Raw genomic sequence first — 60,948 nt, 5'->3', positions numbered from 1 at the left:
TGTTGTTCATTTTGAATAGGGGAACAAAGCACACAACACTTCGCATTAGAGCAAAATACAGTGCTTAGCCCTTCGAGCGTGTGGTGGTTCTCCTATCCAGTCTAAATGATGTCACTTTATAAAAAGGCTGTCACAGCAAGAATATAGGTGGCACCCAAAAACAGCAGCAGGGAGATTCCGGGCGGTAAACCTCACACATATTACTACGGCGCTTCAGTGAAATAGTCCGGAACTTTACTTGGATAGTCTCCGCTTCTCATTTCACCAGTTCTCAACAAGGGAAAAGCATTCCACGGACACTGTAGGAGTTTATTATTGTGCCTCATGGCTGCGGTTCTTGGAAATAGCACCCGAACTATGGGAACTTCAGAGTGTGAGCTGAGAAGCCAGTTCAAAAGGAGAAGGAGGAGGAGGTCCACAAGAAAAGGTCAGTAGACTATTGATGAGTTGTTGCAAGGAGTTGAATGTGGACAGAAAATCAAACAATCTACCCTTTGTTAAAATTATAAGGTTTGCCTTGAGGGTACCTTTGTAGGCTATAAATCATAGCCTATAGCCCGAAATGAACGCAGGAATAATTTGTCACTGCATGGTTATTGTAAATATATTTATGTTATTTATGCTAAGGTTTGCCAGTGGCCATAAAATGTAATCTACATACATGATTACAAATAGGATCACCGTAAAACTAAGCACCCGTGCAGCACAACTCATTTCCACAAGGAGTAAAGTAATATAATTGTTTAACTAAGAACTGTATAAATGTATTTCATGTTGGAGGCAACAAAAAAATGCAATGTGTTGATTTTGATTCTCATATTGTTATACTGTAAGCAATGTTCACGCTAAACTGCGCGCGTGCGCGACCGCGCACTCACTCCAGGTCTGCGGCGCAGAAGAAATGCCATGCAGCGCAGAGACGCAAGAGATGGAACTTCACTGAGTTCGCCCCATTAATTTGCACTATATAAATACATCAAAATCTGTGATCGAATCAACATGATATCAGCCCCTTTTCAATGCAACAAACCAAAACAAATATAACTTTGCAAGACTGATTTTGTTGTAGGCAGAGCCAGAGCGCAGCGGAGGAGAATTCTATTGGTGGGGGTAGCCCACGAGCGGTCTTTCAATCACACGCAAGTGAATGCGCTTTTCAGATCGGTTCAGATCTGAGCGCAAAGCCGCGCGTGTGCACATTTGTTGATATTCTTTGATAGTTAACGAGTTATTAGCCCAGTTATGGATAAATATAGGTCAACAATGGGGAGTTACTGCTTTCTACAAGAGTGCAAAACGTGTAGGATACATTTCAAGTAGTTTTAGAAAAACTAGTTGGGTAAAACGCGTATGGCTTCATTAAAGGGGCAGTGTAGTATTTTCAGATAGGCTTGAATATGCAAATAACCAATAGGGAGAGGGCCCACACTTGTCTAATTCTCTGTTTGGCAATAATAATTAATTGTGTTTTGTAAACACAAAACAATGCAATTTACAATCACCTATTTGGCCCATGGTGTTACAGACCAAGAAAAAAATCATTAATTAATGTCAAGCCCTTCATAATGTAAACACATATAGGCTACTATAGGCTATATCATATAAATCAAAAGCTATTTCCATGTGAAAATGTTATGGGATTTGCTCAAATGGTTTTGTTGGTAGGCCTACATTATGCTCAAATAGCCACAATAGCCTATTGGCTACTGTCTAAAACTGTAAGGGTACAGCCTCAGTGTTCAAGTTTCCGCTCACAAGACCTAAAATTTGCTCAGTGCCCCAAAACATTAGAGGGAACATTGACTAAATGCCTTTGGCCCTGAACTGATCAGTATAAAAATACGCTAACTCCAATCAACAGAATGCTTTTGAGCAATAATTCGAATGGCTTTTGACAATTCTCTGCCTCCATCTCCTGTTATTTAAATTCACTCTCATTATCATGAAAGCCCTGACAATCATTTCTATTGTCCTCTTGGCAACAGGTCACATTTTAGGATTACACAGCCGTTTGTTCTGGACACACAAATACTCGGAAAATGCTACAGATTATTTCATAAGGGGTTTTATATTAAAACCCATGCTCATCCTAAGCCTATTCCATTCCATTTACAATCTATTGACCTTTTGCTGCTCAAGGTGAATTAATGGGAGAGTGTATAATGATACACAGGGTGAATACATTGTATGCATCCCAAATGGCACCCTATTCCCATATAGTGCACTACTTTTGACCAGAGCCTATATGGGCCCTGGTCAAAAGTAGTGCACTATATAGGGAGCAGGGTTCTATTTGGGATGTAGACTTGGTTTCACATGGCTCTATTTTAACAAACCTACTGAATGCAAAGGTAAATCTTAATGCTGCATTATTTTAGGGACCCCCATTAGCTGCTGCCAAGGCAACAGCTACTCTTCCTGGGGTCCAAACACACATCACACATAAAACAAAATATACGTTTCAGATTCAGATTGTTTAATAGTCACATGTACAGGGTTGCAGGTGTGATTGCAGGGTACAGTGAAAATCTTAGGCTTCAAGCTCCAACATGCAGGACTAGTGAAATAAAAATGGAAAATTATAAAACAGTACATCATATAACATTATTACACCACTACCCATCTACAATACAAAATGTATAATGCCACCATACAACAATATTACAATGTACGTGTGTGTACAGTCGTGGTCAAAAGTTTTGAGAATGTCACAAATATTAATTTTCACAAAGTCTGCTGCCTCAGTTTTTATGATGGCAATTTGCATATACTCCAGAATGTTATGAAGAGTGATCAGATGAATTGCAATTAATTGCAAAGTCCCTCTTTGCCATGAAAATGAATTTAATCCCAAAAAATCATTTCCACTGCATTTCAGCCCTGCCACAAAAGGACCAGCTGACATCATGTCAGTGATTCTCTCACTCTGTCATGCTGATTGAGTTAGAATAACAGACTGGAAGCTTTAAAAGGAGGGTGGTGCTTGAAATCATTGTTCTTCCTCTGTTAACCATGGTTACCTGCAAAGTAACACGTGCCGTCATCATTGCTTTGCACAAAAAGGGCTTCACAGGCAAGGATATTGCTGCTAGTAAGATTGCACCTAAATCAACCATTTATCGGATCATCAAGAACTTCAAGGAGAGAGGTTCAATTGTTGTGAAGAAGGCTTCAGGGCGCCCAAGAAAGTCCAGCAAGCGCCAGAACCGTCTCCTAAAGTTGATTCAGCTGCGGGATCAGGGCACCACCAGTGCAGAGCTTGCTCAGGAATGGCAGCAGGCAGGTGTGAGTGCATCTGCACGAACAGTGAGGCAAAGACATTTGGAGGATGGCCTGGTGTCAAGAAGGGCAGGGAGGAAGCCACTTCTCTCCAGAAAAAACATCAGGGACAGACTGATATTCTGCAAAAGGTACAGGGATTGGACTGCTGAGGACTGTAAGTCGCTCTGGATAAGAGCGTCTGCTAAATTATGTAAATGTAAATGACTGGGGTAAAGTCATTTTCTCTGATGATTCCCCTTTCCGATTGTTTGGGGCATCTGGAAAAAAGCTTGTCCGGAGAAGACAAGGTGAGCGCTACCATCAGTCCTGTGTCATGCCAACAGTAAAGCATCCTAAGACCATTCATGTGTGGGGTTGCTTCTCAGCCAAGGGAGTGGGCTCACTCACAAATTTGCCTAAGAACACAGCCATGAATAAAGAATGCTACCAACACATCCTCCGAGAGCAACTTCTCCCAACCATCCAAGAACAGTTTGGTGACGAACAATGCCTTTTCCAGCATGATGGAGCACCTTGCCATAAGGCAAAACTGATAACTAAGTGGCTCGGGGAACAAAACATTGACATTTTGGGTCCATGGCCAGGAAACTCCCCAGACCTTAATCCCATTGAGAACTTGTGGTTAATCCTCAAGAGGCGGGTGGACAAACAAAACCCCACAAATTCTGACAAACTCCAAGCATTGATTATGCAAGAATGGGCTGCCATCAGTCAGGATGTGGCCCAGAAGTTAATTGACAGCATGCCAGGGCGGATTGCAGAGGTCTTGAAAAAGAAGGGTCAACACTGCAAATATTGACTCTTTGCATAAACTTAATGTAATTGTCAATAAAAGCCTTTCACACGTATGGAATGCTTGTAATTATACTTCAGTATACCATAGTAACATCTGACAAAAATATCTAAAAACACTGAAGCAGCAAACTTTGTGAAGACCAATACTTGTGTCATTCTCAAAACATTTGACCATGACCATGAGTGCATGTGCTAGCGTGTGTGTGCTAGCGTATGTCTGTACCTGCGTGTGTGTCTCTTCACAGTCCCTGCTGTTCCATAAGGTGTATTTGTATCTGTTTTTTAATCTGATTCTACTGCTTGCATCAGTTACCTGATGTTGAATAGAGTTCCATGTAGTCATGGCTCTATGTAGTACTGTGCACCTCCCATTGTCTGTTCTGGACTTGGGGATTGTGAAGAGACCTCTGGTGGCATGTCTTGTGGGGTATGCATTTGTGTCCGAGCTGTGTGCTATTAGTTTAAACAGACAGCTCGGTGCATTCAGCATGTCAACACTTCTTACAAAAACACGTAGTGATGAAGTAAATCTCTCCTCCACTTTGAGCCATGAGAGATTGACATGCATATTATTATCTTTGTGGATCATGGCGCCAGAGAAGATGGCTGCCGTTTTACAGCCCTCTAACCAATTGTACTATTATGTGTGTTTTTCTGCGTTATTTGTAATTTATTTTGTACATAATGTTTCTGCCATCGTCTCTTATAACCAAAAAGAGCTTCTGGATATCAGGACAGTGATTACTCACCTCGTATTGGACAAAGATTTTTTCTTCAATGAGGCGGCCGCGAAGGATATCCTACAGACACCCGACAAGGCCCAAATCCCTGTCATTCGCATGAGGAAGAGACGTAGATATCGTGGACGTAGGTCGGGGTGCCTTGTAAGGATCCGACGGCGAGCGAGTAAACTGCCGCTCCCATCAAGCCTATTAGCCAATCTTCAATCATTGGAGAATAAATTGGATGACCTAAGATTACGGTTATCCTACCAACAGGACATTAAAAACTGTAATATCTTATGTTTCACCGAGTCGTGGCTGAACGACGACATGGATAACATACAGCTAGCGGGCTATACGCTACATCGGCAGGATAGAACGTCTGACTCCGGTAAGACAAGGGGAGGCGGTCTGTGTATATTTGTAAACAACAGCTGGTGCACAAAATCAAATACTAAGGAAGTCTCGAGGTTTTGCTCGCCTGAGGTAGAGTATCTTATGATAAGCTGTAGACCACACTATTTACCAAGAGAGTTTTCATCTATATTTTTCATAGCTGTCTATTTACCACCACAAACCAATGCTGGCATTAAGATTGCACTGAATGAGCTGTATAAGGCCATAAGTCAACAGAAAAACGCTCATCCAGAGGCAGCGCTCCTAGTGGCCGAGGACTTTAATGCAGGGAAACTTAAATCCGTTCTACCTAATTTCTACCAGCATGTTAAATGTGCAACCAGAGGGAAAAAAAACTCTAGACCACCTTTACTCTACACACAGAGACGCATACAAAGCTCTCCCTCGCCCTCCATTTGGCAAATCTGACCATAACTCTATCCTCCTGATTCCTGCTTATAAGCAAAAACTAAAGCAGGAAGCACCAGTGACTCGGTTAATAAAAAAGTGGTCAGATGACGCAGATGCTAAGTTACAGGACTGTTTTGCTAGCACAGACTGGAACATGTTCCAGGATTCTTCAGATAGCATTGAGGAGTACACCACATCAGTCACTGGCTTCATCAATAAGTGCATCGATGATGTCGTCCCCACAGTGACCGTACGTACATACCCCAACCAGAAGCCATGGATTACAGGAAACATCCGCACTGAGCTAAAGGGTAGAGCTGCCGCTTTCAAGGAGCGGGACTCTAACCCGGACGCTTATAAGAAAACCCGCTATGCCCTCCGATGAACCATCAAACAGGCAAAGAGTCAATACAGGACTAAGATTGAATCGTACTACACCGGCTCTGATGCTCGTCGGATGTGGCAGGGCTTGAAAACTATTACAGACTACAAAGGGAAGCACAGCCGCGAGCTGCCCAGTGACACAAGACTTCCAGACGAGCTAAACCACTTCTATGCTCGCTTCGAGGCAAGCAACACTGAAGCATGCATGAGAGCACCAGCTGTTCCGGATGACTATGTGATCACGCTCTCCGTAGCCGATGTGAGTAAGACTTTTAAGCAGGTCAACATTCACAAGGCCGCAGGGCCAGACGGATAACCAGGACGTGTACTCCGAGCATGTGCTGACCAACTGGCAAGTGTCTTCACTGACATTTTCAACATGTCCCGGACTGAGTCTGTAATACCAACATGTTATAAGCAGACCACCATAGTCCCTGTGCCCAAGGACTCTAAGATAACCTGCCTAAATGACTACCGACCCGTAGCACTGACATCTGTAGCCATGAAGTGCTTTGAAAGGCTGGTCATGGCTCACATCAACACCACTATCCCAGAAACCCTAGACCCACTCCAATTTGCATACCGCCCCAACAGATCCACAGATGATGCAATCTCTATTGCACTCCACACTGCCCTTTCCCACCTGGACAAGAGGAACACGTACGTGAGAATGCTATTCATTGACTACAGCTCAGCATTCAACACCATAGTGCCCTCAAAGCTCATCACTAAGTTAAGGATCCTGGGACTAAACACCACCCTCTGCAACTGGATCCTGGACTTCCTGACGGGCCGCCCCCAGGTGATAAGAGTAGGTAACAACACATCTGCCACACTGATCCTCAACACGGGGGCCCCTCAGGGGTGCGTGCTCAGTCCCCTCCTGTACTTCCTGTTCACCCATGACTGCATGGCCAGGCACGACTCCAACACCATCATTAAGTTTGCCGATGACACAACAGTTGTAGGCCTGATCACCGACAACGATGAGACAGCCTATAGGGAGGAGATCAGAGACCTGGCCGTGTGGTGTCAGGATAACAACCTCTTCCACAACGTGACCAAGACAAAGGAGATGATTGTGGACTACAGGGAAAAAAAGAGGACTGAGCACGCCCCCATTCTCATCGACGGGGCTGTAGTGGAACAGGAACAAACAAACTATCATGGTCCAAACACACCAAGACAGTCGTGAAGAGGGCACGACAAAGCATATTCCCCCTCAGGAGACTGAAAAGATTTGGCATGGGTCCTCAGATGCACCATCGAGAGCATCCTGACTGGTTGCATCACCACCTGGTATGGCAACTGCTTGGCCTCCGACCGCAAGGCACTACAGAGGGTAGTGCGTACGACCCAGTACATCACTGGGGCCAAGCTTCCTGCCATCCAGGACCTCTATACCAGGCGGTGTCAGAGGAAGGCCCACAAAATTGTCAAAGACTCCAGCCACCCTAGTCATAGACTGTTCTCTCTGCTACCACACGGCAAGCGGTACCGGAGTGCCAAGTCTAGGTCCAAAATACTTCTCAACAGCTTCTACCCCCAAGCCATAAGACTCTAAAATAGCTAATCATGGCTACCCTGACTATTTGCACTGCCCCCCCACCCCATCTTTTTACGCTGCTGCTACTCTGTTAATAATTTATGCATAGTCACTTTAACTCTACCCACATGTACATATTACTTCAACTACCTCAACTAGCCGGTGCCCCCGCACATTGACTCTGCACCGGTACCCCCCTGTATATATAGCCTCCCTACTGTTATTTTATTTTACTTCTGCTCTTTTTTTCTCAACACTTTTTTGTTGTTTTATTCTACTTTTTTTATTAAAAATAAATGCACTGTTGGTTAAGGGCTGTAAGTAAGCATTTCACTGTAATGTCTGCACCTGTTGTATTCGGCGCATGTGGCCAATAAAATTTGATTTGATTTGATTTGATTTACTGTTAGCTCTCTGTGCACATTTAAGGGCCAGCTGTGCTACCCTGTTCTGAGCCAATTGTAATTTTCCTAAGTCCCTCTTTGTGGCACCTGACCACACGACTGAACAGTAGTCCAGATGCGACAAAACTAGGGCCTGTAGGACCTGCCTTGTTGATAGTGTTGTTAAGAAGGCAGAGCAACACTTTATTATAGACAAACTTCTCCCCATCTTAGCTACTGTTGTATCAACATGTTTTGACAGTTTACAATCCAGGGATACTCCAAGCAGTTTAGTCACCTCAAAGTGCTCAATTTCCACATTATTCATTACAGGATTTAGTTGAGGTTTATGGTTTAGTGAATGATTTGTCCCAAATACAATGCTTTTAGTTTTTGAAATATTTAGGACTAACTTATTTATTGCCACTCATTCTGAAACTAACTGCAGCTCTTTGTTAAGTGTTGCAGTCATTTCAGTTACTGTAGTAGCTGATGTGTTCAGTGTTGTGTAATTTTCATACATAGAGACACAAAGCCAGTGGCATGTCATAAGTAAAGATTGAAAAAAGTAATGGGTCTAGACAGCTGCCCTGGGGAATTCCTGATTCTACCTGGATATGTTGGAGAGGCTTCCATTAAAGAACACCCTCTGTGTTCTGTTAGACAGGTAGTTATTTATCCACAATATAGCAGGGGCTGTAAAGCCATAACACATACAGTACCAGTCAAAAGTTTGGACACACCTACTCATTCAAGGGTTTTTCTACATTGTAGAATAATCTCAACATCAACTCTTCAGAGGAGACCGTGTGAATCAGGCCTTCATGGTCTAATTGCTGCAAAGGAACCACTACTAAAGGACACCAATAAGAAGAAGAGATTTTCTTCGGCCAAGAAACACGAGTAATGGACATTAGACCGGTGGAAATGTGTCCTTTGGTCTGGAGTCCAAATTGGAGATTTTTGGTTCCAACCGCCGTGTCTTTGTGAGACGCGGTGTGGGTGAACGGATTATCTCTGCATGTGTATTTCCCACCGTAAAGCATGGAGGAGGAGGTGTTATGGTGTGGGGGTGCTTTGCTGGTGACACTGTCTGTGATTTATTTAGAATTCAAGGCACACTTAACCACAATGGCTACCACAGCATTCTGCAGCGATACGCCATCCCATCTGGTTTGGGCTTAGTGGGACTATCATTTGTTTTTCAACAGGACAATGACCCAACACACCTCCAGGATGTGTAAGGGCTATTTGACCAAGAAGGAGAGTGATGGAGTGCTGCATCAGATGACCTGGCCTCCACAATCCCCCAACCTCAACCCAATTGAGATGGTTTGGGATGAGTCGGACACAGAGTGAAGGAAAAGCAGCCAACAAGTTCTCATCATATGTGTGAACTCCTTCAAGATGGTTGGAAAAGCATTCCAGGTGAAGCTGCTTGAGAGAATGCCAAGAGTGTGCAAAGCTGTCATCAAGGCAAAGGGTGGCTATTTGAAGAATCTCAAATATAAAATATATTTGATTTGTTTAACACTTTTGTGGTTACTATATGATTCCATGTGTGTTTTTTCATAGTTTTGATGTCTTCACTATTATTCTACAATGTAAAAAATAGTAAAAATAAAGAAAACCCCTTGAATGAGTAAGTGTGTCCAAACTTTTGACTGGCAGTGTACGTTTTTCGAGCAGCAGACTATGATTGATAATGTCAAAAGCCACACTGAAGTCTAACAAATATTTTTATCATCAATTTCTTTCAGCCAATCATCAGTCATTTGTGTAATTGCTATGCTTGTTGAATGTCCTTCCCTATAAGCATGCTGAAAGTCTGTTGTCAATTTGTTTACTTAAAATAGCATTGTATCTGGTTGGTAACAGGCGGATTGGTTGGCTATTTGAGCCAGTAAAGGGGGCTTTACTATTCTTGGGTAGTGGAATGACTTTTGCTTCCCTCCAGGCCTGAAGGCACACACCTTCTAGTGGGCTTAGATTGAAGATATGGCAAATTGGAGTGGAAATATCGTCAGCTATTATCCTCAGTAATTCTCCATCCAAGTTGTCAGACCCCGGTGGCAGGTCATTGTTGCCTGACAACAATATTTTTATTTTATTATTATTTTGTATATAATTATAGGTTCAGGGGTATGTCCGAAATATTCTTTGCTATTTTCACAACCGAAATTATGGTCGTAGTAGCTGGCGGTGGATCAAAGGGGCTGAGTTTTGATAAATAAACAAGTTGTGGGTGTGTCAAGGCTTGGCCCCTCACTGGCCAATCAGAACGTGCTCCATGGCTAAATATGTGGTTGCTTCAAGTTGTGTATTTCTAGACTTTTGTGTATAGCGTTGTCATCAACTCCAATTTGAATGTTATTCTGTTATAGCCTAGTTCATTAAATAGCCTGCCCAATATTAGCTAAATATTTTAAACATGTTTGCTGTCCACATTGTTCTAATTGCATTGTTTCAATATGGATTTTCTTTTAAATATAGGCTATAGCATTCCCACTGATATAGGGGCTAGGTCTACTGTAAATTGCAGTCTGGACATGGACATGCCAAATGTAGTCAATAAGCAAGATTAAATTCACTAGGCTATTGATAAGGCCTAAAATACATTGTATTCTAATAAAATTCAAATAAAAACTAAACAACTTGTTTTAAATAGGCTATGTTTACAGTTACAGGCACCATACTTGCTCCCTGTGGGCATATAATACAGACAAGGCAACTTACACTATGGAGGGTTTTTTACCCACATCCAAACTTTTCACAGGAGCTGGACAAAGATCCAATATAAAGAGAAAGGGTGAATGTCCACTCACTGTTATACTCATAGAATTAGGAATTAGAATAGAAATGTAATCAACCTGGTCTCAGAGCATTTCGTATTATTCTGTACATAAATCCGAGACACTCCATTTAGTATTAGTTACGTTTCGTATGGAATGTAGTACAGTGGAGGCTGCTGAAGGGAGGATGGCTCATAATAATGGCTGGAACAGCACAAATGGAATGGCATCAAACACATAGAAACCATGTGTTTGATACCATTCCACCAATTCCGCTCCAGCCATTACCACGAGCCCGTCCTCCCCAATTAAGGTGCCACCAACCTCCTGTGATGTAGTCATTTGTGAATGTCCATCACCCATTTCGTGTGATATGTTTAGAATTACAACAAGTACAATATGTTACGAATTTGCGAAACGTATGATATGTTACGAATTTAGCTAGGTGGCTAAAGTTAGCTGGGCTATGGGTTAGGGGTTAGGGTTAAGGCAAGGGTTAAGTTTAGGAGTTATGTTAAAGGGTTAAGGTTAGGGTAAGGGGAAGGGTTAGCTAAAAGGGTTAAGGTTAGGGTTAGGGGAAGGGTTAGCTAAAATGCTAGTTGCAAAGTAGCTAAAAAGCAGTAAGTAGCCTAGTTGAAATGTTGCTAATTAGCAAAAATGCTAAAGTTGTCCAATATGAGATTTGAACTTGCAACCTTTAGGTTGCTAGACATTCCCGTTATATGCCAACCCATCCACCCCGACCAACAACCCTACTTTCGTTTTTGCATTAAGTAACCCTCTGTCTTATGTAACCTTAACAAACTTAACATATCATACTCATTTGAGTGTCCCAGATTTTAGTTTACTATATTACGTCTAATGTATGAGACCAGGCTGATTTAATAGGATCTCTATAGTTATACTGCTCCCAAATGTAACGTTTTATAAACATCATGGAACCATCTTATGGATAATATTGCACTTCTCCAGAAAAGCAGACGAAATTACATTGCATTCGAGACATGTACGTTCTCAACATAAACCCATGGCCGGTGAATCTTTCTAATAAACGAAAAACAATCAAACTGTTTTTTAAAACAACAACAACAATATTTCTAAATAGGATCGGGTTAGAAGCATGATATCATAAATCGCATCTCTCGTTCCATGAGTGTAAGGCAATGTATGCACACGTAGGCCTAAGGGCTCTTCGGCAGGAGGCATGGATATTTGTCCTATCCATTGACGTTTATTAAATAGTATACAGTAACCCTACAATAGGCCTAATTATAACAAACATGTAGCTAATCTAGTTTTTTTTATTGTCTTCAAGATGGAAATATTCGTAATTGCGTTCGCATTTCGAAAATGCACTGCATGTTTGAGCCATGGACATTTGGACATTGCCCAAACGTTATAATAAGATTAGTCTTCCATCCATATGGCCTGTTAGTGACATTGCCACGTAAAACGTAAACAAAGGAACAGGAACACAGCCTAGGCGACAAGCGGATTCAGCACCAAGGACAGCGGAATACCCGCGATTTTACAGTTCGGTCCAACAGATGAAAGTGGAAGTTGTCATTTTCTAACTAAATGATAAAGGAAAAACAATAAGCAGACTATTGTAATAACTTGATGTTCCTAAACATGCTTCCTACAGTCACTGACACCTTCCATTCAATGGGCATCACACATGTGTGATGCCCATTGAATGGAAGGTGTCAGTGACTGTAGGAAGCCTGTTATGCCTAATGAGTCCACAGAAGCTGCATATGGACAAAAATAATGTCAAATATAATGACTGTTATGTTGCTCGGGATAATTTAATAAAGCATTGGTTATAGGCTACTGAATAGGCTACTGTGCGCCTCCACTGGCAAAATCGATACCATACTGCTAAGACTAGCTTTTGGTGAGTCTTATCACTAGTAGCGCTGCTTGAAATTGGCACAAGTTTTAATTTAAGGACAGACCTCAAATCTTGACATTAGCGCCGCCTTAACGCCAGCTGAAAATAGAGCCCATAATGTCTAATCAGTGGCATTCTATTGGGGTAGTTTGCTGTAACGATTTGACTAAAAGGTTTGGCTATTTTGAATGTATATATTTATAGGAGGGTTGTGGGTGTGGGTGTATATTGCTCTTTTGATGAATGACATCTTTACAGTGTATTTCAAGAAAGAGCCAAAAGGATGTTTGGTCAGAGGAGGATCCATACAATAACCATTACTCCCAGTATGAGCAATTATGTTGCTATGGATTCCTAAATAGTGTTTTCCTACCTTCAAAATACTTCAAAGCAGTCCCAGTGGGATGCGGTAAACATTTGAGTATACAAACATGCAAATTATGAAACAAATGTATGGCCTTGGAACTTTCCTTGGATATCATCTACATTTTATTCAAAGACAATAATGGTTTGATGATTGACAGAAGGTACTGTTAATTTGGTAAATTACTGACAATTTTCATGGGAAATTGATCAGACTTTCACCTTATAGTATATACACCATGCAGGGACTAGAGACTATTCAGTACTATATACTGTACTTGGTTTATTTGGGAAAGTTGTGCAATATTGTCCTAAATTCAGTACAGATTATCATGATGAAACAACATGGAACAAGAGCTGTTTTGTATCATCTGTTGCTTTCAGCAAAATGTATTATGATTTGTATCCATATTTGTTGATTGGACTGCTATTTTGATATAAAGGTACAGTATCACAAACACATAACCATTACTAGGGCAAGTCAACATGCAATTTTACTTCTGCATTGTTTACAGATCTGTATAGTGAGTGCATCAGGTGTAGACAGACAGGGAGGGAGGGAGACAAAGCCTTTTTATATGATCGCAGTGTTAAAATGTCAGGTCTGCATTTAGCTGTGTTGGTTGTGTTAAGTTGCAGTGAAACCAGACATAAGTGCAGTCAACTAGGCTGCATGCTTTCAAAAATACTGATGGCCAGACAGACAGACTGTATGATCTGTCTATGAATCAGCATGAAGGAAATGTTTTAATCTCATTTCATGCATCAGGGAAATCAGTCAACTTTAAATCTATATTGACACCAATATAATACAGCTGTAATTATTACAGTCCAGTGTAATAGACCATAACTGAAACAGACTTTTACTCTTATAGTATTTGCTATTTCTCAACAACTTGTTGTAGTATTCATTAACCATTGCTGTAGAAAAGAAACCCATAACAATATCCTCAATATGTTATCCCAGACAGCGAGTAGTTTGTTTGAGTGCTATTATTTTGCAAAGAGAAAAAAGGTTAAATTAAGCCTTTCTTATTGACTGATTCCACTGACATTAAAAGCTACATTTTAGCAGATGCTCTTATCCAGAGTGACTTACATGAGCAATTAGGGTTAGGTGCCTTGCTCAAGGGCACATTGACAGATTTGTCAACTATTTGGCTCAGGGATTTGAACCAGCCACCTTTCGGTTACAGGCCCAATGTTCTTAACTACTAGGCTACCTGCCACCCCATTTGTTAGAATGCTCACTCTACTACAAGGCAACATAGATTAGAGGAAATCTAGTATTTGGTTTGATGAAGAGACAGACAAACAGTCAATGGTGTTTCTAGTTGAAATGGGGCCATTTTCACAGCTGTTGTATCAACAGGGAGCCACGATTTGTGCCACAGTATGACATTGTTATTATCCCCAATTAGAATTCAATTCCCATCACCATATGTTTTAGTTCCAAGTGTTTGTGAGCTCTTTGATACAAGGTTTGGGTTTTGAACGGCTTTTGTCTGTATTTGTTTTTGATTTGATGTACTATATGATTGATTTGAGGAACAGGATGTGTGTGATCTGCCTGTCACGGTGAGGGTTTGCTCAGATATCAGACATCTCACTGCTTGACTGGTTTTCACAACAATCCCCCAGCCTGAGCCTCGGGTTGAGTGGACCGTATGAGATATTCTCCTCTACAGTCCAAAGTTATGACCGCAGATAAGATGGGTGAGCTGTTTAAAAAAAGATCCAGGGCTGTATGTGTCAAGCGTCTCAGAGTAGGACTGCTGATTTAGGATCAGTTTTGCCTTTTATATCACAATCAACAACATTACATGGACGGGCGGGACCTGATCCTAGATCAATACTCCTACTCTGTAGCTCAGTTGGCAGAGCTTGGCGCTTGCACTGCCAGGGTTGTGGGTTTGATTCCTGCGGCAACCCATACGTAAAATGTATGCACGTGTAAGTTGCTTTAGATAAAAGTATCTGCTAAATGGCATATACTATACTTAATAAATACGGCCCTTGATTTTTCTCTCAAATACCAAGCAAACTGAGGTTTTTAAGGTTAATTAGCTATGTTCATAGTGTAATATCTGGTACATAACAACCTTTTCAAACTGAACTAATAGTGTCCTCTGTTGATGTGTCTGTGGTGACATATGGCTCCTCCTCTCTCTGAGAATATTATCGTGAAGTTCTCTTTCTGTTTGTCTGATCCCTGCTGATGGGAACAACCTGCTTGTGAACTACAAACATCACAACTACATGAATAGTTTGCGGTATATTCTGTATTACTTGAGTCTGGGAAAAGTGGCATCAAAGTAAGCCCACAGAACTCACTTTGGCTCCTAACCATGACAGGCTGGCTGTGTTCCCCCCCTCTCTCAGTGGAGATACAGACTTTTGGTAGACAGTAGCCTAGCCAATTATGTCAGTTTCATAGTTTCATCCACGTTACGTGACTGTGCTGGTTTCCTCAGAGAGGCTGTTCACAGGTAAATAAGAGGTTGTCAGACGATTGTTCCATCGCCTCTCATCAACATATGCAACAAAGTGATCAAAGCGGTAAATACACCTTTATCAGAGTACATCCTCAGGAAAGATCTGAATCTGGATGGGAAGTCTTTGTTTAGTGTTGGGGGACTAACAGATAGGAGACGAGCTTCATGCTCTGAAAAAATGTGTTGCTTCACCTCTTCACCATATTCAAGTTGAATAACACTTTGTTCTTTCCTTATGAATATTCAAGTTGAATAACACTTTGTTCTTTCCTTATGAGCCTTCGTGGTTCCATGGAGACAGAAATCTCACTAAAATGGGAAAAGACCTGTCACGCCCTGGCTCTGGGGACTCTTATATGTTGAGCCAGGGTGTGTAGGGTCTATGTTTTGTGTTCTATGTTCTGTTTCTAGTTCATTGTGTTTCTATGTTGGCCGGGGTGGTTCTCAATCAGAGGCAACGAGAATCAGCTGTTGCTTGTTGTCTCTGATTGGGAACCATACTTAGGCAGCCTTTTGTGCACTTGTCTTTTGTGGGATCTTGTTCCGTGTTGGTTTGTGTGTATGACCGAGGACTTCACGTTTCGTTTTGTTGTTTTGTGTATTTGAAAGTACTGAAATAAAAGATGTACGCATTTCACGCTGCGCCTTGGTCTGCTTCGTATGACGATCGTGACAGAAGATCCCACCAATAAAGGACCAAGCAGCGTGTCCAGGAGCAAACGCCGGAGGTAACGTTAGTGGATGTCCTCCTCGGTTGGGGGCAGATCACGGAGGAGGAGGCCGTCCGTTACCGGAGGGCGATGAAGGGGGAGACCCAGGCAGGAGAGGAGAAGCGGCGCCAACCGGGCCGTCGTCGGACAGGCGAGAGGCACCCCCAATAATTTTTTTGGGGGGGGCACACGGCATGGACGACGGGGCTGCTGGAGGCAGATAAAGGGCGAGTTTGTGGACGAGGAGAGAAGGCCACCAGGTTACGGGGGCCATTGGTCAGTAGAGGGAAGGAGAGTGTAGAGGCACGGCGAGAGGTACTGAGGTGTGTTACCAGTCCGGTCCGGCCCGTTCCTGATCCCCACACAAGGCCAGTGGTGTGTGTTCCCAGTACGGTCCGGCCTGTTCCTGTCCCTCGCACCAAGCCTGTGATGCGCGTCGCCAGCCCGGCCCGGCCTGTTCCTGCCCCTCACACCAAGCCTGTGGTGCGTGTCGCTAGCCCGGCCCGGCCTGTTCCTGCCCCTCGCACCAAGCCTGTGGTGCGCGTCGCCAGCCCGGCACGGCCTGTTCCTGCCCTTCGCACCAAGCCAATGGTGCGCGTCGCCAGCCCGGCCCAGCCTGTTCCTACCCCTCGCACCAAGCCAATGGTGCGCGTCGCCAGCCCGGCCCGGCCTGTTCCTGCCCCTCACACCAAGCCTGTGGTGCGTGTCGCTAGCCCGGCCCGGCCTGTTCCTGCCCCTCGCACCAAGCCAATGGTGCGTGTCGCCAGCCCGGCCCGGCCTGTTCCTGCCCCTCGCACCAAGCCAATGGTGCGCTTCGCCAGCCCGGCCCGGCCTGTTCCTGCCCCTCGCACCAAGCCAATGGTGCGCGTCATCAGCCCGGTCCGGCCTGTTCCTGCTCCCCGCACCAAGCCAATGGTGCGTGTCGCCAGCCCGGCCCGGCCTGTTCCTGCCCCTCGCACCAAGCCAATGGTGCGCTTCGCCAGCCCGGCCCGGCCTGTTCCTGCCCCTCGCACCAAGCCAATGGTGCGCGTCATCAGCCCGGTCCGGCCTGTTCCTGCTCCTCGCACCAAGCCTGTGGTGCGCGTCGCCAGCCCGGCACGGCCTGTTCCTGCCCTTCGCACCAAGCCAATGGTGCGCGTCGCCAGCCCGGCCCAGCCTGTTCCTACCCCTCGCACCAAGCCAATGGTGCGCGTCGCCAGCCCGGCCCGGCCTGTTCCTGCCCCTCACACCAAGCCTGTGGTGCGTGTCGCTAGCCCGGCCCGGCCTGTTCCTGCCCCTCGCACCAAGCCAATGGTGCGTGTCGCCAGCCCGGCCCGGCCTGTTCCTGCCCCTCGCACCAAGCCAATGGTGCGCTTCGCCAGCCCGGCCCGGCCTGTTCCTGCCCCTCGCACCAAGCCAATGGTGCGCGTCATCAGCCCGGTCCGGCCTGTTCCTGCTCCCCGCACCAAGCCAATGGTGCGTGTCGCCAGCCCGGCCCGGCCTGTTCCTGCCCCTCGCACCAAGCCAATGGTGCGCTTCGCCAGCCCGGCCCGGCCTGTTCCTGCCCCTCGCACCAAGCCAATGGTGCGCGTCATCAGCCCGGTCCGGCCTGTTCCTGCTCCCCGCACCAAGCCAGTGGTGCGCTTCGTCAGCCCGGTCCGGCCCATCCCTGCTCCCCGCACCAAGCCAATGGTGCGCGTCGCCAGCCCGGCCCGGCCTGGTCCTGCTCCCCGCACCAAGCCTATGGTGCGCGTCGTCAGCCCGGCCTGTTCCTGCTCCCCGCACCAAGCCAGTGGTGCGCTTCGTCAGCCCGGTCTGGCCCGTTCCTGCTCCCCGCACCAAGCCAATGGTGTGCGTCGTCAGCCCGGCCTGTTCCTGCTCCCCGCACCAAGCCAGTGGTGCACTTCGTCAGCCCGGTCCGGCCCATTCCTGCTCCCCGCACCAAGCCAATGGTGCGCGTCGTCAGCCCAGCCCGGCCTGTTCCTGCTCCCCGCACCAAGCCAGTGGTGCACTTCGTCAGCCCGGTCCATTCCTGCTCCCCGCACCAAGCCTGTGGTGCGCGTCGCCAGCCCGGTCCGGCCCGTCCCTGCTCCCCGCCTGTGGTGCGCGTCGTCAGTCCGGCACAGCCCGTGCCTGTTTCACCGGTGCCTGGTCAGGTACCGGTCAGCTGCTCCACACCGGAGCCTAAGCAATCCGCTCCACCGATGTCCAGTCCAGCTCCAGCCAGCGGGACCAGACCAGGGGCGCTACGGGGGGGTTGTTAGAGGGTAGTTGTCTCGCCCGGAGCCGGATCCGCCTCCGAGGCGGAATGCCCACCCGGCCCCTCCCCTGTTGGGTTTATGTTGGCGCGGTCACAGTCCGCGCCTTTTGGGGGGGGGGGGGTACTGTCACGCCCTGGCTCTGGGGACTCTTATATGTTGAGCCAGGGTGTGTAGGGTCTATGTTTTGTGTTCTATGTTCTGTTTCTAGTTCATTGTGTTTCTATGTTGGCCGGGGTGGTTCTCAATCAGAGGCAACGAGAATCAGCTGTTGCTTGTTGTCTCTGATTGGGAACCATACTTAGGCAGCCTTTTGTGCACTTGTCTTTTGTGGGATCTTGTTCCGTGTTGGTTTGTGTGTATGACCGAGGACTTCACGTTTCGTTTTGTTGTTTTGTGTATTTGAAAGTACTGAAATAAAAGATGTACGCATTTCACGCTGCGCCTTGGTCTGCTTCGTATGACGATCGTGACAGAAGATCCCACCAATAAAGGACCAAGCAGCGTGTCCAGGAGCAAACGCCGGAGGTAACGTTAGTGGATGTCCTCCTCGGTTGGGGGCAGATCACGGAGGAGGAGGCCGTCCGTTACCGGAGGGCGATGAAGGGGGAGACCCAGGCAGGAGAGGAGAAGCGGCGCCAACCGGGCCGTCGTCGGACAGGCGAGAGGCACCCCCAATAATTTTTTTTGGGGGGGCACACGGCATGGACGACGGGGCTGCTGGAGGCAGATAAAGGGCGAGTTTGTGGACGAGGAGAGAAGGCCACCAGGTTACGGGGGCCATTGGTCAGTAGAGGGAAGGAGAGTGTAGAGGCACGGCGAGAGGTACTGAGGTGTGTTACCAGTCCGGTCCGGCCCGTTCCTGATCCCCACACAAGGCCAGTGGTGTGTGTTCCCAGTACGGTCCGGCCTGTTCCTGTCCCTCGCACCAAGCCTGTGATGCGCGTCGCCAGCCCGGCCCGGCCTGTTCCTGCCCCTCACACCAAGCCTGTGGTGCGTGTCGCTAGCCCGGCCCGGCCTGTTCCTGCCCCTCGCACCAAGCCTGTGGTGCGCGTCGCCAGCCCGGCACGGCCTGTTCCTGCCCTTCGCACCAAGCCAATGGTGCGCGTCGCCAGCCCGGCCCAGCCTGTTCCTACCCCTCGCACCAAGCCAATGGTGCGCGTCGCCAGCCCGGCCCGGCCTGTTCCTGCCCCTCACACCAAGCCTGTGGTGCGTGTCGCTAGCCCGGCCCGGCCTGTTCCTGCCCCTCGCACCAAGCCAATGGTGCGTGTCGCCAGCCCGGCACGGCCTGTTCCTGCCCTTCGCACCAAGCCAATGGTGCGCGTCGCCAGCCCGGCCCAGCCTGTTCCTGCCCCTCGCACCAAGCCAATGGTGCGCGTCGCTAGGCCCGGCCCGGCCTGTTCCTGCCCCTCGCACCAAGCCAATGGTGCGCGTCGCCAGCCCGGCCCGGCCTGTTCCTGCCCCTCGCACCAAGCCAATGGTGCGTGTCGCCAGCCCGGCCCGGCCTGTTCCTGCCCCTCGCACCAAGCCAATGGTGCGCTTCGCCAGCCCGGCCCGGCCTGTTCCTGCCCCTCGCACCAAGCCAATGGTGCGCGTCATCAGCCCGGTCCGGCCTGTTCCTGCTCCCCGCACCAAGCCAGTGGTGCGCTTCGTCAGCCCGGTCCGGCCCATCCCTGCTCCCCGCACCAAGCCAATGGTGCGCGTCGCCAGCCCGGCCCGGCCTGGTCCTGCTCCCCGCACCAAGCCTATGGTGCGCGTCGTCAGCCCGGCCTGTTCCTGCTCCCCGCACCAAGCCAGTGGTGCGCTTCGTCAGCCCGGTCTGGCCCGTTCCTGCTCCCCGCACCAAGCCAATGGTGTGCGTCGTCAGCCCGGCCTGTTCCTGCTCCCCGCACCAAGCCAGTGGTGCACTTCGTCAGCCCGGTCCGGCCCATTCCTGCTCCCCGCACCAAGCCAATGGTGCGCGTCGTCAGCCCAGCCCGGCCTGTTCCTGCTCCCCGCACCAAGCCAGTGGTGCACTTCGTCAGCCCGGTCCATTCCTGCTCCCCGCACCAAGCCTGTGGTGCGCGTCGCCAGCCCGGTCCGGCCCGTCCCTGCTCCCCGCCTGTGGTGCGCGTCGTCAGTCCGGCACAGCCCGTGCCTGTTTCACCGGTGCCTGGTCAGGTACCGGTCAGCTGCTCCACACCGGAGCCTAAGCAATCCGCTCCACCGATGTCCAGTCCAGCTCCAGCCAGCGGGACCAGACCAGGGGCGCTACGGGGGGGTTGTTAGAGGGTAGTTGTCTCGCCCGGAGCCGGATCCGCCTCCGAGGCGGAATGCCCACCCGGCCCCTCCCCTGTTGGGTTTATGTTGGCGCGGTCACAGTCCGCGCCTTTTGGGGGGGGGGGGGTACTGTCACGCCCTGGCTCTGGGGACTCTTATATGTTGAGCCAGGGTGTGTAGGGTCTATGTTTTGTGTTCTATGTTCTGTTTCTAGTTCATTGTGTTTCTATGTTGGCCGGGGTGGTTCTCAATCAGAGGCAACGAGAATCAGCTGTTGCTTGTTGTCTCTGATTGGGAACCATACTTAGGCAGCCTTTTGTGCACTTGTCTTTTGTGGGATCTTGTTCCGTGTTGGTTTGTGTGTATGACCGAGGACTTCACGTTTCGTTTTGTTGTTTTGTGTATTTGAAAGTACTGAAATAAAAGATGTACCCATTTCACGCTGCGCCTTGGTCTGCTTCGTATGACGATCGTGACAAGACCAACTGGATTGAGAAAAATGTTCAGAATTGGTGCAAGTTGTTTTGATGTACTCTCATGCCCCGTGTACACTAGCACGCGGTACTGCACGGTGAAACACCGCTTCCCATTAATTTTCAATGGAATGAGAAGTGGAGAGGGCGGAGGACCGTTGGGCGGCACGAACGTGGCGTGGGAAGCGGTGAAAGAGTTAAACATTTCCCAACTTTATGCAAATCACTAGCTGCGCCCGCTGGGCGATGACCAATCATATGGAGTGGTTCCCATGACGAATTTGACACTATGCGACCCAAGGCTGGAGACTTTCTTCAGCAAAGATGGCTGACAAAAATACTAGGATGGAAGCAAATGTAAGTAATTATAACCTCATACCAAATCATGCAAAAAAAAAGTACAGTTGAGAGGAATATGTTAGTTAATGCAGAGACAAACAATATTATATGATATATTATAAATACAAGTTCAATCTGTATGTCAATGCACATCTGGTGTGCATTGTAAAAACAGAGGAGGAAAGAGGAGGTGGGGAGAGAGGTGTAAAAGACAGAAAGGGAAAGTGGTAAGAACAGAGGAGCAGGGAAGGCAGCATATGATTAATTCATCACAGTGCTACCCTAATATTCTCTCAGTTCATCACAATTACATAATATTGTCTCTAGCGGTGTCTCCTGACCAGCTTTGGGCTCCCAGTTGGCCCAAAGGTTATCTTAAGAGCGGGTGAGGTGGAGAATAATATTATTATTATTATTAGGTTGCGATGACGGGACTAGGGGTTGGCATAATCTCTCACATCAAAACATACCTGCAGACGAGAGACAGATGGAGAGAGAGAGATAGCATGTTTAAGCCTTGTGTTTTTTTTATTCTAAAACTGTCAGTCATCATAATCATCAGGAGGTGAAATGCAAAACTGACATTGGATCATTAACTCTTGGACTACTACATCTCTATCTGTATTTCAATGTAAAACATCTCTTTAATAATACTTCGTGTTGACCCGACCAAGTGACCTTTCACCTCTGATCATGCTGTGACCTCTATGTAGCCAGTTCAGTGGCTGCAGAGTACTTTATACTGAAAAACATGCACAGACACACGAGGACAAACAATATAGCGTAGTTATATAAATAATGAAGTGTCTTACTCTTCTCCATGGTTGTCCCTCTTGCCTATTCTTTGAAGGTGGAAGGAGCCACAGTTATACACCTGAGCCTGCTTACTGCACAACACAATCCATCAAACAGATTGATACATGAGTGTGTAGGTGTGGGTTATAGGGTGTCTAATTGTTCTACATATTTTCAATATGGGTGACTTAAAATAGCCTGTTTTGTTTTTGTACAGACATCACCATTACCTAAACAGCACCCTCACCTGAGAAGTAGAAATCAAAGGGAGAGAAACTGGGAATTGAATAACTGCAGTTGACATAGCTAAGTAAATGGAAGAATACTCTTATTGCAATGTGGATGGCTCTTAAAAGAGCCTTTGGTTGTGCATATTGTATTCTATGGTGTTGCCAGGGAACAGCACCCTCTTTCGAAGAAGTAGGAGGTGAAGATCTCCCGCACACGGATTGCCTCTTGCTGCATTGTTAGACCCCATCCTTGAAACATCCTGCATAAGCAGCAGACCTCTCCTCTGGCACACGGCGGCGAGCTGCAGATCCCCTCCTGGTCCTCGTGTCCATTCTCATGAAGTTATGCAGGACACAGGTAGCCTTCACATGCCTGAATTCCCCCAGGAGGCAGTCCCAGATGGCCCTTGTCACCCAACCTTGTAACTATAGGCAATCATTTTGAAGGAATATGGAAGATAATGTCATTATTAGACTTTTACATCACCAGGTCATTGTGGATTACTAAAGTATAATATATCTTATAACAAATCATGATAACATTGGATAGATGCATGTGCACACACATGCATGTGTAGCATGTGACAACAGCAGGATCATATCAAGGATAGCATCACAAATGAATACATAAATACCGCTTGAAGCTTGATGATGAGTTGATCATTTGAACCAGCTGTGTAGTGCTAAAGGCAAAAACAAAAATGTGCACCCCTTTGATTCCCCAGGACAAGGACTGAGAACCACTGCTCTTCATTGGAACCTCTTCATCTGCAGACAGGCTTTCACAGCTCTCTGTATCATCAGAAGAAACAGACTGCATTATACTCAAATTATACAGCTGAATATTATGTTACTATTGTTTTTATTTTTTTATTATTATTATTATTTCAAAAAAATAGGGGGTAGATCAGCTTAATATTGCAGATAGATTGTAACTTCCATCAATGTAATTGTCTGCATCACTTCCAATCCCCCATGTTTTATATATATATATATATATATATATATATATATATATATATATACACACACACACACACACATACATACACATCCTTTAAAAAAAAAAGATTCCCCTTTATTACTTTCCAACCCCCACCACCCTTTCCCTAATTGGAGTAAACTAGTGAACAACAATGCTTAGGCCTCTACTTCCAGCTTATACTTACTATATACATTTTATGGACACAGGCCATACATGTTACTATTATCTCTGTCCTCACTTCTAGGGGCTGGAACTACACAAAAGTACCTGCCCTATCCAGAATAGTTTACTCTCTCACTTTGACAGTTGGGCTGCTATCCTTTCACCCTCCTCCATGGCTGTTAGCTAACGTTAGCTACCTACAAAAGCAGTTGGAGTTTGTTTTTGTGGTCAGTGGATGCGCTCGCCCCACCCTCCCCGAGACGCCGGCAAGGCAAGGCCCCGCCCCTGACCCAAATGGTTTTTCCAAGTGTGGGAAAAACCAAGTCCCGCCCGACGCCGGGGCGGGCATGGAATTGAGCGCACCCATAACTACCATGACCAGCACACGCACCACAGCATGAAACCAAAACATAAATAGTGAAACGCAAAACATACAATAATCCCATCTCCACCCTCACCCCTGATTGGAGGACCTCCAACATTTACACTGTACATTTGTGCATATAATTATTCCAACACTCATCAATTCCACCCTTCAGACAGCCACAGATCAACCCATCTTTGCCAATAAATCATCATCCAATGATAAATGCATCAAGATATCTAGCTAATATGAAGTTAGGTAGCTGGGGATATTTAATTAACTTATCTAGCTAGCTTTACCATATGTAAAGTTGGCATGCACTGCAGCTAGTTAGCTAATAATACATCGTATTTTTTTTACATTTTAGAAATGTATTTACTTACTTGAATAGGTTATTCCAGCCATGTGGACGATTGGAAACAGGGCAGCAAAGGTTGTCACCAGAGCGGTTTAGGGCATATTACTATTTACCTGTGAATAAATTCATGAAATTTAACTATGGATTAAACTATTTACCCATTTAATTACCAGACCTTCATACAAACTTGCTATGCTGAATTATTGACGCACAATCGAACGTGCTGCTATATGCTGCCAGCACACCCACAAGCAAACCACTCTCGGCGGCCAGAGCGGCACGCGCAATTTACCGCATACTAATGTATGCGAGCCATCAGAGTATTGCACCACTGTCCATGGTCCTGGATGAAATATTGACTGCCATCTGTGGTTCTGAATCTCTAAAACCTTGTTTACACTGCAGGCCTTAATGTTAAAATTGATTTTGTTTTTCAAATCCGTTTTGGAATGCTGACTGTTCAAACAGCATGTTACAAGTGACCAAATCGGATTTGTGTGTGTTCAGACAGCAGCCATAGTAGTCATAGTAACTACGGGTGTGTCCACAGTGGTGTAGGCTGATTGGTGGTGGTGCTGGTAATTCCTAACACTCAAAAGCTATGTAGCAAGCTAAGGAGACAACAATGCCTGCCATGGATGTTTCCCAGTTGATTTGAATGTTCAAAATCATAGTGTAAGAATACTTTTAAAGCCTCAAAGGATGAGATGATCCAACTTTCCAAACAAGTCATTTTTGGCTAGCCACAGCAGTCAAGCCTAGCTAGGTAACTATTTAGCTTTCTAGCACATTCACTAATTTGTTTGTAAACAATTAACAAGCTAGTTAGCTACCACATGTTCTTGTCAAACTGTCAACAAGATATGCCAAATAGCAGTCAAAAAATCACTTGAGTGCAAATTAATCAGATTTGCCCATTCAGACACAAGTCGCATGGCCAGGAATCAGATTTGCTTGAAATATCAGATTCCATATGCTTTTTGGCTGTTCAGACTGCAGGAAAAATAACAGATTTGAATCGGATATGGCAGAAAATAGGATTTGAGCCACTTCAAACTGCCAATGTGAACAAGGCTTAACTGATATCACCTCTTGCAGCACAATATATATTTTGTTCACTTAGCAAGGGAGCCCCATATCCATCACATTGACTAGGCCTATACAGAGAACAAAATGGAAAGTATAACAGCATCTGTGCAGCACTCTGTGGATATTTCCACCTTGGTGAACAGAATACACTGGTGGTGGTGGTGGTGGTAGTGATAACTGACTTGTTCAATTTCTTTATATTTTCGCCCACCAGGCCATTTTGTCCACCATCCCCTCTTCATCCCCTATGAGCCCTGGTCAAAGGTAGTGCACTATATAGGGAATAGGGTGCCATTTGGGATGCAGCAGTGGTTTATTTCTTGCCTCATTTCCCCTTCCCCCAGCAAGACCCAAACCTGGCCCTGCTGAGCTGGTCAATTCTACAGAGGAGAAATTATAACCAATTTGTCGTCGTTAAATGTGAGGCTTATTTGATCAACTAAGTGGATTGAAATGTGGAAACGTAATGTACAGTGCCTTCGGAAAGTATTCAGACCCCTTCACTTTTTCCACCATTTATTACGTTACAGCCTTATTCTAAAATGGATTTTTTTTAAATCCTCAGCAATCTACACACAATACCCCATAATGACAAAGCAATTTTTTTTTTTAGCTAATTTATAAAACAAAAACAGAAATACCTTATTTACATAAGTATTCAGACCCTTTGCTATGAGACTTGAAATTGAGCTCAGATGCATCCTGTTTCCATTGATCATCCTTGAGATGTTTCTACAATTTGATTGGAGTCCACCTGTGGTAAATTCAATTGATTGGACATGATTTGGAAAGGCACACACCTGTCTATATAAGGTCCCACAGTTGACAGTGCATGTCAGAGCAAAAACCAAGCCATGAGGTTGAAGGAATTGTCTGTAGAGCTCCGAGACAGGATTGTGTCGAGGCACAGATCTAGGGAAGGGTACCAAAACATTTCTGCAGCATTGAAGGTCCCCAAGAACACAGTGGCCTCCATCATTCTTAAATGGAAGAAGTTTGGAACCACCAAGACTCTTCCTAGAGCTGGCCGCCCGGTCAAACTGAGCAGTTGGGGGAGAAGGGCCTTGGTCAGGGAGGTGACCAAGAACCCGATGGTCACTCTGACAGAGCTCTAGAGTTAGTTCATCTGTGGAGATGGGAGAACCTTCCAGAAGGACAACCATCTCTACAGCACTCCACCAATCAGGCCTTTATGGTAGAGTGGCCAGACGGAAGCCACTCCTCAGTAAAAGGCACATGACAGCCCGCTTGGAGTTTGCCAAAAGGCACCTAAAGACTCTCAGACCATGAGAAACAAGATTCTCTGGTCTGATGAAACCAAGATTGAACTCTTTGGCCTGAATGCCAAGCGCCATGTCTGGAGAAAACCTGGCACCATTACTACGGTGAAACATGGTGGTAGCAGCATCATGCTGTGGGGATGTTGACTGTAAGTCGCTTTGGATAAAAGCGTCTGCTAAATGGCATATTATATTATATTATTATATGTTTTTCAGCGGCAGGGACTGGGAGACTAGTCAGGATCGAGGCAAAGATGAACGGAGCAAAGTACAGAGAGATCCTTGATGAAAACCTGCTCCAGAGCGCTCAGGACCTCAGACTTGGGCGAAGGACAAGTCTCTGAATGTCCTTGAGTGGCCCAGCCAGAGCCCGGACTTGAACCCGATCGAACATCTTTGGAGAGACCTGAAAATAGCTATGCAGCAATGCTCCCCATCCAACCTGACAGAGCTTGAGAGGATCTGCAGAGAAGAATGGGAGAAACTCCCCAAATACAGGTGCGCCAAGCTTGTAGCGCCATACCCAAGAAGACCCGAGGCTGTAATCGCTGCCAAAGGTGCTTCAACAAAGTACTGAGTAAACTGGTCTGAATACTTATGTAAATGTGATATTTCATTATTTTTTATATTTTTATAAATTAGCAAACATTTCTAAAAACCTGTTTTTGCTTTGTCATTATGGGGTATTGTGTGTAGATTGATGAGGGGAAAAAACAATTTAAATCAATTTTAGAATAAGGCTGTAACCTAACAAAATGTGGAAAAAGTCAAGGGGTCTGAATATTTTCCGAAGGCACTGTATGCACTGTATACATACACTACCTCAATTACCTCGACTAACCTGTGCCCCCGCACATTGACTCTGTACCGGTACCCCCTGTATATAGCCTCCCTACTGTTATTTGCAACTCCTGAGTGGCGCAGTGGTCTAAGGCACTGCATCGCAGTGCTAACTGTGCCACTAGAGATCCTGGTTCGAATCCAGGCTCTGTCGCAGCCGGCCGCGACCGGGAGACTCATGGGCGGCGCACAATTGGCCCAGCGTCGTCCAGGGTAGGGGTGGGAATGGCCGGCAGGGATGTAGCTCAGTTGATAGAGCATGGTGTTTGCAACGCCAGGGTTGTGGGTTCGATTCCCACAGGGGGCCAGTATAAAAAAAATGATGTATTCACTAACTGTAAGTCGCTCTGGATAAGAGCGTCTGCTAAATGACTAAAATGTAAATGTATTTTACTGCTGCTCTTTCATTATTTTTATTTTTTACTTATCTATTTGTTACTTAACACTTATTTTTCTTAAAACTGCATTGTTGGTTAAGGGCTTGTAAGTAAGCATTTCACTGTAAGGTCTACACCTGTTGTATTTGGCGCATGTGAGAAATACAATTTGATTGTATTTTATTTTATTGAAACCATGTTGGCCTCAGCAGACTTAATTTGAAAAGATGATGACAGTGCAAATATGCCAATTTTAAAATAGACATATAAACCCCGGTATCGATGTTTGTGCAAAGTAAAGTCATGTGTCTGTATGTTTCTCTTTGATGTTATAACTGGCACCAGTGAGATATCAAAACATGTAAATTAACTTTTATATTGATTACTTTATGACAGTATACATTTTTCATATAATGAGAAGTTAGTCCAATGTTTTCCTGAAAATCTTTTTGGAAAAGCTCAGTGGATTTTTTCTGGTCAGCCAATCAGCTCAAACGATGCATTTAGCCAAGAGGTGGAGTGTCCACTATGAGATGAAATGAGTTATTTGCTCAACCTCTTAAAAAGAGGTCCAGGAGGTATCCTTATCTCCCCAACAGAACTGGCAATCAGGGTCTGGCAAAGATTAGTCAACTGAGCCACAAAATGTATGTGTCCCAAATGGCACCCTATTCCATTTTAGTGTATTACTTTTGACCAGGACCCATAAAGTAGTGCACTAAATAGGGAATAGTGTGCCATTTTGGATATAACCATGGCCTTTCTACTCTCCATGTGTCTGAACTGAATGAGAATGGCATCCAAGTCGATGTCTACAGGTTCAACAAAAAAACAACTGCTGCGATTATTTGTATTGGTTTGTAAGAAGTGAGGCAGCAAAATGATAAGTCAAACTGGCATTGAACTGTACACTGAAATACAGGTGTAAGATCTTCATTTGATCACTTTCGTTGCTGAGAATTTTCCTGTGCAGATGAGCTTCGTGATTTACATAGATTCACTGAAAACCCACACTAAGACATGGTTATATTAACAGTATTGCACTTTCATGTTGCCTACTTTTGGCCAGCTAATAGCCTAACTCCGATCAAGCAACATTGTGGACTAAACCAGGGTGCCCAACTGGCAGCCAAATTCGGCCCGTTTTCTGAGCAAGGAAGGAAATCAGCAAGTGATTTTAATTTATGAAATCTGTTCTCAAGTATTCCCACGCATAATAGGGAGACACGTGATGGTATACCAATGTAAGCAAGGTTGAAAATGACTGTTTTAGTCAAATATTATATATATTTTGGCTTCTTGCAGTCAATTTGCAGTCTACAAATTATTTGTAATTATGTTCCAGCCCCCCGAGCATCCGCTCAAGAAAAGAATTGTCCTGCGGCTGAATATATTTGATGATCCCTGGACTAAACCTTAAAATCCTGTTGCTGCAGGATTCTTTTGCTGTGACAATATAGGTAAAATTAAGATCCTACATCTGTAGGTAGTGATAGGTAAGTGTTTTCATAGTGTGAATAAGACAAAGACGTGATGCTATCATCATGAACCAGTACAGTCACCAGTACTACAGAGGGTTCTCCCACTCTAAGCAGATTTTTTTATTTTATTTGTATAAAATACCTTCTTCTTGGACTATGGTATTGTCCATTATTCATCCAGGGTCCTATCCTCAGAATATTCCCCTGTAGTCCCACAGTGACGTTTAACACATTACTGGTGCAGCAGTGCTGTGGGATGGTCTGGGTTGTTACATTACTGGTGCAGCAGTGCTGTGGGATGGTCTGGGTTGTTACATTACTGGTGCAGCAGTGCTGTGGGATGGTCTGGGTTGTTACATTACTGGTGCAGCAGTGCTGTGGGATGGTCTGGGTTGTTACATTACTGGTGCAGCAGTGCTGTGGGATGGTCTGGGTTGTTACATTACTGGTGCAGCAGTGCTGTGGGATGGTCTGGGTTGTTACATTACTGGTGCAGCAGTGCTGTGGGATGGTCTGGGTTGTTACATTACTGGTGCAGCAGTGCTGTGGGATGGTCTGGGTTGTTACATTACTGGTGCAGCAGTGCTGTGGGATGGTCTGGGTTGTTACATTACTGGTGCAGCAGTGCTGTGGGATGGTCTGGGTTGTTACATTACTGGTGCAGCAGTGCTGTGGGATGGTCTGGGTTGTTACATTACTGGTGCAGCAGTGCTGTGGGATGGTCTGGGTTGTTACATTACTGGTGCAGCAGTGCTGTGGGATGGTCTGGGTTGTTACATTACTGGTGCAGCAGTGCTGTGGGATGGTCTGGGTTGTTACATTACTGGTGCAGCAGTGCTGTGGGATGGTCTGGGTTGTTACATTACTGGTGCAGCAGTGCTGTGGGATGGTCTGGGTTGTTACATTACTGGTGCAGCAGTGCTGTGGGATGGTCTGGGTTGTTACATTACTGGTGCAGCAGTGCTGTGGGATGGTCTGGGTTGTTACATTACTGGTGCAGCAGTGCTGTGGGATGGTCTGGGCTGTGGACGCTGAACCCAGAGACACCAATTTCACTGGGATTTACCTGCTGCCTCACCACCACCTAGCAGCATTATTAACTGACTTGATAGAAGAGAATGCTTACTTAAAAGAAGCACCAGTTTGTCAGTTTGAAAGCCAAAGATGCTAGATAGAACACTAGCCTGAATTATAAAGAATGTGAGGGTTAGCATGAAGACTAGATACAACCAGTAATATTACAAGCTGACAGTAGCCTAGGCATTTAGCTCATCCCCATTCTAGGTGGATTACATGTGCATTAGCAAGATGTGCATTAGACTGTGCCTTTAGATTGAATTTAGGTTAATCTGACTATACCCTCACAGGAAACAAGGCCGAAGCTGTATAAGCTATCTGTAAGAGTTTAAGCTTAATGCTGTTAAATACAGTATACAATATTGAATACACTAAATACAGTACGGTGAACGCAAGACAAACAGTCATATTTCTAATGAAACATTTCCCTGCTGCGTAATACAATACCTCAAAGACACTGTACTCTGGAAGGTAAGTAAGGTCCCTTACCATCTTGAAGTAGAGGCATATCAGTCGTTCTTCACCATAACTTGTTTGTGGAAGGAAGTAAGTTTGATTTGAAGTTGCAGCTTTCCTCCACCTGTCAAACATCTAGGCCTACCACTATCTCAGATATCTCTGGAGACAGGATCCCCTATTATTATCATCTTGTGACAGTCCCCTCGTTGTTATATATAGTTATAGCTATGAGGCTGAGTTGACATATTTCTTTCTCCCATGCATTGCCTTCTCAACCTAATGAAATGACACTATTTGTCCTACTGTAGGGCACTGTTTACACTTTTCATAATTTATCATCACACGATCACAGCTCCCCAAACCCGAGGCTTCATTGGCGAATCACATTATGTACATTACATGTTAAGGGTAAAATCTTCTATCACATCATCATATTCCAGTTTGATTCATTTAAAACTCCAGAGGCAAACTTGGTTAATCCCGTCATTGTTAATGAAGCATGTTTAATATAATAATGAAATTAAGCATGGCAAGGAAAGTGAAAAGCGCCCGCTTCCCATCCAATGTGTGAGGCCTGACAGCTTTGGATAATCTCATTTGCTAAGCATAATTTAAAATGTTTTGTGTGAATTTCTCTAATGCGTACTGTCTTTCCTCAAGGGCAAGAACATGCTGAACTTCTTGGATAGTTTATAGCTGATGGTAGCTACAGCAGTCACCAATGCTGTCCATCTAAAGAAGTGAAAAGAATTTGAGAACATTCCAGATTCAATATTATAATACACATCAATATAATACATGTACGTACAATATATATACAGTGGACAATGGACCTCTTTTTTTTTTTTACTTTAAAATTCATTGCTTTGAACTATAGGTCACTAAGGTGACCCACAATTGTCTTCAGCATGCTATGCTTCCTTCTATCTGGTAAGATAATACAACTGCTCAAAAGAATTGTGAATAGATTGACAGTTCGTCTATTAGCAGAAAATCATTGATAAAACATATAAATAAACTACTTGGCTGTCCATACACTCTGTAAACATTTAGGAGACAACTAGGCTACATAAAACTAGTTCGATTTGCTGATTTGTCTTAATGGATTCCATTAAATGGGACGCAGCCCCTGTGTGAAATCCTCTGGTCTTATCAGCCTCACCTTTCAATTACTCCAGTTGGCTCTAAACCGTTGTTTATTTTCTCTCAATCCCTTCAGCCAGCATCATTCTAATGGACATTCAGATTTACACATTAGGTTTGCATTATTATCATAAAAGTGTTTACTTCTTTTCCATTTCATTACTTTCATTGTATTATTTCTGGAAGTAATATTTTGTCTCTGAATATATAGAGCTCAATATAGATCATACAGTAGATGTATTTCATATGTAGATTATATGAATCTATATCTAACCCTCTTCCATCATGGCACAAAATATTTTGGAGATGACATAATGGTGACGTAATATACTGTTATGTGGGTTAACATATCTGGGGTTTTGTCATGTTTTGTGTGGATTCCCCAGTAACTGTCTGTCTCTGTTGTTGTGTTTCAGAGAGAACCAGTATGTTGTCATCCTTCATCGGCCCCATGAAGTTTAGAGATACTGGGACAACAACATCAAGAGACCATGGAGACACTTCAAGTAATTTATGTATATATTTCCCTTTCCATGCTATTCACTCAGTAGCACACCAGCAATTTATCAGTTTATACTTTCAATTTACACCTTTTGCTAAGTTCTCCCATGTGTTGTAGTTTCCTTTTCTTGAAAATCTCATCAACAAAATGTGAAATGTCATTAAAGTTTCCTCAACTATGTTTGTTCTGGTCTTGATTGAGGAACAGGTACCAGTAGCGTTGAGGTGAAGGAGAACCGCGACAGCAGAAACCAAGTGGACTATTCCAACATACTACAACCTGGATATCATCCATCATCAGCTCTTTGCACTGACATCTCCAAAAGAAAGACGACAGTGGACTGTACCATGCTACCTGCACATCATCCATCAGCTCTTTACACTGACATCTCCAGAGGGCTCTCCAGGACTACTGCTCTACAGAGGAAGCAGCCATTGGTGGAAGGAAAAGACAGGCTTCTCTACGAGCTCCAGTTGATCTGTAAGAGGACGGCCCATTGTCTTACGTCAGATAACGCGATGACTCCGTCTGCACGGTCGGTTGGGGGACGAGCATCGTGTGGGAGTGACGCCACCTGTCAGAAGACAATGATGACTTCCTGGTCTGTCACAAAGAAGAACGCCCTGGTGCAGTTGAATGAGCTGAGACCAGGTCTACAGTATGAGATAGTGTCTCAGACAGGGCCAGTTCACGCCCCTGTGTTCGCTGTAGGAGTAGAGGTGAACGGTCTCAGGTTCGAGGGCCGAGGCCCCACCAAGAAGAAGGCTAAGATGAGGGCAGCAGAGCTGGCTCTTAGGTCCTTCATCCAGTTCCCCAACGCCCCTCAGGCTCACATCACCATGGGAAACCTCAACTTCATCAACACCACAGCACCAACAGACTTCACCTCAGATCAGGCCGATCTCGTCCCCGACACGCTCTTCAAGGAGTTTGAGCCAGAAGTACAGGAAGACCAAATCCTTTATCACAGAACAGGGGGAAAGGAGTTGCAGTTTGAGGAGCCACCAGCCCAAGGACAACTCCACAGGACAGTGGAAAAGGGACAGGAGTTGCTCTCCAGTATCTGTAACCATGGGAGACTAGTGCGCCTGACTCTTGACCTGATGTCCTCAGCCAATCAGAAGAGACAGAGGATCGGTTCCTCTATCGTCAGGGAACTGAGGCCCGTGGCTCTGCTCAATGAGTTAAGGCCAGGCCTGAGGTACGTCTGCCTGACAGAGAACGTGAGAGGCAGGCCGATCAGGAGCTTTGTGATGGCAGTACGGGTGGATGGAAGGGTATTTGAGGGCTGTGGGCGCAGTCAGAGGCTGGCTAAAGCCCAGGCAGCAGCCTCAGCCCTACAGGACCTGTTTAACATCAGTCTGGGGCCTGAGAGGAGCATCAGCAATACTGCCAGCTGGGCCAAGAGCTCACAGCTACCTCAGGTGAGTACCATTACTAACTTAAAGGGATACTTCGGGATTTTGGCAATGAGGCCCTTTATCTACTTCCCCAGAGTCAGATTAACTAGTAGATACCAATAGACTTCCTGTCATTACGCTAACACTAGTTAACATTGGCTCGCAAAACGACCTCTAACTTCCTTCATAATGGAAGCAGAGACATACAAATGATATCCACAAGTTCATCTGACTCTGGGGTAGTAGATAAAGGGCCTCATTGCCAAAATCCCGAAGTATCCCTTTAAGGGTTCTGAGCTGGAAGGGAAATTCTACAATTCTGTGTTGCTATGGAGAGATAGAATTGTTCATCTCAAGCCATTTTGGAATCGGTGTCAAGCCTGTCTATTACATTTTGACTGATATTCAGTCTTTTCTAAAACAAAGATAATGTTGAGATGCAGTGTTTCAATTTGCTGTAAGTTGGATATAACAATCACAATGCATTACATTTTTTATTCCTCTATTTCATTCACATCCTCATTGAAGTGCCCAGGTTGAACAGGGTTATTGAACATGTCCTGTCCTTTGTCTCTATAGCTGCAGCATGGGCATACATCCCATCCTTTAAATGGTCCTACTGAATTTGTATGAGGTGCGCTGACCTCCACCAAATGGAGTGTATCGTATCAATATGCCTTCCATGTCCAGGAGCCTAAGGACTAACGCTGTCCTGGCCTGCATGCCAAACCACAGCAGCTAAATAACCCTGTTATGGCTGTCTGGCCTCAGAACAGCTGCACCTCTTGTCATCTTTAGCTGCTATGCCCACATAAAAAAATACTATGTTATAAATACTATAGTTTTCACCATAGTGTTTTTGCAGACTTTACTGTAGTATTCACTGTAGTGTTTTTGCGGCCTGAAATCCACAGAAACACTACAGTGAATACTGTAATATTTACTGTAGTATTTACAGTTAACTATAGTATAAATACTGTCGTAAAAGAACTGTAGTATATACTAAAGTAATTAATGTAGTGTTTCTGCATATTGTAGTCTATTGTAGTGTTTTTGCTGACTGTAAAATACTGTAGTATTTAATGTAGTGTTTTTACAGACATTACTGTAGTATCTACTATAGTGTTTTTTAAATTATCTTAGACATAGAAGTGGAGGCTTTCTCCTTGAGGATACAAAAATAGCAACATTTTTGCAGACTCTAGTGTTTTTGCAGACATTACTGTAGTATTTACTACAGTGTTTTCTTTAGCGGATAATACTGTAGTATTTACTGTAGTATTATACTACTACAACAATCTGTAGTACAGTGAGGAAAAAAAGTATTTGATCCCCTGCTGATTTTGTACGTTTGCCCACTGACAAAGAAATGATCAGTCTATAATTTTAATGGTAGGTTTATTTGAACAGTGAGAGACAGAATAACAACAAAAAAATCCAGAAAAACGCATGTCAACATTTCTATAAATGGATTTGCATTTTAATGAGGGAAATAAGTATTTGACCCCTCTGCAAAACATGACTTAGTACTTGGTGGCAAAACCCTTGTTGGCAATCACAGAGGTCAGACGTTTCTTGTAGTTGGCCACCAGGTTTGCACACATTTCAGGAGGGATTTTGTCCCACTCCTCTTTGCAGATCTTCTCCAAGTCATTAAGGTTTCGAGGCTGACGTATGGCAACTCGAACCTTCAGCTCCCTCCACAGATTTTCTATGGGATTAAGGTCTGGAGACTGGCTAGGCCACTCCAGGACCTTAATGTGCCTCTTCTTGAGCCACTCCTTTGTTGCCTTGGCCGTGTGTTTTGGGTCATTGTCATGCTGGAATACCCATCCACGACCCATTTTCAATGCCCTGGCTGAGGGAAGGAGGTTCTCACCCAAGATTTGACGGTACAAGGCCCCGGCCATCGTCCCTTTGATGCGGTGAAGTTGTCCTGTCCCCTTAGCAGAAAAACACCCCCAAAGCATAATGTTTCCACCTCGATGGGGATGGTGTTCTTAGGGTCATAGGCAGCATTCCTCCTCCTCCAAACACAGCGAGTTGAGTTGATGCCAAAGAGCTCCATTTTGGTCTCATCTGACCACAACACTTTCACCCAGTTCTCCTCTGAATCATTCAGATGTTCATTGGCAAACTTCAGACAGGCCTGTATATGTGCTTTCTTGAGCAGGGGGACCTTGCGGGCGCTGCAGGATTTCAGTCCTTCACGGCGTAATGTGTTACCAATTGTTTTCTTGGTGACTATGGTCCCAGCTGCCTTGAGATCATTGACAAGATCCTCCCGTGTAGTTCTGGGCTGATTCCTCACCGTTCTCATGATCATTGCAACTCCACGAGGTGAGATCTTGCATGGAGACCCAGGCCGAGGGAGATTGACAGTTCTTTTGTGTTTCTTCCATTTGCGAATAATCGCACCAACTGTTGTCACCTTCTCACCAAGCTGCTTGGCGATGGTCTTGTAGCCCATTCCAGCCTTGTGTAGGTCTACAATCTTGTCCCTGACATCCTTGGAGAGCTCTTTGGTCTTGGCCATGGTGGAGAGTTTGGAATCTGATTGATTGATTGCTTCTGTGGACAGGTGTCTTTTATACAGGTAACAAACTGAAATTAGGAGCACTCCCTTTAAGAGTGTGCTCCTAATCTCAGCTCGTTACCTGTATAAAAGACACCTGGGAGCCAGAAATCTTTCTGATTGAGAGGGGGTCAAATACTTATTTCCCTCATTAAAATGGAAATCAATGTATAAATTTTTTTTACATGCGTTTTTCTGGATTTTTGTTGTTGTTATTCTGTCTCTCACTGTTCAAATAAACCTACCATTAAAATGATAGACTGATCATTTCTTTGTCAGTGGGCAAACGTACAAAATCAGCAGGGGATCAAATACTTTTTTCCCTCACTGTAAGTACTACACATGATCGAGGGATACTTCAGTGTGTACTATAGAATTCTACAGTATACTACAATTTATTACAGAATGACATAGTAAGTAGTGTAGTATTCTATAGTAAACTGTAGTATTTACTCATGTGGGTGCTTTCAGAATGTAAGAGGATTTGTTCCACAAGTTTAGTTCCATGAGTCTGACATGTCATTGGAAAGGCAGGCAGGCTTTACCATCCATGGCTGATGGAGAGTTTGTCCACAAGACATAGGGTCTTGGTTGGTTACTAGCAGACAGACTGGCACTATCTCAAATAGTCTTTCCTTGATTCCTTGCATCCTATCTCCTCATCTTTTTCTCAAATTTATTGGAGGAGAATATCTAAAATTCCTCCCTTCTGAACTTCTTCTCCAATTTGAGGAGGTGAGGAGAGAGAATCTAAGGAATCTAGGAAAAATGAATGAAGAAATGGACACATTCTGGGTAATTCATCAGACAGATCCCTATCCCTCTCTCCACAAAGTGTTTCAGAGTCAGGCATCTAGCTAGACACCTTAATGAACAGTATCATCACAGCCTATTAGTGATCAAGGAGGAGCCCCAGACTGAAGGAGATTGAAATTAAGAGCGGAGGAGGTGTGAAGAGCATATTAATCTGACAGATAATTATTTAACACGCTCATTACGAATCATTACACATGACCTTGTGCCATCACCATTTAGACAACATATTTTTTCAGTTCCTTTCATCTCTCCAAGCTTGATATCAGGGGATGGGTGGGATGATAACTTGAATTATGCATTGTATGTATTATGTAAATTAAGTGGAGGAGTTACCCTATTAAATATTTTTGTTAATTAACTAGCTACTAAATATTGTCAATATCTCATTATTCCAAGATATACTTACAATATAATGCTCATTTAATACTGTATGTCTCAGGGAGAGTTGACAAAGAAGAAACCTCTGTCAGATTTATTGAAAGCACTGTCACAGGGTGCGTCCTAAATGGTACCCTATTCCCTGGTACCCTATTCCCTATATAATGCACTACTTTTGACCAAAGCCCATATGGGATAATGTCAACTATTATCTGGTTGTTTTGGTAGGTAAATGTTTGTTTGCGCTGCTATCTTTTTATGTGGATGTGAACATAGCTGTTATCTTGGCCGCTGTCTGTTTGATTTGTCAGTGATCCATCCACTTGTGTGATAACAGTGCTTTGCAGAGTATATCTTCCACTTGGTGAGAGAGAAATACAGTGAGCTGGCTGACTGTTGCTGCACTACCTCCCAGTCGCACAGACGTCACAAAGTACTGGCAGGCATCGTAATGACCAGAGGTAGGCTATGGCTATGGGCTGCGTCCAAATGGCACCCTATTCCATATATTTACATAGTGCACTACTTTTAACGCTCTGGTCAAAAGTAGTGCACTATGTAGGAAATAGGGTGCCATTTGGGATGCAACCATGATGACACATTTCATTGACTTTTAAAATATTTAACAAGTCCATTTTAAAAATAAATGGTGCATCTCCCACTATGCAACTGTAGATATCAGCAGAAGTTGTAAATTAATCAAATGCCTCTGAATATAGGTCTGTATAGAGAACAGTAAGCCAGTCGACTGGGAGTGCACACAAGTGACTTCAGTTGAAGCCAGCATGGGAAACTCTCATTCAAAAACAGTAGAGCTCCTTGGATCTAAGAGAATACCTAAGATGAGAAAGTGGGCACAAACATAGAATTAGAATGAATGACTTTCTATTCATTTTATTTCTATGGGCACAGTGCTTCCCAGGTAATGCCGCCCCAAAGGGCAGTGAAAGCTCATTCATATAGAATACCTCACAAGAAAAGAAGCAGTTGCTCTGCAACACAAGATGCAGCTTTATACCACTACCATTGATGAGATAAGACTGTCATTACGTCTTTGTAAATATTTCATGAGGTGCTTTAACAAGACAACAACATAGTAGGAGACTGGTGCAATATATTCTGTCCTGTTAGAGTAATTTTTATTCAGAATACATTTATTTTATTTTGCCATCTTAGTCTATTACAGGAATAATTTAATTAGATGAAGTTCTTTGTAGAGAGAGTTCCTGTGTCTGAGGCCAAATTACTGTAACTGATATCCAAAAAAACAAGAGTTGGGATGCATCCCAAATGTCACCCTATTCTATTCCCTATGTAGTGCACTACTTTTGGCCAGGCCCCATAGGGTCCAAATAAGTCAAACAAAAAAACAGTGCACTATATAGGGAATAGGGTCTCATTTGGATACTCCCAAATCTATTTTGTAGGTGTACTGTGCCTGATTTTTGTTTGTTGTTGGTTAGTAAGAGGACCTTTTGTCTCCTATTGTGGTCAGGTTTTGATCTGAGGCGAGCCCAGGTGGTGTCTCTGGGGACAGGGACCAAGTGTATCAGTGGAGAGTTTGTCAGTGACCAGGGACGGGCGGTTAATGACTGCCATGCTGAGGTCACCACCAGGAGGGCTTTCCTCCGCTTCCTCTACGCCCAACTGGAGCTCTTCCTCTGGTAATATACTGTGTATATACTGTCATACACTGTATCTGTAAACAAGGGTCTGCGTTCCAACTGGCACCCTATTCCCTATATCGTGAACTACTTTTGATTAGGGCCCTGGGCTCTGGTTAAAGATAGTGCACTATAAAGGGAATAGGGTGTAATTTGGGACACACCACAAAGCCTCAGCCCTGAGGATGAAGTTGAAGAATCTTTGCTTTTATACCTTTGAATTGAAGTTACAGGTGAACAATGTAATATCAGCTATTACCTATCTGCGCTGATGTTTTGGTGCCATTTTAAAAAGAGCCACTGTTATGTTATGCCCCTGCACCATCACTCCAAAATCACCTCTAGTACAAATCCCTTTTCATCTAAAAATATATTTATTTGGGTGATTAGGCTACACGCAGGGGTGCATGTCAGCTAAACCTAGGGTAAGACAAAGTGACAAGGGGGCTGGGGGGGTGTTCCCTGCGAGATTCCCTAGAAATACCCCACTTCAATCCAGCTGCGGCAAAGTTGCGAGTCCCGTTCCCTGCAGTAGTGTCGATGCATACTCCATATATCAAAAACAGCCTTCCCTCCCGCTCCCAGGCATCCGAATGGTCCTAAAATCAGCCCCTAATTCTGCTACACTGCATTTGCTTTTTAATCAGGATTGGAATGATTTTAGTAGCCTATTTTAAATTGCTGGTGTTGAGCTAGGCTATTATATCAAATTAAGGCCCCTGGCTACGCGTTACCACTTTTGTAAAAGTTCATACTCAAAATGATTTGAACAACATCATTTTCTTGTTTAGCAACCGGCCAGACAGTTTGGAGCAGTCGATTTTTGTGCGAGACAAAGAGTCTGGGTACAGACTGAGAGATGGTATTCTGTTCCATATGTATGTGAGTTCATCTCCCTGCGGGGACGCACGCCTCAACTGCCCCTACGAGATCACAGCTACACGTAAGAAATGTCGACATTTGATTATTGATTTTATTTAACTCATACTCACAGTCAACAAGACTGAATTATGCGGAATGCACAGTTACATTAAGACCACCTGTCTGTACTGTGCTTGGTAGAGAAACGTAGCATTATATCAGCTGTCTCCTCTCCCAGACCACAGCGGGTATAGATTTGTGAGGAAGTTGCGCTGCCATCTGAGGATGAAGATGGAAGGCGGCGAGGGTACACTTCCTGTCAGCGCACGGAGAGCCAATCAGAAATGGGACAGGGGGTTGTCGAGGGAACCTCCCGTCACCATGTCCTGCACAGATAAAATTGCCAGGTGAGCTCCAGATAGACAGTGACAACTTTTCTACTGAGTCACAAAAGTATAACATACTGTATAAAGGGGGCTTGTCTTTCCTCCTTTGTTCCAATGGGAATGTTCCAGGCTTGCATCTCAAATGACACCATTTTCCCTATATAGTGCACTACTTTTGACCAGGGCCCTAGTCCTGCTTGGTCTCTAGCCTCATTGTTTGTGTCTCCAGGTGGAATATTCTAGGTCTTCAGGGCTCTCTCCTGTCTCACCTGGTGGAGCCGGTGTACCTCCACAGCCTCACAGTGGGCAGCCTGTGCCACACGGGTCACCTGGGAAGGACCATGGCACGACGCATGGGGCACATCGCCCCTCTGCCCTCCTCCTATAGACGCAACAGGCTGCTCCTCGGCTGTAAGTCACGCCCCCTGCCCTCCTCCTATAGACACAACAGGCTCCTCCTCGGCTGTAAGTCACGCCCCCTGCCCTCCTCCTATAGACGCAACAGGCTGCTCCTCGGCTGTAAGTCACGCCCCCTGCCCTCCTCCTATAGACACAACAGGCTCCTCCTCGGCTGTAAGTCACGCCCCCTGCCCTCCTCCTATAGACGCAACAGGCTGCTCCTCGGCTGTAAGTCACGCCCCCTGCCCTCCTCCTATAGACGCAACAGGCTGCTCCTCGGCTGTAAGTCACGCCCCTTGCCCTCCTCCTATAGACGCAACAGGCTGCTCCTCGGCTGTAAGTCACGCCCCCTGCCCTCCTCCTATAGACGCAACAGGCTCCTACTCGGCTGTATGTCGCCCAGATATAAGAGTTGAGGTTACTTCAGATAATTAGGTTCACATTACATGTCCATGAGACAGTTCATTTGGCAGTAGACTCTACTTAGTGTTAGAGACTTGACAAAGATAAATGTTAGAAGGAGGCCTGATGGAGATGTTCCTCTCATTCTCGTTCCCTATGGTGACGACTACCTGAGCGTGACTCTGTTCCAGGACAAACAGCTCGTTCTTCCAGACGCTTTTCATGGTCCTGTCTCTTCCACTAAGGTTATGCCTCTATGCTGGCTAATGATGTGGTATCTGAATAGTGCATGTTAAGTACGTACCTGCCCCTCCTCTCGGCTCTCCCTGAGTCTTGACCCCAGTCTGGTCTCTGTGTGGTCTCCAGGCCTCAGCAGCAGTGAGGGTCTGCAGCCAGGGAAGTCCCGCAACTTCAGTGTGAACTGGAGTGCTGGAGATGGGGAGCTGGAGGTGGTGGATGTCTCCACAGGCAGGAGGAAAGACTCAGGGACACCATCCAGACTCTGCAAGAGATCCCTCTTCACTCGCTGGGAGAGACTACACCACCAGGTTAGTTATGCACAGGGAAGCTATAGATTGCATCCCAATTGGCACCCTATTCCCTGCATAGTGCACTACTAGGGTGCCATTTGCGAGACACTCATTAATTTACCTGGAACTCACACTGGCGAACATGACCACTGGAAATAAAGAGGCCTGAATCCACACTTTGAGGGCTGTTTTTTACAATACAATTTACACGTCCATTTTGCTGCAAGCAGAAGCTCTATTGTACAGTATGTATTGGATATAAGGACTAAGAGGTATTAACACATTATTTGTTTACTGCAGATAGTAGAAAAGACCAATCTTCATTAAAATGTAGATGCAATCAATCTCTCTGTGTCCATCTAACGCTAATTATTATGACAATGTTTTTAAAGGACAGTTTCATTTCCATCGTGAAATTAAATATGTATGCGGCAGCGCGTTCCACTGTTCCAAATGGCAGCAGTTACATTTTGATGACAGTACAGAGTCATAATTATTTAGAAAAGCATTTGAGTAGCTTCCCACAGAAAAGGCTTCCTGCACTCAGTATCACATGCAAGAATAAACACAGTCATCTAAAAATCCATCCTGGCTGTACCATTAAATATGTTTTTTTTAGAGAGGGAGAGAGACAGAGCGAGAGGGAATATAAAGCAAAGTCCACAGAATGTTAATTTGTTTGGTGAAATTTAAATGGGGGGAGATAGCCCAGCTGTTGAAGTTTGCAGTTTATGTTGGCTCATTAGTTTTTATTCTCTCTGGGTGATGTATTTTATTAAACCTTTCTTATAGTCTCCCTCTCCTCAGCTGAGCAGGCCAGGAGGCGTATTGGATGCAGAGGCGGCCCATTTTCTTATGTCAGATAGCACAACGACTCTGTCTGCACGGTCGGTTGAGGGACGAGTGTGGCCTAGGAGTGACGCCACCTGTCAGAAGACAATGGAGGAGGCCATGAAGACGTACTGTGGAGCTAAGATGGCAGCAGGGGCCTACCAGAGAGCCAGGCAGAAGTTTGTTGTCTCGCTGCAGGAGGCAGGTCTGGGCATCTGGAACAGGAAACCACCAGAACAGGAGCACTTCCAGAGCAGGGTGTGAGGGGTTCTTCTAGAAGAAGCAGTCCAGGGAATTCTCTTCAGCCAAATTCCCCCACGCGCGCACACACACACACCGCAGACACAGACACACACACACACACACACACGTGAGCTGTTCCAATCGTGGTAACTAAGAGGTTGTAAAATACAATGTTACCACCATAGGAACAGCACATAAGTGGACATACAGACACTTCATATTATGACTTTATATTATTTCTCTCACCTTGGTTGAATACTGCATTTTGGGAAAGAGCTTGCAAGTAAGCATTTCACTGTACTGTTTTACACCTGCTGTATCCTGTGCACGTGACAAATAAACGTAGAAACTTCAAACACATGCAGTATGTAGTGAGTGTGAGGGAATTTGGCTAGAGAAAATTCCCTGGAATGCTTCTGTGCACTCTGACTTATCCATAGTGAATATGTAGTCCTGAGGGGTATACTACAAAGCAGGATCAATGAGTTAGCTAGTTAACTTCGATAAACAACCATAAATAACTGTTGATTTTCTGATTCAATAAGAAAGCTAATGTTCTATATGTGTTTTTGATTATTGAGTCAGTTAGGCCATGACAATCTCAAGCTTATCTCAACAAAAAATCTAAACAGCCTCCTGAGTCTAAGGCACTGCATCGCAGTGCTGAGGTGCCACTATAGCCTGGGGTTTGATCCCATAGGGCGGCGCACAATTTCAGCATTTCCAAAACATGTGCATTAAAGTAGCAGGAGCCTGCTTACATCGGTCACATGTGGGATCTATTTCTGGTCTAAACTTGGATAATCTTGCCTTTGACCAATGCAGCCGATGAACTTTTTTAAATTAAATTACAGCATGTCTTAGACATATAGATGAAGAATGTATTCTCTGAAGCATACTGAAAGTTGTTCACCTAAATCCTCTTCCCATTGGTTCTTAAGAGAGTCCAGGGACTCCAGATTGTGTGAGTTTAATAACATATAGACCAAGCCTATGCTCCCTTTGATATAAGGATTCACTTTAAAAACAGAGTCTAGAAGGGAGGTAGGTGGGCGTGATGGGAAGTGACTAGAGTATGAAGATACAAAACTACGCAGTTGTAGGCACCTAAAGAAATGGGATCTGGGAATATTGAACTTTTGTACTAACTGTTCAAAAGATGCAAAATCCATATCAATGTACAAATCCTTCAGTGAGGAGATGCCCTTTCCAGACCAGATTTGAAACGCCCTGTCTAATAATGATGGAGAGAATGTATGGTTCTTTAATAACACAAATGATCGCCTGAACTGTTTCCAGATGTTTTGAGAATGTTTCACAATAGGGTTTTTAGTGTATTTGGAAACAGGCTCAGCTAATGTGAGATTTGAGCAAAGTAAGGGAGCTAAAGTGGGGCCACTGGATGAAATCTCCAAGGTCAACCAGTTCGGGCATGTAACATCTGGGATTTCTGTCATCCAATATAGAATGATTAATATATTAGCTGCCCAGTAATAATATTGAAAGTTCGGAAGTGCTAGACCACGCTGGGGGCGAGATCTCTGCAATAAGCTTTTACGTGTCCGAGGGTTCCAGATAAAAAACCTAGCAGTGTGTTAAGTAGCAGCGCAACTTTCGCCTCTCGCGAGTCAGTTGGGGAGTAGCGGCAATGAGAAAAGATCGTAACTGGCAATTGGATATCACGAAATTGGGGAGAAAAATTGGGTAACATTACAACAAAAAAATGAAAGTTATTTCAGAATATTCAAGTAAATTAGCTGGCTAACTCCTTGATCCTGCTTTGTAGTATACATACCCCTCCGCTTCTATTTCCTCCACTGTGCAGTCATATACAGTAACAATACAGTAGCCCAAAGATAATCCTGTTTCCCTTCTAGTAATCTTTCACCCACACCTGTTGAGTTACTCACTTGAGCTCCCCTTATTTTGTGGTGTCTCCTTGCATTGAATACCATACACCCTTCCAACCATTCAGTCATGTATTGTCTTTGTAATTTTAAGAGAAATTGTCATTGTAGTACTGGGGAGCAAGTAAACTACAGTATGTGAATCTGGCCCTGAGAAACATGAAAGAGCACTGACATCTAGTGGCTCAAAGAGAACATTGCAGGTTCTGAGAGTATAACTACTAAAATCGTTTTTTTGTGGATTGACAGTAATTTACTCTCATAATTAGTATTTTCCCTCTGTTACAATTGCACACATACACCTATTAACACATTATATAGTAAATTAAAAGTTATATTGATGTATTTCCTCTTTCCACAAGCAATTGTATTGCTTTATATTTATTTCCACACAAAACAGACACCATCTCACAGACTAAAATGATTGAATGTTAATAGTAATGTAGAAGTACTTTGTATCTAGATCATTGAATGTCAAATGTAAAATAGTAATTTATATTTTATTAAAGGGAGACAATTGGCAATTTTAGAATAATCTTTACCTGTTTTCTGACAACTGGGTGATAAAAGACTGAACAATTAATTTAACACTATCCTCATGTCACTGAACCGAAGTAATGGACATTTGGCATGACTCGAAGCAAGGCTGAACTACGACACAAAGAAGAGGATACAATGAGGGAATGAAACGGCACAACATTTTATTTTATTTCACAAGCTGTTGTTCCTTATGAATAACCATCTCACACACACTACAGCTGTCAGAAAAACAGTTTCATGTTATGAGATTTGTGTACTAGCGGCGCTCCTCTTGTTAAAATGAACCTATTTTACCACATAAAATATAATTAGGTAGGTAAACACCACAGTTTTACTAAAGCTATTACACAGTTGATTTCGATTGCTAAGTTTGTATGATGTGAGGAGGGCGTGCATCTCAAATTGCACCTTATTCCCTTTGTAGTGCACTACATACGGAATAGGATGTCATTTGGGACACAAGCGAGCACTCTACTACATTGAAATAAATACAGGACAACATTTACATGACCAGGTGAGAAAACCATGAGACTGAAATGTACATAAACCACGAAGAAAGTGATGATAAACATGGTCAACTAGCTAAGCATGGTGGCTCAGGAGGTCAGGTAGTCTGAGTGCCAGTCTGTTTGTGCTACCATGCCAACTCCTTTTCACTCATTGTCATGCCAAACGAGCAATGGCGTTGGCAAGTGCCCAAACATATCTGGAACCAGGCTAGAGTTCACATTCACAGGCCATACGTCTTTGATATTTCCAAAATATTTGTTTCACTTAAATCAGGGATGATGACAATCCTGGACAGCTACGGTCCAAGAGACACCTCTTATTATACTAACCCATGTAACAGATTACTATAGTCACTTAATCAGTGCCTCTAGTACTACATCATGTGGTATTAGAACTGCACAACCAAATCTGCAGTAGCCAGTCTGTTTGTTCCATCATGCCATCATCGTCTCCCGAGTGGCGCAGTGGTCTAAGGCACTGCATCGCAGTGCTAGTTGTGCCACAAGAGATCCCGGTTCGAATCCAGGCTCTGTTGTATGGGGCGGTGCACAATTGGCCCAGCGTCGTCCAGGGTAGGGCAGGGATGTAGCTCAGTTGGTAGAGCATGGCGTTTGCAATGCCAGGGTTGTGGGTTCGATTCCCACCGGGGGCCAGTATGAAAATAAATAATAAAAATAATTTAAAGAATAATGTATGCACTCACTAACTGTAAATCGCTCTGGATAAGAGCGTCTGCTAAATGAGGTAAATGTAATGCCAACTCCTTGTCACTTACAGTAGTGTCATGTTTGCCTTGACAATGACCAATGGAGTTGGAAAGAGCACAAACAGATCTGGGACCAGGCTAGCAGTAGCCCTCTAAGACATCCCTGATGTAAACGATACATGAGAAAAACTACATGCAAACCCCTCTAGATTAAAGCAACAATCCTTTAATGAAACCTAAGAGATCCAACTGATTTTAACTGCACAGGACGAAGAACTAGCGGAAATGAAAAGAGCACCTCAAAGTTAAAAGGATAATAAAATCTGCAGCAGGAATACACCATTAAGCCAAATGGGCCACTTTGAATAGAGATGATTACATTTAATTTGCTCCAGATGTGACATTTATTGTGGAAAGAAAGTTACGCTCACTTTGAACCGTGGGCCTACACCTGGAACCACGTTTTTGTCACAATAACGATTCCATAACGGGATAGCAGATGTTCAACATGACTTATTGTATAAATATCATTTATCAATATTTTGTTACAAGTTGGCAAAACACAAAGCATATCTAAAAGTCTCTACAGAAGCATTTACTACTGCAATAAAGCTGGCTTGTCTCATGAGATACAGATACATCATTTTGTATAATTTGTTGGTTACTAAGTCAACTGTGCTGCCTGTCAAGTGACTCTCACAGACAATTACACTCAAAATGTTTTCAAGCCCACCATTGATTATCTTTCTCTAAAAACAGACACAGCTACTTTATGAGATCACACTGTTACCCCAAACACATAACAATCTCTTCTTCTTTTAGTTTTCTATGCAGTTTGTCGTTTTGGCAGCAGACATTAACACCATGATCACGGAGCACACCAAGCATGTTACAGCTATTGCATTAGAATGCTCTTAGAGATCCCACTTACTTACGCAAGGAAGTACCACGTGGTAACAAATGACTGACCTATATATCCCTGTAACAGCTTTTCAATACTGACTACTTCTAAGAAACACTTCACATGTTACTATTGTTTGTAAACTCTATATCTAACAGCAATTTCATAACATCTTACTTTCTAAGACTCATTTATGATTATTACACACGAATGAAGTGCCTATTAAATTGGTGAAGATGATCAACCTTGACCTCTAAACATGGGGTGTTTACACAACTTATTCCACTGGTACAACATACTGTCTAGGACTCGGAGTAGGATTCTGTCAAGTCTGTACAAAAGCTGCAATGGTATTTAGGCTAAAACAGTTTTTAACAACAAAATAAAATTTAAACATCTATTGGTTTTAAAAGGTGCATGACAGAGCCACATGAAAACTGTTCTGTAGCAGCTCTGCATGTTCCTTATTCAGTGCTCAGTTGATCACCAATAAATGGGCATGGACCTGTAAACCTTGTCAAAGTATGGCTCTGCCGAAATGGCACAGAGATATGCAGTAGCTTGGCTAGCTGTACATCTGAGCGATTAAGGTGGGTTCGAAAGCAGATGTGTGGCATTTCAATACTAACACAAGTCTCCATGAAATGCTGCTCATTATCATCGAGTCTACACCATCAAGTGGGCCCAACCTGTGCTGAACTGAAGATTAGGGTGACAACATTACGCTCCCCCCGTACCTTCTTTATGTCACTGTGCTCTTTATCTTCAGCAGGAAAGTGATGACTAAATTGATCAAAACAAGCCCTACAACAAAGCTGAGTGTAGTCCTTCACATTTTTTGTACATACATGGGCAAGTTTGAAAAAAACCCCACACACACATGTAGTACAGTATGTATATTCAGACCATGCAGACCAGACTGTGACCACATTTGGAGTGTGAGAAGAACATGAAGACTTGACACAAAGAGAGAGAGAGTGGTCCTCGATCGATCTTCTCCCCTCCCTGCCCGAGAGTGGGGGCGTCTGACTGATCAGCTCTTAAGATGGGGCTCAGTGAGCAGATGGGCCAGGCGGATGGCTCAGGGCTGACTCTGGACATGTTTTTTTATTTGCACACAAGAAAAAGACAATACAATACGATTACATTTTGGCCATTTAGCAGACACACTTATCCAGAGCGAATTACAGTTCCATAAAATTAAAAGATAAATTAAAAGTGCATGTGCAGATGAGGGGAAAAAAACTACCTAAGGGGCTTGTAAAGCACATCCCCCTTTCAGATATTTATAGAAAAATAAAGAGTAGTAATGTAAAAAATCTATATATAAACTAATACTTACGAATAACACTGAGGGGCGGTTTCCCGGACACAGAATAAGCCTAGTCCTGAACTATAAAAGCATCTTCTATGGAAATTCCCCATTGAGTCTAAGACTAGGCGTACCAAATAAACCATAAGATAGTGAATGTGGGGGAAAACTAACCTGTCTGGGCTGGGCTCACTTCTCCTGCAGCAGAGCTGAGATGTTGATGTTCCATCCAATGGCCTGCCGGTCGAAGCCACAACTGAACAGGTTACAGGAGGAGTTGTCCTCACACCAGGCTGAGCAGCACACCATGCGCCGGTGGCCCTGTGAAGAAACAGTCACATTAGTACACTAACGAACCAGAGGGGTATACTACAAAGCAGGATCAAAGAGTTAGCCAGTTAACTTTGATAAACAACCAGAAATAACTGTTGATTTTCTAGTTCATTAAGAAAGCTAAACGTATATATACACTGAGTGTACAAAACATTAGGAACATCTCCCTAATATTGAGTTGCACCCACTTTTTATTTTTTTGCCCTCAGAACAGCCTCAATTTGTCGGGGCACAGACTTTACAAGGTGTCGAAAGCGTTCCACAGGGATGCTGGCCCACATTGACTCCAATGCTTCCCACAGTTGTGTCAAGTTGGCTGGACGTCCTTTGGGTGGTGAACCATTCTTGATAAACTCGAGAAACTGTTGAGCGTGAAAATCCCAGCAGCGTTGCAGTTCTTGACACACAAACCGGTGCGCCTGGCACCTACTACCATACCCCATTCAAAGGCACTTAAATATTTTGTCTTGCCCATTCACCATCCGAATGGCACACATAAACTTGTGTTATGGCTTTACACCCCCTGCTATATTGTGGATAAAGAGTTACCTGTCTAACAGAACACAGAGGGTGTTATTTAATGGAAGCCTCTACAACAAAATCCAGGTAGAATCAGGAATTCCCCAGGGCAGCTGTCTAGGCCCCTTACTTTTTTCAATCTCTACTAACGACATGCCACTGGCTTTGCGTAAAGCCAGTGTGTATATGTATGCGGATGACTCAACACTATACACGTCAGCTACCACAGCGACTGAAATGACAGCAACACTTAAAGAGCTGCAGTTAGTTTCAGAATGGGTGGCAAGGAATAAGTTACTCCTAAATATTTCAAAAACTAAAAGCATTGTATTTGGGACAAATCATTCACTAAACCCTAAACCTCAACTAAATCTTGTAATGAATAATGTGGAAATTGAGCAAGTTGAGGAGACTAAATTGCTAGGAGTAACCCTGGATTGTAAACTGTCATGGTCAAAACATATTGATACAACAGTAGCTAAGATGGGGAGAAGTCTGTCTATAATAAAGCGCTGCTCTGCATTCTTAACAGCACTATCAACAAGGCAGGTCCTACAGGCCCTAGTTTTTGTTGCACCTGGACTACTGTTCAGTCGTGTGGTCAGGTGCCACAAAGAGGAACTTAGGAAAATTGCAATTGGCTCAGAACAGGGCAGCACAGCTGGCCCTTGGATGTACACAGAGAGCTAACATTAATAATATGCATGTCAATCTCTCCTGGCTCAAAATGGAGGAGAGATTGACCTCATCACTACTTGTATTTGTGAGAGGTATTGACATGTTGAATGCACCAAGCTGTCTGTTTGAACTACTGGCACACAGCTCGGACACCCATGCATACCCCACAAGACATGCCACCAGAGGTCTCTTCACAATCCCCAAGTCCAGAACAGACTATGGGAGGCGCACAGTACTACATAGAGCCACGACTACATGGAACTATTCCACATCAAGCAACTCATGCCAGCAGTAAAATTAGATTTTTTAAAAACAGATAAAAATATACCTTATGGAACAGCGGGGACTGTGAAGCACCACACACATAGACACATGCATACAAACACACAATAACATACACACATATACACATGGATTTTGTGTTATAGATATGTAGTAGTAGAGTAGAGGCCTGAGGGCACACACTTAATATGTTGTGAAATCTGTTATGAATGTATTGTAATGCTTTTAAAATGTATAAGTGCCTTCATTTTGCTGGACCCCAGGAAGAGTACCTTGGCAGTAGCTAATGGGGGTCCATAATAAATACAAATCTACACTGATTGAAGTGGATTTAACAAGTGACATCAATAACGGATCATAGCTTTCACCTGGATTCACCTGGTCAGTCTACGTCATGGAAAGAGCAGGTGTTCCTAATGTTTTGTACACTCAGTGTATGTTTTGGGTTGTTGAGTCAATTAGACAAAGCACATTTCAAGTGTATAAAAAAACCTTTTAAAAAAACAGGATATTTATGCAAGTTAGCTGGCTAACTACTTGATCCTACTTTGTAGTATACCCCTCAGGGTCTTATTCACTAGGAAGTAAACTAGTCGAAACATTGAGGGACCTACCTGAATTTGTCCAATAAAAAAGATGCTTGTTTTTTGTGTCAAAATGTTTGCTTACGGTGCAAACATTTTGCTACAGTGTAAACTAATGAATATGACCCTGACTTATTATATGCTACTATATAAATATCCAGCCTACTGTATAGATCACTACATCCACTACAGATGCAGATTATACTAGAAATATACTAGATGAAAAATTTTATGTATTTGCTGCCTCTGTGTGTTGGTGCTGGTTACCTGTCTGTTGCTGTGTGGGAGTCGAGCCAGCCGCACTCCTGACATGTCAAACAGCCGAACTTGTCGATTGTCGTGAGGAAGAGCAATGATTCTTTGATTCACCGACACGCTTATCCTGTAAGAAGTAAGTAGTTCAAAGTACAGTAAAAGGTTAGGCTTCAAAACACACATTTTTATTGAACCTTCTAAAAACATAATTCCCAGTAACATATTTTGATTCTTTGGCTCACCTACATGCTCATCCTGAAATATAACTTTCATTCTTAAATACCAGTCTTGACAGGTACAAACTAATACTTGCCTACTATCTCAATTTGAAACTCCTCTCTCTCACCTATTGACTGCAGAGTCTGTGCGGATGGTTGCTATGGGTGACCTCATGTTCTTGAGGTCCCAGACCTTGACGGTGCGGTCGTCACTCCCAGACACCACGTTGTCCCCCACAGTGAACACTGCTGACGTCACCGTGCTGGAGACGCATGACATGGTGGAAGAGAGTTATTACATTTACATTTTAGTAGACGGTCTTATCCAGAGCAACTTACAGTAGTTCATTCATACATTTTTGTACTGGCCCCCCATGAGAATTGAACCCACAACCCTGGCATTGAAAGTGCCATGCTCTACCAACTGAGCCACACGGGACTACATGGGACTTCTTCAAAATAGTAATTCACTTGCTTTGCTTGCTCTTTGGGGTCTAGGCCAGATTACTGGAAAGCACTTAGTGAGAACTGTTGACGTTAAAAGGGCTTTATGAAATTAACGAGATTGAAGTTGATTGAATCAACCACACACTGATGTTGTCCTAGTGAGGGAACCCTGACAACTAATATCCTAGGGACTCAGGATTTTTACACTTAGTATTTCAGTAAGCTAGGGTTGCAAAGGGAGGGTATATTACTGGAAATGTTCTAAGTTTACCAATAAACTACCAGAATGTTGGTAGCTTTCAAGGATCACAAAACATCTAGTGGCCCTTTTCGGTAATTCAGATTATCACAGGTGTCTATAATTATCTCTGACCCTCTGTGTGGCCTTATCACATGTACATATATGAAATAATTAAATAAGATTAAAAATATATATATATAGAATGACAAAGCTGTAAAACATTATCCTAAATATAAACCATCAATTTAGTGAAAACCATTGGTGTTTAATATAAGGGTTTCAGCATGCAAATTTTTTTTTTTACACTTGTATTTATTTTATTATGTCAATATGTCTTTGTTGTAAATGTTTTGGCGCTAAAACGGTGGAAGTTGTGAAGAAAAGTCAATAGTTGGAAGAGTTGCAGAGTTAAATGAAAATAATGCCATTGTTGATTAGATGCTTTTTTCATTAATTAGGCTATTTCCTCTTGAACCATATGGTCCATCTACTAGAAACTCATGGTAAATATGGACACATATCAAAAATGAATACTATGTGATTTAAAAAAAGTTTTTCAAGTATAAATTACCAAAGTTAACATAGATTGCCATCGATTACCTGTTAATTACCCAAATTACAGAAGATTCCGGTAGTTTTGCAACCCTAGATAAAGTCAATTTGCAGTATGAGAGGAATACCTAGATATTTACTACAAACACACAGATGCTGTCTTGGTGGGAATATTTGAGGCCTGAAGGTCACCAGCTACTTCATTCACTTGACTGACTCATGTATCACGGTATCATTTGTTATGGATACTAATGGCTGATTAGCTGTGCCCTCATCCGCTACTCTTGGCAGACCAAATCTAGCCCCTGTAATCTAAACAGACACATTGATAATGACTACGAATTAATGTCTAATTAATGTCATTCATACGTGTGGCGAGATGCTTTCTGCATTAATTTTGTAGGGGTGCTACTGACAGACTGAACGAGTGGATGAGGGGTCTCTGAGGACCCACAGGCAGAAGGTGGTGTGTGTGTGTGCGACTCACTCGGTGTGTCCCTGGAACACGTTGACAGAGTGGATGGAGGGGTCTCTGAAGTCCCACAGACGGAAGGTGGTGTCTCTGGACGAGGTGACCACCAGACGCTGGGTGGGGTGGGTACAGCAATGGGTCAGCTCCTGGTCGTGGCCTGGACACGCACGCATGCAAGCACGCACACACACACACACACACACACAGAGGTGAGGTAGAGATATACGGCAGAGCACACATTAAGGGGTGGTTTCCCATTGATAGGTTAAGCCTATTCCTGGACTAAAGAGCATTTTCAATAGAGATTCTCCATTGCGCTTGCTTTTTAATCCAGAACTAGGCTTAATCTGTGTCCCAGAAACCGGCCCTAAGAGAACGGCTGGCTCGTACCAGTGAGAGAGTGGACGAGCTCAGATGTCTCCACGTCGTACAGGTTGGCAGCCCGGTCCCAGGAGGCGGTGACCACCTGCTTGCCCCCCACCAGCCAGTCTGCAGCGATGACAACCCCCTGGTGGCTCCTGAGGGTAGTGGAAGCCATGCGGATGGAGGGACACTCGTTAGGGCCGTCACCGTCCCCGTCAGCCTCATCCTTATCTGAGAAGTCTATGTCGTCGTCACAGGGCGTCTGCTGTGGAATCGGAGACAGACGCAGATACAGACGCACATACCACAGACACACAGAGATCAGCATTTAGAACTAGACATTTGTAGATGCAGTGGGATAGAAGAGATATGGTTTTGAGAAGCTTACACTGATGTCAGCTACAGGCTGTGGGGTGGGCAACTGCACCATGTATCTCCAGATATGGGCTGTCTGGTCACCAGATGCTGTGGACAGAGCAGAAAGAGGCCTCAAAAACACTTCCAAACAATAGACATCTGAACATACATTGGACTAAAATGTGTTTTTCTGACAATTGTGGACATTGAGCAAAAGCTCCTTACCTGTAAGAGCCATTTGTTCCGTGGGATGGAACTTGATAGAGTTAACTGGAAAGAAACAAATATAGGAGGTATTTGTTCATATAGATATTGATGAATAGCCTCCACAATAAAACTTTGGGCCCATTCCAAATTGCACCCTATTCCCTACACAGTACACTACTTTTGACCAGGGCACCATAGTGCTCTGGTCAAAAGTAGTGCACTATATAGGGAATAGGGTGCCATTTGGGATGCCCTATACGAATAATTTAGACCAGTCGCTTTCTTCATGACTACACATTGCATGGATCAAATAAAGAAAGCATTTTACCTGATCCTGCATGACCCACATACTTCAGGAGGCACTTTCCGGTCTCGATGCTCCATAGCATGGCACTGTGATCTGTGGACAGACACGTGGTGTACACACACAGTGGCTTAGAATAGTAGGCGTCATTTAGGCCATGCTAGCTTCATACTGTAATCATTTGTGATTCTCAAATGGCACCCTATTTCCAATATAAAGCACTACTTTTGACCAGTAGCACTATGGGCCTTGGTCAAAAGTATTGCACTAAATAGGGAATAGCATGCCATTTGGGATGCAAATCATGAGTCCTTCAGTTCGCACTGCCTTCATACTGTAATCATTGACAAATTACATTTGCCCCCTTTTAGTGTATTAAAAGCACAATATGCTCTCCGATCTGAAAGCAATAATTGCTAGACCTTATGATTGCATGATCACAACCCAAACACGCACCTGTTAAATTGATTGAATATTAAACCAAACTCTGCAGTGCATTTTAAAGCGCTATCAGGCTAAACATTACTGTGACTCACTAAGATGATTGTTAGTCTTGGGCCAGGAGGACGATAAGGCTAGTAGTCAAGACATTGGGATGAACTGTAGCTAGCTAGGCATGCAAAATTCTGGAAACTTCCTAGAAATCCCAGGTTTTCCCGAAGTCCTGGTGGGAGGTTTATAGATTTCCTACTTATTTTCTCCTGATTCCAGGAATCTTCCAACCAGGATTTCTTTAAAACCAGGGAATTTGAGGAAATATACTGTAATTTTGCAACCCTACCACGATGGCATTGGGATGTACTGTAGCAATCTACCTGCCGACGCTGTGCCCAGCACCACGGGCTGTGTCCTGGTGACACTCAGGTCCCATATGCCATCCCTGTGGCCTACATACTCCTTGACCAGCTGGCACACGGCTCTGGACGTGGTGGCTTTAAAACTGGAGACTATCTGAAGGGAAGCAGACAGGAGATGGTGTTAACACACAGGTGAATGAAGAGGAGGAAGCATAATGAAAGCAGGGAGGGACAGCAGCACTGGGTGGGTGGGGGTCATAGGGTCATTAGGGCTCCAGTCAGTCAGCATGATACCTCTGCGATGGCTAAGAAGCTTAGGTTGTTTTAGTCCATGTCCAAAATGGCACCATATTCCCTATATAGTGCACTTCTTTAGGGCTCTGGTCAAAAATAGTGCACTATATCAGCAAATAGGGTGCCATTTGGGACACAATCATCATTATTTATTTACTCACATCACCTCAGTATCATGTTGGGGACACAATCAATATGCGTCATTAATCAAAACTGATTTTAAATGCAAAGCTGTGAAAGAATGAAGAGGGGATGAATAATATATGAAGCAATATTAGGTTAAATAAAACAAAACCCTTCAAATAACAATAGTGAAATGATTATCATCAGTCAGTATCCATGTTTACATCTAAAATGGAAATAAAACAAGTTGGACTTCTGGGAGTGGCAGGTGTTTGAAACAAATCACTAAATAAGTTCCCACTGTAAAAGCATGAGGGGATAAAGTAACAGGTCAGTTATCTCACCAAAATAATTAAACATACAAAAACAGGGCTGCAAAACTCAAGTAACTTTCCTAAAATTCCCAGGTTTTCCAGAAATCCCAGTTGAAAGATTCCCAGATTCAGGAGGGAATAACCAAGAAATCCAGAATCCTCCAACCAGTATTTCTGGAAAACCTGAATATTGCAACCACATACAAAAAACACAAAATCATCCTTGAGAAAACTATGGAAATTAAAGTGGAAATTCAACATTATGTGAACTTTCGTAAACATATAGGCCTAGTAACAGCATAATAACACGATGGAAGACCAAAATGTTATTCACAACTTTGATGTGTTGAGTTGCAGTTAGTTTTCAGTGGTTGGTTGGTTGTTTGTAAGCACAGAGCAAGCCAAAAGCACAGCAGTCTATCCACACATAACAGCAGCAGCTCTGGGTCTCTCTGGGCTGCACAGATAAAACCTCTGCAGATACAGTAGCTGAGGGTGTCTCAGACGGCACCCTATTTCCTATATAATGCACTACATTTGACCAGAGCCATTTGGGACGCTGCCTGAGGCTTTGATGCGATATACATGCGACAGTGCACTACAAAATAAATTACTATGAAATCATTTGAGAAAAAATTAACTTCAGGACTAACATACATATAGACATTCAAAATGTTCCCAGGTCTGATTTAATACACAGTTCCTATGAAACAGGATAAGTCACATGCATTTTAAGGTGTGCATAAACTAAATGAAGCACTATTAACAGTCAGTAGTGAATGGTGGCCATAGGAAAGATAGCAGTGCAGTTTATACTCAGAGCTGTTAAGGATTACAGAATCTGTTTAGATGTAACACTGGCGTAACATGCTATATTTAACCATTAGGCAACAGGAAGTGTGTTAGATACCGCAAAGCATCGCTAAATCAGCTGGTAGAAACTGGCCAAGTATCTATGGCACCCTGACCCCGTTTATGGAGTATAGCCTATTCAGACAGTTGATGGTCTGCAATGAGCATATCAAATTGGTGCTCGTTTTACATCAGTAATCATCAACATTTCAAGAAAAGATTAGAGTTTGCTTGAAGCCATCCAAGTGCCATTTCTGAAAATGACATATAGATCATACATTTTTTAACATTGAATGCAATGAATGTACTGTATAAAAGCATACATTGAAAAGAGTAAGTGATCAGCCTACCTTAGTAATGTGTGTGAATAATAAGAATATGCCATTTAGAAGACACTTTTATCCAAAGCGACTTACAGTTATGTGTGTATACATTTTATGTACTGGTGGTCCAGGGAATCAAACCCACTATCCTGGCGTTGCAAGCACAATGCTCTACCAACTGAGCTACAGAGGAATAGGCTAGTTCTTTCCAGTAATGAGATTGTGTGACTCTGGCTACAGCTGAAAACCAATGGGCTTATGCTCAACGAGGTAAAACCAAGCTGTTCCTGACAGTCCATCACACTGTTGCCATGATAGCGGCTACTTCAAATAAGAGTCTAATCGCAGTAACTGTGGTAGTTTTTTTTCTACTAAATGACTAAAACATAAATGATAGAAAGAGCACAATATAAATCAGTCATTGCACTGACTGTGAAACAAAACAAGGCCCACAAATGCTCTTTCATCTAAAACCATTAGTCATTAAAGGGATACTGCGAGATTCTGGAAATTGTACAGGAAGTCTACAGGTACGCTAGCGTATGCTACTGTACCTGTAGACTTCCAGTCATTGCACTAACGCTAGTTAGCATTGTCTCATGAAACTACCTCAACTTACTTCATACTGCACGCAGAGACGTAAAAATGCGAGAATCTCAGAGTATCCCTTTAAGACATTGAAGATGAAGGCATTTCACAGAGATCTTGTCAGCCTTTCGGCCTAAGTGCTTGACAGCTTGGAAATCCAATGCAAATCCATTTTAGTGAATGAAGAAACAAACAAAAAAACTAAATGTGTAGCTTTAATTGCTTAGAAAGCTTTGGTTAGTGAAATATATCAATTAGTGTCTTTAATGTGTCTCACTGAAATTAGTCTATAAAACAACAAGTCATACATTTCAATCACCAAGTGTGTTGGAGATGGTGCATCAGCCCCATGGATGGGCTGCTCATGCATAGTGGTGGGGGGACACGGGGGAAATTAATAACCTTTTACCCATGAGTCGCCACCCCACAACTCCACAATGTTCCCCACAGTGAAGGTGGGAAGAGGTCCATCACCTACTTTGCCATGGAAAGAATGTGAGCGCTATGGCACAGGTAAAAAATATAAATAAATTGACAATATGACCACTTTCATATCTCTTGTTCAATGAAAACTTCACATACAGCACAAACCTTAAAGCGATTGTATTTTAAATGAATATATCCTTAGATCCATTTCCTCAAAAATAAATACAATTTTCATATAAGATTGTGTTTCAATAGAACAGTGGCCTTTCTCCCCTCTAAGTCACCCCTTTGCCGAAACAATTATTGTAATAGCGAACAACTAGATTGTAAGTAGTGCTGAGCAATTAGTGTTTGGCTTATGGATCGATTATTTTTTTAAAGAATCACGGTTTTTGATTTCGATTATGTTTTTTAAACATGAAATGCACTTATGTATTATGTGGGTTGAATGTTGTAACAGAATAAAACTATTAATACAGGTATCATGATGGTAGTGACTGCCAATTACTGTTCATCACTTATTAACCATCATTTATTTACATTACTTATCTTTAATAAAATGTCTCAATTGTTGTGTATATTACATTTGATGACTATTATTTCCTTCCAAGTAATCATCTCTATAGAGCTGCTGCCTATGCTGTCTGACAAAATCACTATTTTAGTAGTTCTTCAAAGTAAATAAGGCATAGTTTTATAACTGCTGAGTACCAACTAAGAATCACTGAAATCATGTATTTAGAGATACCTCACGAAGCAACTGCCTCTATCCCTCTTGATCACACATTATTCTGTCTCTTCTCTCTCCATGTCTACCCACACTAACCTAACGTAGCAGGCGTAAAAGAAACACAGACCAGACAAGTAGGTGCACAATGGATTATGGTCATTGTAGTTAATTACCACGTTTTCTGAGCTAAACTATGTAGAATATTGGCCTGTTGCAAACTACAACTCCCTACTTCATCACACAGTTTGGGCTTGATCAGATCTCTAGAGAAACTGCACAATGTGCGCATTGAGCTCACAGAAAAAACCTGAAAGAAATCAAATTCAAATAGTTTAACCCACTTGAGTCAATTAGTTGTTTTAAAACCGAAAAAATAACCGACATTTCAGTTAAATCGCTCAGCACTAGTTGTAGGTACTCAACAATATTAGCCCTTTTCTTTGAATCGTCATGCAAGCCAGAGATAAAGATAAGACATTTTACCTTGCTTGTAGATGCCTTATAAGTGGTCTTCAGTTTTTGTGAAAGTTGACTTGTGCTATGACTTGCTGCGAGTAAAGAGAGAGCACATTATGAGAACAGAATAAGAAGTCAGTGAAGTCTCTAATCAAAATATTGTGGATCCCTATGTAATTTTCTTTATTTGGCATTAAGGCCCTTCACAGCGGTATTAACATGTGTTGAACATAAATAATGCTAAACTATCTAACATGTCAAAGGAAATTCTACTGTCTCAAACCTTTTGTTTTAAGTGCCCCCTTTGTCAAGTCTCCCCCATCGATGGTTTGTCCTTCAGCTGTCAAACGATCGTTCAGGGTTTCAATCTCTCTACGCACTGCAAAATAATAGAAATCATAATGAGTGATTCTGACAGCAATGAGATTATCAAACATATCAATCAACACATTTTCACATATGGTTAGTGGTGTACACAGAGTGAAATCCTACTAAGTGACATCCACTCCAATGATGACCATGCATAAAAACCAATAGAAATGTTATCCACCAATCCGTGTGCTATACTTACACTCAATGTTTTCAATGTAGAGGTTTTCAAACTCCCTCTCGATCTGGCCAAACAGGTCCAAAAGATTGCTCCTCAAAGACAATGGCAGTTTGGAATCCTGCAGAAGCATAAATGGGGGAGAAATTGATAATTTTAATATTTTTTGTGAAATAGGAAAGAGAACTGAATAATTCACCCTTTGGTTTATAATGAGACCAATACTTCAAACCCAACATGTGTGGGCCCTAGTGATATAATAGCAAACTATTAAGCATAATCTTCCTGCAAGACAATGCTGAAAAAATTATCATTTACTAGTGCTAAGGGGACTGTAACCCAGTGTTTCCCCTATATTCATTTAGCAGCGGCGGCTGACCGCAGCTAAATTATTGCCACCGCTGCAAAAAATATGTACTTTTTAAAATATATATACATGTATATATTTATTTATACCGAGACACGCTTTTAAATGGATAGTCATTGGCTCAATGACTGGAAGTCTATGGGAACAGATAGCGTGTCATTGCACTAGTAGCAATGCACCACCCTCCCCTCACCACTACTACCCTTGCCACCACTGCAAAAAAATATATAGAAGCAACACTGCAACCAAACACTCAAGGGTGAAGATAGGGACACTAACACAGACAACTAAATATCAATGTTGTACCACTACACAAGGACAATATATTATGTGTT

At 43.7% G+C, this 60,948-nt stretch overlaps 2 protein-coding genes across 3 annotated transcripts in view; one reads left to right on the top strand and one right to left on the bottom strand.

Moving 5' to 3' along the window:
- Positions 1-324: 324 nt before the first annotated feature.
- LOC311146263 (double-stranded RNA-specific editase B2-like) lies at positions 325-43,129 on the top strand (the record flags this gene model as incomplete). The annotated part of the gene is made up of 10 exons (XM_084182759.1): positions 325-427; positions 32,538-32,627; positions 32,831-34,047; positions 38,130-38,253; positions 39,288-39,456; positions 40,248-40,399; positions 40,556-40,724; positions 40,933-41,168; positions 41,871-42,052; positions 42,842-43,129. 10 exons carry the CDS (start codon positions 325-327, stop codon positions 43,127-43,129), a joined length of 2,730 nt encoding a protein of 909 aa, XP_084038885.1.
- A 3,852-nt stretch (positions 43,130-46,981) lies between these two features.
- LOC311146789 (WD repeat-containing protein 37) overlaps positions 46,982-60,948 on the bottom strand; it is a 17,216-nt gene continuing 3,249 nt past the window's right edge. Inside the window, exons 3-15 of one of the 2 annotated variants that reach the window (XM_084183375.1) lie at positions 60,271-60,367; positions 59,983-60,078; positions 59,727-59,791; positions 55,612-55,747; positions 54,821-54,892; positions 54,511-54,555; positions 54,317-54,393; positions 53,956-54,193; positions 53,581-53,722; positions 51,982-52,116; positions 51,648-51,762; positions 49,159-49,305; positions 46,982-48,765 (exon numbers count right to left, since the gene is read on the bottom strand). In XM_084183375.1, coding sequence (XP_084039501.1) covers positions 49,174-49,305; positions 51,648-51,762; positions 51,982-52,116; positions 53,581-53,722; positions 53,956-54,193; positions 54,317-54,393; positions 54,511-54,555; positions 54,821-54,892; positions 55,612-55,747; positions 59,727-59,791; positions 59,983-60,078; positions 60,271-60,367 — 1,350 coding nt within the window. In that variant the 3' untranslated portion in view covers positions 46,982-48,765; positions 49,159-49,173. The remainder of the gene's footprint in view (positions 48,766-49,158; positions 49,306-51,647; positions 51,763-51,981; positions 52,117-53,580; positions 53,723-53,955; positions 54,194-54,316; positions 54,394-54,510; positions 54,556-54,820; positions 54,893-55,611; positions 55,748-59,726; positions 59,792-59,982; positions 60,079-60,270; positions 60,368-60,948) is intronic. The other variant, XM_084183376.1, reaches the window with a different exon arrangement.

The sequence above is a fragment of the Coregonus lavaretus genome (genome assembly GCF_964263955.1).
Source record: "Coregonus lavaretus genome assembly, chromosome: 19".
NCBI lineage: Eukaryota > Metazoa > Chordata > Actinopteri > Salmoniformes > Salmonidae > Coregonus > Coregonus lavaretus.
This window is presented reverse-complemented; position numbering and strand designations above follow the sequence as displayed.